General features: G+C 49.7%; 3 protein-coding genes across 3 annotated transcripts; 1 reads left to right on the top strand and 2 right to left on the bottom strand.

Moving 5' to 3' along the window:
* Positions 1 to 39219: 39219 nt before the first annotated feature.
* On the bottom strand, positions 39220 to 43756 carry Sost (sclerostin). Its single transcript, XM_048445671.3, has 2 exons — positions 43537 to 43756; positions 39220 to 41045 (listed from the first exon to the last, which is right to left on the bottom strand). The coding sequence occupies exons 1-2, from the start codon at positions 43754 to 43756 to the stop codon at positions 40624 to 40626; spliced, it is 642 nt and encodes a 213-aa protein (XP_048301628.3). The 3' UTR covers positions 39220 to 40623.
* A 4669-nt stretch (positions 43757 to 48425) lies between these two features.
* Positions 48426 to 61464, bottom strand: Dusp3 (dual specificity phosphatase 3). Its single transcript, XM_048445761.3, has 3 exons — positions 61278 to 61464; positions 58301 to 58527; positions 48426 to 51892 (listed from the first exon to the last, which is right to left on the bottom strand). Exons 1-3 carry the CDS (start codon positions 61400 to 61402, stop codon positions 51687 to 51689), a joined length of 558 nt encoding a protein of 185 aa, XP_048301718.2. The 5' UTR covers positions 61403 to 61464; the 3' UTR covers positions 48426 to 51686.
* A 1966-nt stretch (positions 61465 to 63430) lies between these two features.
* Positions 63431 to 70055, top strand: Cfap97d1 (CFAP97 domain containing 1). The gene is made up of 6 exons (XM_048445762.3): positions 63431 to 63675; positions 64386 to 64456; positions 64713 to 64831; positions 68575 to 68698; positions 69244 to 69300; positions 69912 to 70055. The coding sequence occupies exons 1-5, from the start codon at positions 63552 to 63554 to the stop codon at positions 69298 to 69300; spliced, it is 495 nt and encodes a 164-aa protein (XP_048301719.1). The 5' UTR covers positions 63431 to 63551; the 3' UTR covers positions 69912 to 70055.
* Positions 70056 to 70493: the final 438 nt, after the last annotated feature.

Raw genomic sequence — 70493 nt, 5'->3', positions numbered from 1 at the left:
TGACACCGGTGCCCTGGGAACAGATCCCTTTGTTCACACACTCTGTCTTTTTCCCTGGGCAACCAGCAATGGGCTCTTCTAGTAAAGCTCCAAGTCCTTCCCACGGGATCAGTCGCCACGCCCATCACCCCCTACCCACTGCTGGCTCCTGCTCTGGCCACATGCGGCTTCCTCAGGACTTTTGCACTTACTGTCTCCTCCCGAAATTCCTGGCCATGGATAATGGAGACAAGGAACGGCTCAACTCCTAGCTTCTGGGTCTGTGCTTCTGGGGAGGGGCTCAGCTTTAGCAGGCTGTTCTCTCTGCAGCCATACTCAATGCTTCCCTCCCCTTCTGCTTACCCTGCCTTCCTCCTCCTATCACTGGCCAACAGCGTGCATTTCTGGTTGGCTTAGTCAGCTGAGACTAAAGCAATGCTGGGTAACAACCATCTCTAATATTCACAGGCCACAAACAGCAAGCATTGGCTTTCCTCACTGGCAAGTTCACAGGTGGTCAGGGAAGGACAGCTCCAGATTGGGACTGGGCTTGGGTTCTATTCTTGTGTCTTTGCATTCTCTTTGGACCAGCTGGTCCCTAGCCACCGGCTTCTCAAGGAAACTGAATCTCGAAGCCAAAGTTTTGGGGGCCAGAATTAGGAGATCATCACATACCATTCTAAGTAGACCACAACGTCTCTCATGGCCATGGTCCATACTGAGAGCAAAGGCGGACTGTTGTGGAATATTCGCTGACACTGTGGAGATGTGTCGCTGTGTTTGGCTTACTAAAGAGCAGGATGACCACTAGCTGGGAAGGAAGAGGTTAGGCAGGACTTCTGGAGACAGAGAGCTCTGGGAAGAAGCAAGGAGACGTCACCAGCTGGACACAGAGGGGACAGACGTGCAGGAGGAGAGACAAAAGCCACAGTCACGTGGGAGCATGTAGATGAATAGAAATGGATTAATTTAAGTTATAAGAGCTAGCCGGGTGGTGGTGGCGCACGCCTTTAATCTCAGCACTCGGGAGGCAGAGGCAGGCAGATCTCTGTGAGTTTGAGGCCAGTCTGGTCTACAAGAGCTAGTTCCAGGACAGGAGCCAAAACAAAAGCTACGGAGAAACCCTGTCTCAAAAAAAGATAGTGGGACAAGCCTACGCTCTTGGCCAAGCTTTTGATTTGGAGCTGGTGAACAGAGAAAGGCTCGTTACAGTGGACTCCACACTGCAGCAAGGGGGGAGAGGAGAAGGTAGAGAATTTCCCTGAAAGAATGCAAGCAATGCCATCTCCCAGTAGAACACAAACGCCACAGGGCTGGGCCTGGTCTGTACCCCAACTTTAGTCCCCTTCCCTAAAAGAGAAGGTTTCTTGAAAGACCAAAAGGTGCAGTAATGACTTGCTGAATGCACACGTGATTATCCAGTTATACTATGGAGACAGGTTGCCCGGGTCCTTCCAGGTCTGGGCCTGAAAGGTTGGGGGCCTCCAATCTCCCTATCATAACTCTCCTGTACCCTGAACTCTGGCAAAATATGAGGGGCCCTCCCTTGCTCCCTATCACCCTGCCCACTTGTTCTCCTGGCCCCAGGGACCCCGGCAGAAGCAGCCACCATGGGTCTTGGGGCCTCAGGTTTGCCCTTGCTTTGCAAACCGAGTTTCGCTGTCTCTGCCTGAACATGGAATGGCAGCCAACTGCAGGGTCCTATTACAGGGGCCAGGGCAGACGGTTACCTGGAACCCTGGCGGTTGAGGGGCTGGCCAGGCTGCACTGGAAGAAGGAAGAGGTGGGCATGAAGCTTAGTCTTAGCCAGCTGGTGAGAGCAGCCAAGTGTTCCAATTGTCACAAGGCATTGACCTTAAATGCCCCAAGAAAACGGCCTTGAATGACTTAGTGGGCTGCAGAGGGTTGTAACCGGAACCCTTGCTGCTTCCAGGTGAATAAGTACTGAGCATGGTGACACAGCAGTACACACTACACATACCAAGGGAGAGGCTAAGGCCCTGGGGCAGAATGCTAGCGGGAATCTAGGAGACAGGACGGTCGATGTTTATATTCTTGCAACTTTCCTATGCAATTGCAACGTCTAAATAAGTTTAATAAGGGAAGTCCAAACTGCGGATCCAGAGACGGCTCAGTGGCTGAAGTGTGAGGACCGGAGTTTGAATCCTCAGAACCACGTAAAACCAGACTTAGTAGCATGTGTCTATTATCTCGGAGCTTTCATGGCAAGAAGGGAGGTGGAGACAAAAAGACTCCCTGGAAGCCAGCTTGGTGTATGGAGCAGTGAATACCAAGCAGACTCTGTCACAAACAGAGTGGGAAGGGAGGGGCAGTGCCTGAGGCTGTCCTTCTGATCTCTAAGTGCGTCTCTCCACATTATCATACACCCCCACACACACACGTACTCACACACACCACACACATACACATACCACACACACGTTCACATACATATGCGCATGTACACACGTACACACACATGCCCGTGCACACACACATACACACACACATACACACACATACATACGCCCACACGTACAGACACACACACATACACATGCCCGCACATACACACATACACACCTACACACACACATCATACGCACAGAGTTAAAAAAAAAAACCCAACCGGGGCTGGAGAGATGGCTCAGTGGTTAAGAGCATTGCCTGCTCTTCCAAAGGTCCTGAGTTCAATACCCGGCAACCACATGGTGGCTCACAACCATCTGTAATGACAGAATATTGTATACATAATAAATAAATAAATATTTAAAAAAAAAAACCCAACCAATTGGTGGGTGAAGCCCTTGGTATTCCCACCCAGAGAACAGAGCGCCCCTGCTTTGCCACACAGGGTTCCCTGCATCCTGTCCCCTTACCCAAGAACCAAGGCTTTGTTTGCCAAACATCTTGGGATGAGTTGTGGCCCCCTGATTTCACTGATTATGAATGTGCTTGTTCTCACCGCAAGGCAATTGGTGTCGACCATGGCCTGCGGTGACCGTACCACCAACCACGCTCACCACAGCCTTGGGCGGAGAGGGAGGTGGGGGCCAGACAGAAAGAAGGCTGTGGAGGTGGCAGAGGCAGGAAGGCAGCCCTGCCACCGTCCTGTCTGTCAACAAGAGAGGCAGCAGGCAAGCGGGGCATTGCTCAGGGCTGTCTCCTGACACTAGTGCCAGAGACTCCCGGCTGACCTGAGGCCTTCCGTTCTTGAAGCAAGATCTCTGGCCAGACCTGTTTTTTAAAGGGCTTTATTTAAATAAACGCGTTTCACTGCACGATACATCCATTATTGTTACACCTAACTTTACACAAGCGGAACAAAGGTCACTGATGAGTGCAGGACGCCCTGGGACAGTTATTTAAATGAGCAGCTCCTGGGCATGTTTAAATGAGCCTCTTGGTTAGAAAAAAATATCGCCAGTAGTGTGGCTCTGAGCTGTCTGATAAAAAGCTGCGGCTGCTGACGCAGGGAGCCGCCCTAGACCCATTCAGCAGCTGCACCGCCCTAACAGCAGTTAGGGAATGAAAATGTCCGAAATGACACCCAGCAAGCCCCTGAGAGCACGGCAGGGTTCCCTGGCTCCTGAAAGCCTGCCCAGTCGCTTTCAGTAGTATCCCCCAAACTCACTGCCTTCTGTATCCTCCACCCTGAACCCCTCCCCCACACCATACCCTGGGATTGGTTCAGAGTTGCCTGCCAAGCCCTGCTCCCCTGAGACTAGGTTCCCATCACTGGGGTGGCCTGGGCAGCTGCCAGCCAAGAGTGTTAATTACTATGGAGTTGCGGGGGACCCAGATAGTCCCCCCACACCCATCCCCATTTCTATGTGGGAACCGAATGGAGCCACCCCTGGGTAAAAGGGTGTCAGCAGGCACCTGTTCACCCCTTGCTGGGTTCCCAGGCCCCTAGAGCCCCTTGTAATAGTAGCCATTTGCCCTGTAACCAGTGGGTGACCAGGTTTTTAATCTTGGAGACCCCTCAGATACCAGCTGGGAAGTGGGATTTGTCAAATGGGGAGGGAGGGCCTGTCTGTGAATGTCAGAGCCGATTTCAGTACAAAGGGGGTATCCTGGAGCAGTGCCCCATCCCCCTAACCTCCCCTGACCTCAAAGCCACTCGGCAGCGTGCAGTGGAAGCCTCCAGCATGACCAGACACAGCTGGCCTGAATCTGGAGCAGGAGCGTTAGCTCAGGTACCTGGCAATTTGAAGCCTCTCTTAGTTTGCCACTCACCCCCTCCTCTCAAGCCTCTTTTCTCCTCGCTGCCTGTCAGCAGCTGTCTGGCAGAGACCACCACTTGGCGGCTGAAGAAGCAGGTCTTCTCCCTCACTCACGAGTAAAGAGATCAAAAGCTGCGGACTCCTGTTATGTGGCCTCCAGTCGAGCCGCTCTTCTCATGGCCTCTGTACTGGAGGTCATGCTGACTCAGCACTTGCTGTCTGCCCAGCGTGCGTTCTGGCCTTGAAATGCCTGAGCTGACACAGGCTGTGATAATGACCCCGTGACCTCAATCTTCCCGTTCCCAGTGAACACAGGAGAAGATGCAGCCTGGGAGGGAGATCTGGGGCGGGGACCTGAAGCCAGGCCTCTCGTAGATCTTTCTTCCTAGGCTGCTACCACCTCTGAGTGATTACAAGAACCCCTGCGGTCTAAAGCGAAGAAGCAGAGATTCCGTAGGCAGATTCTCATGTCTTCTCCTTGGCAGTCAGACCCTGACTGTGAGTGACTCCCCGATATTATTGCTGCACACCGCTGTGTATGCGCCCCCAAGAAATACTCCACTCTCGGAGTATTTCTATATACAGTCTTGCAGGGTGTCACCTCTTCTGAGAGCTCATCCTGGCGTACCTGGTGACCTCCCCCTGGGAGTAAGAATTCATTGCTCCCCACGAATGTGCGCGCCTCCGGAGGGGTTGCGCCCTCTGCTGGACTCTTCTCTCCTCAGCACTCAAAACAGTGCCTGGTGGAAGCCGCTGGGGAAGGAGATCCCTCAACCAAAAATGCCAAACCAACAACGCTCTGAAATCAAAAGCCCTTTTTGAATTGGATGTGACAGTTCATGCTTGTCACCCCAGCATTTGTGGGGCTGATCCACAAGGAATGCTATGAGTTTGAGCTACATACTGAGTTTCAGGCCAGCCTGGGCTACAGAGACCCTGTCTCAAAACAAAGCAAACAAACACCAAACCCAATGAGAACAAACAAACCAAAAAATTGTGTGTGCGCGGTGGGGCGGGGCGTGGGGGCGGGGCGTGGGGGCGGGGAGTGGGGGCAGGGATGTCACTCAGAAAGTTTTCAATTTCAAAGCACTTTAGAGTTTGGGTTTTTAGATTAGAGAAGGTGGTCAGCGAATAGCGTTATGCAAAAAAAAATAAAATAAAATCAGAGAAGCTGTAAAAATACTTCTGGGCTGCCAGCACTTTGGGTAAGGGGCACTCAACGCGTGTCTGTGTAGACTTGCTGAGTGGACAGTTGACTGACACCGTGATAACAGCATCCGCAAATCCCCCCAGAAAACAAAGACCAAGGATGTGGCTCCATTGCGATGTGCTTCACTAGCGTGTCCAGAGCCCTGGGTTCCATCTCTGGCACCACAGGTCCCTGTAATCCCAGCTCTTGTGCTGTGCAGGCAGGAGGATTAGCTCAAGACCATCCTTGACTACCTACGGAGTTGGAAGCCAGTTTGTGCTGTGTTAGACTCTGTCTTAAGATACACCCACTTTACTACAGACTAACAAATGAGACACAAAAGTTCACTAATTGCCCCACATCCTATAGTCTTGATTTATATTTCTGCCTCTACTGCAGAATGGATCTGGGGCTCTATGGGTCCAAAGGGCTCTGTGACTCAAGGGCAGGTAAACTGAGCTTGGCCAGGCGCTGATATCCACAGACCCCCGCCCCAGGACCAAGCTATTGCTTACTGTGACCAAGGGGAGCAATGCTGGGATCCCACAGAATCCCCCAGGCCAGAGACCCAGATCCTTCCCCCTTCAGGGGAGGTGACCTCCGTTTTCAGGCACTTGAAAATAAAAGTCAAATTAAAAACAAAACCAACGTGTTCTGCCTTAAAATACTGAGAGCCAGGGAAGCGATCGGCCTCAATGCCGCATTTTATTATGAGACAGAATTCAAATTGGGCTGGTTTGGGTTCTACACACCTCCACACATTGTTTGGGGAATTAAGGGATCAGTTGTATTGGTAATTATGGTTTAGCATTCAATTACCCCCCTCACCCCAGTTGAAAACCGTTAAATTGTCTGTGACAGGGCTTAAATTTAGCCCAGTCTCATGTCCTATGAAGACTTCACGAGTCAATACAAGCCATCCGGAAACCACAAGGTCCCTGTGCCAGCTGGTAATGACCGGTTGGGTTGAGGTTTTTTATCTGGGACAGTGGGACAAGGGACAAGCTGACCCGCAGGGCATTCGTGGTGGGGGGGGGGCATTGACCTACAGCACACAGTTCCTAGAACCTGCCTGGCCTGGCTAGTCCTCAACCCAGGTCTCAGCGGGCATCCAAAAAAAAAAATATGCCAAGATTCCAGCTGATGGGTGGCAACTGACCTGGAGCTCAACAAGGAAGCAACTCTGGGGTCATGAGTAACACATGAGGCTTGAGGACACTGCCATTGAACACATTTGTGTTTGAGTCCCTGCCTCGCACTTAATGCATGAACTAGGATGGACAACAATATTAATTAATTAATTAAATCCATCCATCCATCCATCCATCCATCCATATGTCTGGCAAGGCTGGAGATGAACCCAGGGCCTCGAGATCGATAGGCAAACATTCTAGCATTGAACCACATCCCCAGCTCTCGTTTTGTTTTCTATTTTGAATCAGGGTCTCACTGCACTGCTGAGTGAGACTGCACTTGTCATCCCCCTGCCTCAGGAGTCCCTGGCCCTGGGATTATAAGCGTGCAACACCAGACCTGGTTCACTTCGTTTCTTTCAGCCTCTGTCTCTCTCCTCATCTGTTAGACGGTGACACCACATGCCTCACGTATGTGCTATTCGCCGTGAAGACAACAGAACAAGATGACGGACGTCTGTGGTACCCACAGAGCGCATCAATCACGTGCGTTCATTCGAATGGCGCTGGTGAACCCATGCATCAGGCAGGTTCTGCATGGAGAGAGCGGTGGAAGGGCAGCATGGGTCCCCACTCTGGTCAGCTGAAGAGAAGTCATTTGTGCTGGGAAGGGACAGAGTCTTAGCACCCACAGGCCTGGGTGTACTCTGCTCATCCTGGTCTCCAGGAACCCACAGAACAAACACATTCCCAGGGATATTCCCAGCCTGGAGTCCCAGGCCTTAGGACCTGCTGTAGTCACAGGCATGCCTTGGAACTTCCATGAAACAGAAAAAAGAAAATTTCCTGTTCTTCAAGATGATACAGGTGTCAAAGGTGTAGATCAGTTGGCAGGGTTTGCCTACTATGTCTGAAGCTCTGGGCTTGATTCCCAGCATAAGGGTGGTGATGCTCCTGTAATCCTGGCACGTGGAGGACAGGTAGGAAGGCCGGGAACTCAAGGTCATCCTCACCTACATAAAAAACTGGGGACTAGCCTGGGCTACATGAGACTCTCAATAAATAAATAAAACATAAGGTCAACAAGTGCCAAGTTATTAGGGTGCCAGGGGATGAATACGGGATGCTTTATCCCCAGTCCGTGGTCTTTATTACCCCTGCATCTAGACCAGGAGACTAAGGACCAGCACTGGTAAGTACTTTCTGAGATTGAAGTCCGTATATCCTTCTGTCTCAGCCTCAGGTTTTCTAGGGTACGCCAAGCACCAGCATCTAGGGGTTACAAGCTCCCAGCTCCAGAGATCAGCAGACAATGCCGGTCTAACTGTATGTCCGTCTGGTCTAACTGTCCAGACTTCTGAGATAGGAGCAGGATCTTGTGACCCTGAAGAATTCAGAAGTCATCACGTGCTCTGAGGTTCGGGGACAGGTTTCTGCTTCTGCAGTTTCTCAGCTATAGTCATGGCCCCTCCCCCACTCTGCAGCATTCCACAGTCTCTGAAGCCGGATTCAAATTCCACTTTATCTAAGAAGCCTTCCTGAGCGCCCCACCAGCCCTCCATCCCCTACCCCCAGTGCCAGGGGTCAGGCTTCTCCTTCCTGTGAGCCACAGTCCCTGCTGTCCTGACCCTCGCTGTCCTCTGCTTTCATAACCACCAGCAGGGCACTGTGCTGGTCCAGGGGGCAATCACGGGTGTGTGTTAAATGAATCAAAACCACTTGTCCTCTCAACAAACTGCGTGCCCACTCCATGCCCCAAGATGACTCTTAGCGTCCCCTCAGTCCCCTTGGGCTAGTCTCCCTGTGGGGGATGAGACCTCTGGGTGCCAAGGCTGTCATAGCTAGGCACTGTCCTGTGAGTGAAGGGGGCAGAGAGTGGAGAAAGAAGCCTGCATGAAGTGCAGTCCAAGGGGGCGACAAAGGCCAGGAGAGGAGCAGGGGTGCCTCCTTCTTCTCTGGTTCAAAGTCCTGAATCTAACTTACTAGCTGTGAGGTCTTATGCAAGTTACTTAACACTGATCCTCAGTTTGCAAATTCACCAAATAGAGTTTGAAATAAGGCCTGACAGCATACACCTGCAATCCTAGAACTCAGGAGGTAGAGACAGAAGAAGTTAAATCCTCCACCCCGTGCGTGTGGGCATGTGTGTGTGTGTGTGTGGTGTGTAGAGTGTATATATTATTGGGGAATTGGGTGAATGGAAAAGGCCAGACACAGCCTCAGCCTTTATTAAGTTAAGGAGACGTTTTAACTGCTTGTGATGATTTGAATAGGTATGGCCCCCATAGACTCACGAGTTTGGATACTTGGTCCATAGGGAGTAGCACTATTAAGAGAGATGTGGCCTTGTTGGAGTAGGTGTGGTCTTGTTGGAGGAAGTATGTCCCTGTGAGGGTGGGCTTTGAGGTCTCATATGCTCAAGCTACATCCAGTGTGGTAGACAGTTCACTTCCTGTTGCCTGGGGATCAAGATGTAGAGCTCTCAGCTCCTTCTCTAGCACCATCTCTGCCTGCTTGCCACCATGCCCCACCATGATGATAATGGACTAATCCTCTAAAACTGTAAGCCACCCCAATAAAATGTTTTCCTTTATAAGAGTTGCTGTGGTCATGGTGTCTCTTCACAGCAGTAGAAAACCTAACTAAAACACTGCCTTTATTGCATTCCTCAATGCTCCACGTCACTAGCACAGACTGCAAGAGCCTCTTCCAGCCTACTTTTGCACTCTGTGACCCAGCTATGCCAAGCAGCCATGATGGCCTGCCTGCCTTACTCTGATTTCCATTGCTGTCACAGAATATGTGACATTAACTGTACCAATTACTTGTGTCTTGCTGGGATAAAACACCATGACCAAGGCAGCCTATAGAAGAAAGAGTCACTGGATGTTGTGGTTCATGTCCTTTATCCCAGTACTCCAAGGGCAGAGGAAAGTGAATCTCTGAGTTTGAGGCCAATCTGGTCTACAAGGCTAGTTCCAGGACAGCTAGGGCTATGCAGAGAAACCCTGTCTCAAAATAAAACAAAACAAAACAAGAACAAAAGAAGGGAGGAGGAAGAGGGAAAGAGGGAGAAAGAGGAAAGAAAGAAAGGGAGGGAGGAAGAAAGAAAGAATGGGAAAAAAGAAAGGAAGGAAGAAAAAAGAAAAGAAGAAAGAGAAAGAAAAAGAAGAATCTATATGACCTTTGGACAAGAGTCCATCATGGTGGGAGAAACACTGCAGGTGGGCATGGTGGACAGAACAGGAAACTGAGCGCTCACAGCCTCCATGGCAATCATGAAGCAGAGAGGGCTAACTAAAGTAGGGCAAGGCGATGTATTTTCAAAGCCTGTCCCAGTGATGACTTTGTCCAACAAAGTCACACCTCCTAGGCCCCCAAACAGCACTACCAACTGGGGACTAAGCGTCCAAAGCCTGATTTTATTGGGGCCACTTCTCATTCAAACCAGCACACCAGGGCATTTATAAAGAGTTTATTGAGTTGGTTTATTTGTGTTTAGATCGGGTCTGGTATAGCCCAGACTGGCCTTGAACTGGAGCTTACCATGTAGTGCGGGTGATTTAAAACTTCTGCCCCTATCGAGTGCTAGAATGATGGCATGGACCACCACACCTGATTAAGGAAGAGGTTGTTTTGGCTCATGGTTCTGGAGGTCCAAGAGCTCAGCAGAAAAGAAGGGAAACAGCAAACTGCCCTTGAGATAACTGAGCCACTCTCAGGGGAATTCCATGAACCCCTTCATGAGGGCATGGCCCCGTGATCCAGCACCACTTACAGGGTTACAGACCAGAGCCCCCATGTTGGGTTTCCAGTGGGTGCTGGGGATTGGAACTTGGGTCTTCCTGCTCGTGGCAGGTACTTTACCCACTGGCCCATCTTCCCAGCCCCCAAATCCTTGTGCTGTAAGCAAGTTTACAATTTTGTGTGGAGCGGCATTCATAGCTCCATGGTCATCGGGCCGCAAGTTGGATATGCCAATATCCAACTGGAGAACGGGGCCAACACAAGGCTTGAGCTAACAAGGCTGGGGTGAAGGGAGGAGCCCGTTTCCTATCAGGTGGGACTGGTGAGAAGGCGCATGGGCTAATGTAGGAATGATTTAACCCAAGAGTCAGCAGCTGGGTCTCTGGGGTACATCTGTCTTCATCTAGCTCGTACCCAGGTGTCCATGTTATCAATCTAGATTGTTCCTCCACGTGTGGACTCTGTCAGTAAGCTGCCTGACCTGGGGAAGAAGCTGTAAGGAAGCTATGCTGTAGAGAGCCTTCAGGCTTCAGCAGGATGACAGGGTTTCTTCCGCTTTAGGCCATGAGCTTCATCTAGGACATCAGTTCTTAAACTGGGTCGCAACCCCCACAGGGGCCGCATATCAGATATTTACATTATGATGCATAACAGTAGCAAAATTACAGCTAGGAAGTGGCAACGAAATAATTTTACAGTTGGGGTCAGCACACATGAGGAACCGTATTAAAGGATCGCAGCATCAGGAAGGTTGAGAACCGCTGTTTGGATAACATGATAACTACCCTTGGTCATCACTTGACTACATCTGGAATGAACTAAAACCCAAGAGGCTGGGTACACCCATGAAGGATTTTTTATTCTTGATTGAATCATTTGAGGTGGGAATATCTACCCTAGATCAGGATCTTCTGAAGTGGGAAGATCCACCTTTAACCTGGGACACAGCTTCCGATGGCAGCCTACACGAGGCACATGGAAGAAGGAAGCTTCTGTTCTTTGCCTGCTTACTCTGGCTCTCGGTGGAAGTCCATTCCTTCACTGGTATTGGAGCCTGCTTTGGGATTCCTGTATAACTGAAGACCAGCTGAGACGTTCAGCCTCATGGACTAACAATATTAGATTCTTGGGCTTTCCACTGGGAGGCAACCATTGTTGCCTGTAAGTCACCCTAATAAATCAGACGCGCACATGCGTGCACGCACACATGTGGCACGCCGCGTCCACCAGCAGAAGAGACGACCACAACAGGATTCTTCTTAGAACGTACTTTTATTGGGAGCACACAACTTGAGGTTGATGGCGAAGGACCTGGCGCACGGCTTATAAGCCGTGCAGAACAAAGCCTGAGACGTGTCTATGTCTGAATGGCTCTGCCCGCTCCTGATTTTACGAGTCAGCTCACGATTGGCGGCTGGATCGCGCCATTCGGGAAAGCGTGCCAAGCATCACGATTGGTGGCTGGATCGCGCCCTTCGGGAAAGCGCGCCAAGCGCCTTGGGGCGGGGCCGAAGCCGTAGCTGCTTGAGAGGCAGGAAATGACGGCAGGGTTGTGGCGCCTTGGCGCCCTACACACACACACACACACACACACACACACACACTATATTCTATCAGTTGTGATTCTCTAGAGCACCCTAACTAATACAGATGAAGTGATTGTGAGTGTCATATCCTCCAATAACATGGGGTGGTCCCCACAAAGTTCCAAAAAGTAGGCTGCTCTACCGGAGATGGGAGCCCCAAGGTGCAGTTTATCCCAGCTGTCTTCACACCCTGATCCCGTCTTGTCTTCTGCTGTTGGATGCTCAGATATCTCCCCACAAGCCCTGGCTTTCCCTATCCACCGCTCGGAGCCCCTCTGCAAGGGCCACCTCTGTCCTGCTTCTCCATAGTGCAGCCACGACAGGAGGACATGCAAATATGAATGGCATTCTATCAAGGGCTTTTGGGGCCCACAGGATGATAAAGATGAAGTTAGTAAAGTTGGAATCCATGCCCTTAAGTGGCTCATCAGTACAGGTTACTACAGAGGAAGAAAACAAATCTGCATTCCCTTCGATTGTCCCCTAAAAGGGTTCTTTCTTTTCACAGTGCTGACAGGAACATTAAAAAAAAAAAAAAAGGCCCACAGTGTCAACTGGGTAATACAGAAACAACCCTGGGGAAGGACAGAAGGACAGCAGCGAACTGGGTGGTGGCTGGGGGTATGGAGAGCAGGTAGTCATCCGATCTTAGGCTCCATATGCAGAAAGCACAGGCGGTTTTCTGGGTGTGGTGGCTCAGACTTTTAATCCTAGCACTTAGGAGGCAGAGGCAGGCAGAGCTCTGAGTTCGAGGACAACCTGGTTTACAAAGTGAGTTTCAGGACAGCCGGGGCTATGTCTCAAAAACAGACCGAAAAACCCTCAAACGATGGCTCCCCTAGAACCCAGAACTGTCCCTCAGGGCTGGTCTTGCACCATGGCAAACACAAAGATGGAAGGAAACACAGGTGCAAACTCTACCCTTTACCCTGACGCTGACTTAGCAAACACTGAGATTGGAAAGCCCAGAGGGACCAGTTCTCAGGCAGCCCAGGATTCTGAGGTGTAGACAGGAAGAGGGAAGGTAGGAAATGACGAATCTAAACAACTGACGGGAGCCAAAGAGACACCAGGAGAGCGAGTCCAAAACTCCTAGCAGCCCGTGCTTCTAGAAAGTTCCCATGTTTCCCCAGTGCTCCCACCTTCCAGTTTCAGCGAGGCCTCTACTGTGAGGCTACCTGGAGCTTTGGGAGGCACCTGATCTCCTTGTCCCTATGTGTGTGTGTGTGTGTGTGTGTGTGTGTGTGTGTGTGTGTAAGGAAACACTCTGTACATACTTGGTTTCTTCCTTCTTTAGAAACAGTAAATTATCAGACACAAATCCTTTGGAAAGCAATTTGGTCACAATACCAAGTGTCATAAAAATGTTTCCAACCTTTGGCCTCATCATCTTCCTCCTGGGAATTAATCCTGAGGAAATAATTCACCAGGAAGGCAGAACAATTTTGGTATCTACAGAGGCATTTATTGGGGTGTTATTTATGATGGGGAAAACCAGAGATGCGGTCCCCCAGCTAACAAAGGGGGTTGAGCCTATAAATTATGATATATTCATCTAACAAAAGACTAACCAAAGGTAGATTGAAAATTGTATAGCAATGACAAGGAGAGTTCAGAGGCTTAGGGAATGTAGCTGGGTGGGTAAAGAGCTTGCCTAGCATGCACAAGGCCGGAGTTCAAGTCCCAGCACCACATTGACATCTCACACTTCTTCTCCAGCATTAGGGAGGTGGAGGCAGGGAGAGCAGACAGACGGTCAAGGTCTTGCTTGGCTCTACAGAGTCTGAGGCCAGCATGATTAGAAAAACAAAATTCAGATTCAGTCACAGAAGAAGGGCAGAAAAGTTGCAAGAGCCAGGGGTCAGGGAGGACCAGAGCAAGGGTTCTGGACACACAGGACACTACATGCATGACCTCATCTTGGGCAGCTGCATGCTCGAGACAGCCACAAAATCAACCCAGCCAGCATTATAGAACAGAGTGGAAAGGGTTTCAAGAGTCCTCACCCCTACCTGAGGCATGATGGGCAGCTGTATTGGGTCCTTACCCCTACCTGAGGCACTATGGGCAGTCACAGTGAGACCTCACCCCTACCTGAGACGCTATGGGCAGCCACATTGGGTCCTCACCCCTACCTGAGGCACTATGGGCAGCTGCATTGGTTCCTCACCCCTACCTGAGGCACTATGGGCAGCTGCAGTGAGACCTCACCCCTACCTAAGGTGCTATGGGCAGCAACCTAGAGGAGGGAGAATCAGTTTTCTTTAAGGAAGTCATTCAAGATAGGTTGATCAATGCTTCAGTGAATGGACCCACACCCAGAAATACCTGGATAACACACATCGGAATAGATTGGTTATTAAAATTTTTTTAAAGGACCTGAATATGCAGGGTTAAGGAGATGGGAATGAATCTGGGAAGCACTGAGCAAGAGGAGTCCAAGTAAATGTGGTCAAAATACACTGTATCAAAGTCTCAAATAACTAATAAAAGTACTCATTCATTTACTTAAACTTTCAGGTTCAGAATTCTGTATGCCCTGTGATAGCGGCAATACTGACAAATGTATCCACGCATGTTTGGTGTGTGTGTGTGTGTGTTTGTGTGTGTGTGTGTGTGTGTGTAAAACCAATAACTTGTGTGGAAGGGATGCCAAGATGGATACACTGTCCTTCGAATGTTCTAAGGTCCTAACGGTGAGACTCCACTTTGTAAAGTTGTCAGCTGTCCCCAAGGGATGATGACTTTCTTTGTTGCCTCCTGAAACCAAGGCCTGCCAGACCCCGCCTGGCTTCGTCCCCACCCCGACCCCAGAGGAGCCTCTTGGGGACCCATGCCAGCGACTCCCACTCTCTCCGAGCCTTCGGTGGCAGACAGAGCCCAGGGCACGTTTTCATGCTCATAATTCAAATTGCCTGTTGAAGTCGGTCAAATGAAAAAATAGCCGCGCCGGGCGGTCGCGGCCGGGCGCCGGGAAGGGGAGGCCGAGCCCAGCGCTGGCCGCGGCCGGGGCCTGAGCTCATTTCCTGGGCCGCGCGCCGGGCTATTTCAGCCTGGCGCTGTGCAAACGCGACAATTGACTGCGGCCCACAGGGGCCCAAATTACAATCGGATCCCACACAAATAGCCTCCAGGCCTGTCCTGCGGGGGCCCGGGAGGGGCTGGATGGGACGTAGGGTGGCGGTGGGGATGGGGGAGCTGGGGGAGGACGCGGGGTCGCGCGGGTCCGCGGGGCTTGGTAGGGACCCAGACTCAGTCCAGTGCCCTGCAGCGTGACTCTTCAGGCACCACATGGGGACTGCGCGGATCCCTGGTACCGTGCAGGAAGCCTCACCTGTGGATTCTCCCTGATTAAACCCCGGGGCCGGTCGTGACTTTCTTTGCATTTTGGAAGAAACAGCCCTCCATCCTGTCTCCCCTTCTCTAGGGCTGAAAGTCATGTCTGTTTATTCTGAAATGTCTCCTTTCTCCCTTGGAGAGTTGTTAAAGTCCTTAGCTTGGTGGGCAAAGCCAGCGGCGGGGGTAGGGGGGCGGGCGGGAGAGGGGAGCAACCTAATTCACCCACCCCCTACCCAGCATATCCCGCCTTCCCAGAGCTTCATCCCTGCCTTCTCGGGATGTTCTTTCTTTTCTCCACCTAGTGAACTCTTCATCCTTTTGCAACTCCCTGTCACCTCCTCAGGAGGCCCTCCCTGATAGCCGCTGACAGCCTCCTTAACACCCTGGCACCGGCATTGATAAAGGGACCTCTCGAGTCTCCTCCTTTCCCGAGGGCATGTATGGACTTCATTGTGCTAAGGCTCACGGACGTCCGGACGTCCGCTTCTCTCTCTAGAGAAATTTGACTTCTCAGACCCACTGACCTTACTTAGGCTCGGGAGACAGTGTGACTTGCCCTAGCCAATGTAAGTCTCCATCCTACAGCCCTCCCTCCTAGAAGACTTCATTGCTGAGGGTGGTTCATCGTGGCTTATCTCTTTTCCCTTTGCTGTACGCCTGGAGGTTACCCAGCCACAAACATCGCCCCAGCCTAGCACAGGAGTAAAGAGTACAGAGCCAGGCAGGAGCCCACAGACACAAGGATGTGAACTTGACTTCAGGTCTTGGGCCTCTGAACCCTGGACTCACTCAACAGTGCAGCATAAACCAGCCCATCCTGACTTCCCCAGCCTCCCACCTCTCACCCCAGGCACTGTCTCCCCAAACCCAGGAATGTGCCTTGGTAGCTGAAGAGTATTCTATTAATTGGGCGAGTTTATTGAACCCTCACTGTGCCCCAGACCCTGTGCTGGGCCTTGATAAACGTGTTCATTTCATCTGGTGCTGGTGGGTGGGTGGGCGCTACCTTCCTACCAACTTCACAGAGTTCCAGAAGGGGGTTTGCAGAACCTTAGTTGCGAGAATGGAACCAGTTCCTACCAATGTGGCTCAACGGCCTCCCCAACAACCATGGGCATGGCATCAGAGAAAGAGAGGGGCCTGGCATGGGGCTGCCAGGCACAGCATGGGCTGATTGATCCATGAGACTGATAGCCAGGACTTCACCTTGTCCATGTACCTTGCTCAGAGCAAGCTTGCCTGGCCTCTCGGCACCTCCCTCCCCTCCTGTTCCACAAATGACAAATGACAAGCAATGGACATTTATTAATTAAACTGCCCACAGAGGCCAGTGGTGAAACCAGAGGCCACATGCAGCGGAGGCTTTCAAAGCATTCCTACTGTTTGTGCTTGGGGCCCAGCCCAGAGAGCCACCAGGGCAGCCTGGGCCTAGCACAAGGGCCTTCCCAGGACCTGTCTATGCTCTATTCTGATGAATGAAAATCACCTCCACAGCTGCGAGGTAATTAAACTCCCTGCATTTCTTTTGAAAAAAAAAAAAAAGTTCCTCTTGGGACCTTCCCACAATCTGCAGAAGGACTGGCTGGAATGGAGGGAGGGATTTTGAAGTTGCCCTTGACTGGGGATTGATTTGAGGGGGAGGAGGGGTGGGTGGGTAGGAAGTGCCTTGCAATTATATTTATCACAGGACCTCTCAGCTCGAAACAGGGACACCTGTTTCCTCAGGACTGATGGGAGCAGAGACAAAAGCAGATCTTCAAGGCCCATTTGTTATCTGCATGTTGCCTGTTCATTCATGGATACCGCTGCCTAAAATAGCCTGGCACACAGTGGGTGTTCAATGCACACAGTAGGCAGGTGTTCTATACACAGTGTTGGTGTTTGATACACACAGTATGTGGTATACACATAGGTGTTCCGTATATAGCATATATAGTATAGGTGTTCAATATGCATATTTATTTAATACACACAGTAGGAATTCAGTATAGATAGTAAACAGTCAATAAATGCTTACTAATAGCCAGAAAAGCACTAGCCGCCTGTTTGGTTTGTTTTTGTCTATTTGCTTGCTTTTTAAAGGCAAGGTCTTACTGGATAGCCCAGGCTGGCCTTGAACTCAACACAATCCTCCTCCCTCCATCTCCAAACTGCTGTAATTATGGGTGTGTACGTCGCCACACTTGGCCAGTCGGTTCTTAACAAAAGCAGTCATCAACTGCCGTTCATTCTCTCTCTCATGTAGCCCAGGCTAGCTTCAAACTCACTGCGTAGCCAAGGATGGCTTTGAACTTTCTCGCCTCCTGCCCTTGCCTCCTAAGTGCTGGGATAATAAGCACGTGCCACCAGATCAGGTTTATGCTGTGCTGGGTATTGAAGTCAGGGCCTCATAAATACTAGACAAGCACCCAACCAGCTCAGCCATACCCCACACTCAACAGGTGAAATTCTTAAGTCCGAGGGGCCATACTTTCTAACTGCTGTTGCCACAGGACTGTGAATCCGGTTGCTGATTAGGCCAGGACCTACTCCGCTGAAGATCCCAGTACAATCTGTTGGGCCCTAGGCTCTATGAGGTGGTTTATTTATTTATATACTTTTTTTTTTTAAAAAAAAAACAAGTTGTCTTCTGAAGGACTGAAAGCAAACAACACCCTGGGCCACACCCCACTGGGGTATGTCCTGCACGTGGATTGTAGCCAGGCAGGCGCATGCTGAAGTCAGCCAGAGTCTGAACGAAAAGAAGGAACACATGCTCTGCAATGGTGCAGGGAGTGTCTAGGAAACAAACTCTCTTCCTGGTGTCTCGACTGCTGAGACCCCGCTTTGCCCAGCTGCAGCTACCTGAAGTTAATCAATTGCAGCTGGACTCAGTAATTGCAAATGTGAATTTGAGCTTTTCTCATCTTCCTTTCCAGAGCAACTCTGTAGTGCCAGGGCCTCGTGGGCGTAGGGGAAACAGCAGAGAGATGAGGCGAATCCACGGTCATGGTTGTCTTCCTTAGCCTCTTGGGAGAAGTCCCGGCTCCGCTGCCGACCCACCCACATCTTGTTCACGTCGGACAAGCCTGTCACTTTCCCAGCCAGTCCTTCTCCCTCCACACACAGTGCCCCCTCAGCCACCGGGTCTCACCTGGCATCTTCCATTGGGAGCGTTGGAAGTCAGCTGACTTCTCATTGACCCCCTCATTACTTCAGGTTCCTGGTGGGTTCTTCGACCTTGGATGCCAGGATGGAGCAGGGCTATCGTCCCTTGGGGTTCTAGGTAGATTGCAGACCGTGTCTAGTTGGGAGGCTGCTGGTGTTGCCCCTCTGACTTTAGTCTCACCGTGAGCTATGGACACAAATGCGTGAGTGGGCATGGTGACACACACCTATCATCCTAGAACGTGGGAGGCTAAGGCAGAAGGATCACTGTGAGTTCCAGGGAAGCTTAGGCTATATAGCTGACTTTGTCTCAACAAAACCAAACCAAAATAAAACAAAACAAAACAGAATAGATCCTAATGGTTCATGTTTATAGTATCACCACTTAGAAAATCAAGTCAAAAGGATCACAAGTTCAAGGACAGCCTGGCCTACATAGTAAAAGCCTTTCCCAAAAAACAAAACAAGTCTGGACAGTGGCAGCACATGCCTTTAATCCCAGCATCCGGAACGCAGAGGCAGGAGGATCTCTGAGTTTGAGGTCATCCTGGTCTACAGAACGAGTTCCAGGACAGCCAGGGTTGTTACACAAAGAAACCCTGTTTCAAAAAATAAAAAAGCAAACACACAAAAACAGTCAACGAGCCAAACAGTAGAACAGTCGCATACGTAAAGGAAAATACAGACTTACCTAAGAGTCTATTTTATTTTACTGTTTTATTTTATTTAGACAAACTCTCACATAACTCAGTCTAACCTTAAACTTGCTACATAGCCAAGGATGACCTTGAACTCCTGGTCTCTCTGCCTCAAGTTCCCACATGGGACTACAGGGATATGCTGTTCATTGTCTGACTCCTTATCTAAGTCTTTCTATTTTTAAGTCCCTAGAATACATAAATCCCCTATTTTTGATCTCTAGCACCATCAAAGAAAACTTTAAAAACAGGGGCTGGGAAGATAGTCCAATAGGCAAAATGTTTGCCACACAATCATGAGGTCCTGAGTCCTCCCCATTGCCTCCATAGAGAGCTCAGTGTGGTGGCACATAGGTTTGATCACAGCCTGGGGATTTGGCAGGGGAGGTGAGTCCCTGGGGCTGCTGTCCAGCTAGTCTTACCTAACCTAAAATGGCCCAGGTTCCAAGAAAGATCCTGCCTCCAAACCAAGATGGACTGTCCTGAGGAAGGACATCTGAGGTAGAGATCTGGCTTACACACACACCTACCTGCACATACACACCAACAAACACATACATAAAAAATAAAATAATTGTGATAATAATTAGGGAAAGGAAAATGCTAAATGAAGCGGTTAGACAGACAATCAGACGAGTTGTCTTCAGGTTGAGAGTTCTGCTTCTCCATGGTGCTGGACACATGATCTCTCCATCCCAAACATCCATCCCCATCTGGAAGCTCTCTCAGGGTGCTGTGGTGTGGAAGTTGGGAGAGCATGTGAGCTGTGGCCAGGTGGGTGGTAACCAGTCAGCCTGCCTTACATTCCCTTCCTGAGTCTGCGGACCACACCAAGGCCTTCCTGCCCTTGGTGTTGCCTGTGAGGACCTTGTGGGTCCCGGAAGAGATTTCTCCCTGGAAGTACGTGTGCTCCAAATTGGTGGCTGACTGGATGCTTCCTGGTGTAAACTATATGTCGACTCTAACTTTAGCCCAGGGGAGCATTCTTACTCGTCTCATGAAAGCTATAATAGAGGAAGGGATACCTCACCTCGTACATTACGATTCCTAAATACACAATTTACAATTTCCTGGGATATTATTTAAGTTTATTTTTGTGATGGAATCTCGCCATGCCCATTGAGCGCTTATTTAAGTTCTGGGTGGCCACTGGAAAAGCCTGGAATGCCTCGAAGGGAAGGAAGGAAGCAAGCAAGATCTTCCCATTCATTAGACAGAAGCCTGAGGTTGTGCAGGTCCCGGGATACCCACTGTGAGTCCCCAGGCTGGGGGCCCGGCTCACACAGATGGACTTTTCACAGCCCACAGCTCTGCAGGTGGTCTGCTTCTGGCCGGATGGCTCATGCTGCAGCCAAGAGAAAACCCTGTTGTCTGTGGTCTGGCTGGGGCTCCAGAGTCATCTCTTCCTCTTGATGGCATTTCTCTGTTTCAGGAAAGGCCATTTGGACCCTACAGGAACTTGTTTTCAAAACCTTCTGTGTTTCCCAGCTGACTTCTTCCCGGCACCAGCATTTAACATTTCTTATTATTTCCTTTTAATATTTTATAGGCTTGTTTACAGTCTGTGTGTGTGTGTGTGTGTGTGTGAGAGAGAGAGAGAGAGAGAGAGAGAGACAGAGAGACAGAGAGACAGAGAGAGAGAGAGAGAGTTTTGCCTTCAAGTATGCATGTGTATTTCATGTGTACTTAGTACCTTCAGAGAACAGAAGAAGGCATCAACTCCCCTGGAACTGGAGTTACAGACAGTTGTGAGCCACCATGTAGGTGCTGCGAATCAAACCTGGGTCCTCTAGATGAGCAGTCAGGGCTATTAACGGCTAAGCCAACTCTTCAGTCCCAGATGAATGTGATTAAATTCAATTGGGTTAACAAAGGGAGGGGGTGGGAAGCAATTACATGATCTAGAGATAACTAGACCGCCAAAACAAATATAACCGCTGGTATATCCTGTGTCTGAAGGGACACAGCCTGGGAGCTTGTTAGAAATGCAAGATCGGGCTGGAGGCATCCAGAGGTAGAGGACATGCTTAGCATGCTTTCCAAGACTCTAGCCCAACACCAGGCACAACAAAAGAGGGAAGGGAGTGGAGGGGAAAGACAGGGAGCGAGTTCTACATTAGACATTCTGAGAACTCCATCTGGAATATGTCAGATACTGTGGGTTCTATTTCTTCTGTTCTTTTCCATGGTGCTGATGATACGAGGGCATAAAGATCAGATCAGGCTGGCCTCTAACTCACTATGTATGTAGCCAAGGATGATCTTGACCGCCCCCCCCCCCAGCCTCCTGCCTCTACTTCCCTACTGCTAGGATTACAGGCACATGTCACTCAGCTCTGCTCATTGATTATTTTCTTATTTAATATCATTCACATGATATAAATTCACCGTCTTTCAATGTGTTCCAATAAAACTCTGTATTGAAGATAGATGATAGATATATCATCTTTAGCCCAAGAACATTATACCCATCACTGGATTTTCTTAATTTTTTTACATTAACATACATTATGATGGGTCTCACACATAGGTGTATAATCCAGTGGCTTTCGTGTCTTCACAGGTGTGATGGTTTGAATGAGAGTGGCCCCTGTAGGTTCATATGTTTGACTCTTTGGTCCCCAGTTGGTGGAACTGTTTGGAAAGGGTTAGGAAGCCTTGTTGGGGGAGGTGTGGCTTTGTTGGAGGAGGTGTGGCCTTGTTGGAGGAGGCGTGGCCTTGTTGGAGGAGGTGTGCCATGGGGACAGGCTTTGAGGTTTCAGAAGATTTTGCCATTCCTAGTGTTCTCTCTCTGCCTCCTACTTGTAAGATGTGAGCTCTCAGCTGTTCCTGCCGCCACGCCTTTGCTCCTCCATCCTGGACTCCAACGCTCTGAAACTGTCAACCCAATTAAATGTCTTCATTTCTAGCTTGCCTTTATGGTGTTGTTTGGTCACAGCAATAGAAACCCTAACACAAGAGTGTGCAGCCATCACTAATATCTAAATCCAAGACCTTTTCATGACACCCAAAGAAACACCATCTGTTTCTCACAACTGTTCTCTAATCCCCTTGACTTACAGCACCTAGAAACAACCGGCCTAGCTCTGTCTCTGCAGGCACTAGACTCACGTGGGCCAACAGTTAGAGATAGGTTTCTTTCACCTAACGCATGTTATCAAGGCTCCCCTGTGTTGGGGGAACATTTCATCTTCTGGTTGCACAATTTTCCCTTGTATGGAGACTGCATGTCAAGAACATATATTCATCAATTGTTAATACTAGGCTGTTTTCAAGTGTTGGCTCTTATGAATAATGCTGCTAGCAATGTTGGGGTAGAAGGTTTTACATGGAATCATGTTTTCAAACCTCTCAGAAATATACCTGGAGTGGAGTTAAGAGATCTTACACTAACTCTATATTTAACCTTTGAGTTAAGATCTCTAGAGCTGTACATGTATATGTGTGCATGTATGTGTGTGTATATATATACTTATACATAAATATGTATGTACATATATATACACTTATACATATATAGGTATATATGTGTATATATGTGTGTGCCCGGGGACCAAGGAAATCAGAAGAGGGCTCAGATCCCCTGAAACTGATGTTACAGAGGATTGCGAGCGCCATGTGGTGTGAACTCCAGTCTCCTGCAAGAGTCACTGAGCCTCTTTCTCTTTCTCTCTCTCCCTTTCTCTTTCTCTCTGTGTGTGTGTCTCTCTGTCTCTCTATGTCTCTCTCTTTTTCTCTCTCACACACACACAGTCTTATGGGTGAGTCTACGCAGTGACCCTTTAGTACAGTTCCTCATGTTGTGGTGAACTCAACCACAAAATTATTGTGTTGCTACTTTGTAACTGTAATGTTGCCACTGTTATGAATCATAATGTAAATATCTGTGTTTCCCAAGAATCTTTCCAGTGATCCAATGAAAGGGTCCTTTGGCCCCCAAGGGGTTGTGACTCACAGGTTGAGAACCACTGGTCTGTACAGCCTGAGTAAGGAGCAGTGAGCTCCCAGTGTAAAGAGGCAGGTAGTGCTGAGCACGGTGCCTCGCAACAATAACCTGAGCCTGGGTGAGGCTGGAGCAGGAAGATTGCAGCAAATTCCAAGTCAGTCTGCTCTCCAGGAGTTGGGGTGATGACAAGAGCCAGCGAGCAAAGATTTCCAGTTTGCAGGCTGAGTGACAAATTGAGTCTCAGTTACTTGACTTTTTCTATTGCAAAACGGCTGGCAAAGCAACGTAAGGAAGTTTTTATAAGGGACCAGTCCGTTGTGGCAGGGGAGTCACGGTGGCAGGAGCATGAGGCGGTCACTCACCGGGTGTCCTTGGCCAACAAGTGGAAAACAGAGACAGCTGGTGCTCAGCTTTCTTTTCCTTTTTGATTCAGGCCAAGACTGCAGCCCCTGAGATGGTGCTGCCATGAAGCTTTTTCTTTTCTTTTCTTTTCTTTTTTTTTCAGGTTTATAGAGACGGTTTCTCTGTAGCTTTGGAGCCTGTTCTGGAACTAACTCTTGTAGACCAGGCTGGCCTCGAACTCACAGACATCTGCCTGCCTCTGCCATCTGAGTGCTGGGATTCCCGAGTGCTGGAATTAAAGGTGTGCACCACCACCACCCAGCTGTGTCTTAGTTAGGGTTTCTATTGCTATGAGGAGACACCGCGACCAGGAGAAACTCTTATAAAGGGAAACATTTAACTGGGGCTGGCTTACAGTTCTGAGGTTTACTCTGTTATTGATGTAGCAGGAAGCATGGTGGCATGCAGGCAGACATGGTGCTGGAGAGGTAGCTTATAGCTGGTTCTTTTACTCTTGGGGGCCCACCACTGAGCTCCCAAATAAATACATGGAGACTTATTCTTACTTGTGAATGCCCAGCCTTAGCTTGACTTGTTTCTAGCCAGCTTTTCTAACTTAAATTATTCCATTACTCTTTAACTACATTTTGCCCCTGAGCTTTCTTTATTCTATATATCTTCCTTTCCTTCTTACTCTGTGGCTAGCTGTGTGGCTGTGTGGCTAGCCTCTGGAGTCCTCCTCTCTTCTCCTTTACTGGTTCCTTGATCTTCCCTCTTCTCTGAAGCCTAGATTTCTCCTCCTATTTCTCTCTGCCTAGTAGCCCCGCCTATGCCTCTCCTGCCTAGCTATTGGCTGTTCAGCTCTTTATTAGGCTAATCAGGTGTTTTAGGCAGGCGAAGTAACACAGCTTCACAGAGTTAAACAAATGCAACATAAAAGAATGCAACAAATACTTGCAACATTAAACAAATATCCCACAGCATAAATGAATGTAACACATCATAAACTCCTATTCCACAGTAGTAGCTGAGAGTTCTACATCTGGATCTGCGGGAAGCAGGAGGAGAAGGGAGGCACACATCCTCCAACAAGACCACATCTACTCCAACAAAGCCACACCTCCAAACAGTGCCACTTCCTATGAGCCTATGGGGGTGGCATTTTCTTTCAAACCACAACAATCAACATTGACCATTACTTACTTATATACCAGCATAGTAAATTCACTTCCACAAAAAATGTTATTGAAAAAATTTTAACTGTAACTATAATAATTTTAGTTCATTTTTTGTAATACATGTTTACTATGAGGAGAGTTGTATATATTTTTTAATGGTATATCATCTGGTTGAAATTCTACGTTCGGACTTTTTACCATCAACACGACTGCTAATATCCACCCCTAAAAGTCACGGTCAGTTTTTGGCCTTCAAAGCAACAGGCAGTGGGCCAGCCTTGGGGAGTGGCCATACTTTGTAAGGCAGTGAAGTTTAAAGGCAGCCGGGCTAGTGCTACACAATTGCTTTTGCCTTATAGCTCTGATATGGCCACTGGCTATGGTTCTGGCCCCGCCCATCTCATATCCCCAGGAAGCTGAATGTGGAGGGAGTTGTCATTGACAGAGAGGGCTTCTGTTTGAGCCTTTGGCAAAGGGACCCAAGTGAATTTCTGCTTCGAGGCTCACACCCCATGTCTGGGTCTTGTGGCTCAGCAATCTCTACTAATGACCCTTAAATCCCTGGCTAAGCTAATGTATCTGGAGTGGGTCCCAGGGGTTAAAGAGCTGAGTGTTCTCACTGCTGGATGGAAGCCCTGGTTTCCCATAGCCTGCCAGCCTGGGAGGGCGCTCATCCGTCCCGCTACTGCTACCGTACATTAACACATACTAATGCCTTCCGGAGAGTGTGGTCCTTCTCTTGGACTGTCTGCCTTCTAGAAAGCAATCAAACAGTCTATCAGGAGCCACAGATACAGTTCCCTTCTGGGAGAATAAATAACCCTAAGTGCAGAGACATGTACGTGAGACCTGCATGGCTGCATCCTACCCATCAGCGTCCCCAGATGGACGCTCACTCAGGCGGACCCAGCAAGGGCCACATCCTCTCACTGGGATGCAGACGATATCATCCTCCCTTTGGCCCACAACATACATCAACCTGTTCCCTCGATCTCTCTCTTCTTCTTTGCCTGACTATTTGGTCAGGAGTCAGCAAATCTGAGTCTAAAACAGACACAGCCACACAGCCTGTGTCCTTCTAGGTGGAGGACATTTGAGACAAGCAGCTCTGTTTCAGGGTGAATTCTCATTGGATTACTCCGGTGACTTTGGGGATGAAAATATCCTACCAGGGATGAACCTAGAGAGGGGGAGGGGTTGGGGATGCAGCTTAGTTGGGAGAGTGCTTGCCTAGCACGCATGCAGCATGCATGTCTGATCTCGCAGGACATGGTGGCACACGCCTGAAGTTCCAGTATGGGAAGTGGAAACAGGAGGATACAAGCTCAAGGTTATCCTTAGCTACGTAGTAAGTTCAAAATAACCTTGGTCAGAGACCCTGTTCCAAGAAAAAAAGCTAAAGAAAGGAGCTGCCAACAAATAGAATTCTATTATATTTACAGTGGTGAAAATACCAGAAGCCACCAGATGTTCCAAACATTCTTTGGGACCAGTCATGGGTGCTCCCTGGGTAAAATCTGACTGGGGATGGGTCCTCAGCAGGGCCAATCAGCTCTGGGATGGGTGTACACTCCTTCTAAGGACTCCTGCTGCATGACCTGAGTGAGCATCCATCTGGGGACCCTGATGGGTAGGATGCAGCCATGCAGGGCTCACGTACATGTCTCTGCACTTGGGGTTATTTATTCTCCCAGAAGGGAGATATATCTGTGGCTCCTGATAGACTGTTTGGTTGCTTTCTAGAAGATAGGCAGCACTTTATGATCCCACAGCATGAGCAGTCCAAAGATGAATGGCTTTATTTTTAATTATGGGACAGGCAGTTATATGCACACGATTACCAGCGTCCTCAGAAGCCAGAGGCATTGGATCCCCTGGAGCTGCAGTTCCAGGCAACTGTGAGCTGCTCAACATGGATGTTGGAGACTGAACTCAGATACTCGGCAAAATAAATAAATAAAATAAACCCAGAAAACAAAACAAAAACAAACCAGTATGCTGTTTTTACTGCTGTGCTAGCTCTCCAGCCCCCTTTTTTTGTTTTTGATTGTGTGTGGAGGTAGGGCTGGTCTGGAGAGCTACTATCTCAGGTCTAATTCTCATGGGTTTTAAATTTAGATTTTTTTTGCCACTTTTTTTCAATGTAATTGCATACTTACTGCCCCAAATCAACCCTTAACAATGACAAGAGAACACATGTCCTTTAGCCTTGATCATGTCTTCTGCTTCTGAATAGCTGCCACTCATGAGGCCTTTGTGACTTGGCAAATTTCATAAGAATGCCAGACTGAGATGACCTGGACAGGCATGGTGTGGTGGGGGTGGGGAGTGGGGTGGAGTGGGGGCGGGAAGAATGCACAGAGACCTATCAGTCCTGGAGCTGAAGAATATCATATCATGTGACTGCTCAATCAGTAAAACAGCAAAGCCACCCAAAACTGGTGGCTACCAAGATACCAACTGGAAGGGGTAGAGTTAGGTTTTAAGCTTAAAGTTCTGTGCTTCAGAGATCTATAAAACAAAAATGCCTCTAACTTGTGAGCCCCACTTGCCCCAAATGACTTTCTAGAATGCTGGGGGCTGCTGTTCATGGACGATAACAAGTCACATGGGTCACACCTGCAAACAAGGTTGGTTGCTCCAACAGCACAGGATGTGTGTGATCACATGTAGGCAGGATGTACACAGGCAGGAATTACGTCAGGACCCATGCTTGCCCTGATTGGACAAAGGCAGGAAGTACGTCAGGACGCATGCTTGCCCTCATTGGACAAAGGCAGGAAGTATGTCAGGATGCATGCTTGCCCCTGATTGGACAAAAGCAGGAAGTACGGAGCTTTATGGGGTATGCCGTTATTAGCACTGGATTAACATAATTTGCAATCATTTTCTGGGAACCCCAGGTATGAACCTGGCCAATGTCCGTTGTCCTGGTCAATATTTAATAAAACTTGCTTCAAATTTGGCTCAAAAAACGTGGTGGTGATCTTATTCTCACCCAGCGGGATGAACAAGACTGCCACCAACAGGGCTGACAAAGACCACTATTTACTTTACCGTGCTGGCGTTTCCACGCCATTGGGGCTGCAGAATTGGCTGTGCTCATCCTCCACCCAATATCAAGACTTTTTTTTTTAATGTAAGGGCAGCAGAGAGAATGTAAGAATGGGCCAGGGAGCCAGGGTGAACTCAGAGAGCCAAGAGCTGGGTCTTGAGTTGGGCCAGAGTTAAAGAGCAGGAGCCCAGTCAATGTAAAAGATCATGTGGAACAGAGAGACCGGAAGAGGACAGCAGTCAATTCTTCATGGACCTGTTGAGGCCATTAAGTCGAATGACCCAACATTTCAACTACTGAGCAACCATTAAGAATGAGGACTATGGCTCCTCACCTCCTGCAGCAGGCAGGAGAGTTGGCCCTGCCCCACACCAACTGCAGCACTCAGGAGAGCAGGTCCTGCACCTGGCCTGGGTAACACCAGAGAGATGGCTCCGGGGGTGTGGGTGCAGGTGCACCTGGCCCAAGGGTGTGGGGTAGGAGAACTGGCCCCACCCCTTGCTGCCCTCGACACTGGGTGAGCTAACAGTGTTGGAGAACTTGTCCTGATGGTGAGACTGTGGGAGAGCTGGTGGGCTGACCAACTCAGCTATCCCCCCTCAGGTCCAGATCCTGGGCTATGAGTTGGCCCACCCTAACATCCACCCCATCTATGAACTGCTGGAGCACACGAAGGGGCTGGTCCTGCAGATCCAAAGCTTCAGGGCCTCCATGGCACAGAAAGCAACAGACTACCCAAGAGGAGTCCCTGTGAGGATCCAGAGTGGCAGAAGCCAGCGGCCTTGGACAAGACCGATAAATCATTGCAATGAACACTTGCAAGTGAAGATGTATGGACTAAAGGGTGTGACTCACTGTGACACATCACAGTTTCCACAGTGAGACTGTTTTTCAATTTTTGTTTTATTTTGTGGGATAGGTTGCAAGGGGAGAGGGCAGATACGATGGGACGGGGAGATGAATGCCACAAGGAATCAATAAAAGTTAAAATAAAATAATAAAAAATGAATTAGGGTTACAAAGATGCTGCAGTGTAAAAACTGGTTGCATCACTCTGTGGGTATGTGGAACAGATGTATACACATACACACACACACACACACACACACACACACACACACACACACACACACGCCTGCCCTCACCAAACAAGACTGGTAAGAATTATACCTAAATGGAAGTAGTGCTTGTTCTGTGGGTGGGTTTGCTGCTCTGTTTTTAAATAAAACAACAGCACTAACTATTACCCAAGCACAGACGGCTGTGGTGCTGACCAACACAGACATAATCCTTGTTACTACAATAGTTCCTGCCTAGAAGATAACTGAGCATCTCATCCACCAGCCTCCCACCCTGGAAAAAAGCCCAGGACTTGCCATATTCTCACCTGAGGACCCAGAAGAGCTGATTTGGCCCACAGGCTCCTCTCCCTCTTTTGGGATGCAGAGTCACATTGCTCGAGCTGGTCGCAGGCAGCGACTGGGGACAGATGTGGAAGCTGGCAAGGCTCAGCGCTGGGGGAGCAGGGTGGTGTGGCTCCTGTCTCAGTTCCAGTTCAACCATCATTGAAGAGCAGCCTTAAGGCTGCCTGTACCAGCCCACAAATCCTCACCTTCCTAGACAACGGTGCCCTCTTGTGCTTCCTATTACAGCTCCTTGGGTGCTCACATGGAGGCCCTCAGCTACACCCACGCTGTAAGCCCCTCCATGGATCTGAGCCCACCTTCCTCCACCTCCTGTACCGCCTTGGGGCTTCTAGCACTCCCTAGGATGCACGGTGCTTTACTTGGGCCCTCTCTGGCTGCTTCAGTCCAAACCCTTGGCAGAACTCCATACCCTAACTCCATCCTTGTGCCATACTTCAACCTGGGTCCGCTCTTTTACCTTTTAAGGACTGTGGGAACTTTTAAATTCCATCATCCCTACTTTGGAGTCTCCAACAAAAACAGAATGCCACTTATAGGGACATATAGATACAACTGCTTTGACAGTAACTATTGCCAGTGTGGGGTAAAAGGCGGTCAGCTCTTTCTCTCAGTGAGCCAGAGTTTTCCTTTGCACAAGTAGTTTTCCTCTTATGAGAATTATACAGACTTTGGAAAGTATAAAACTCACACCACCACCACCACCACCTAGATCTTCCCCCGTCGGGGCTGACTGATGGGGTAGGCTGTCTCAGAACCCAGCTGGTATTCTGGACTCTGCTCCAGAACTGCCAGTTAGAATCCTGGAAGGGAAGGCCTGGGAATGTGAATTCTTCCTAGCCCCCTGCTGACTCTGCAGCACCCCCAAACTGCTAATTTCATGCCTTCCTAGTATCCCTTGTCCAAGACATTAGATGGCAGGGTAAGGGAGAACTGGTAGACTCAAGAGGAAAACCCCAAGAGAAAGAAGTAGGGTTCCAAGAGACTGGTACAGAATCCAGACACAGGACCAGCAGTGGTCAGTGGGCTGGATGTGTGCAGGGCTGGGTTGCACAGAATCCAGACACAGGACCAGTGGGGGTCGGTGGGTTGAACGTGTGCAGGGCCGGGTTGCACAGAATCCAGACACAGAACCAGTGGTGGTCAGTGGGCTGGACGTGTGCATGGCCAGGTTGCGCAGAGGAGCCATGGAGAACTCAAGATTCTGGCTAGAGCTCCAAAGAAGTTGGAAGTACTCAGCTGGACAGATAGGCAGAAAAGCAGGGATGGATGGGTGGATAAACTAGTCCCACGGTATCTTTGTGTGTGCCTCTATCTCCCTAGACAGCAAGAAAAGGGCTGGCGAAAACTTTAGAGGGACTCTCCAAATGATGGAGCTTCAGTGAAAAGCCTTCGATGGGAAGGGTGCACAAAGTGTGAAGGGGATGGGGTAGAGCTGAGGTGGGGTGGGGAGCATCATGGACACTAAGGAGAGGGTGGGTGAATGTATTCATTTATTTTTTGGTGTGTATTTGGTGGAGGGTGTGCCAGTGTGTGTGCATGCTTGCCTGTGTGTGGATGCATGCATCTGGCATGTGCATGTGTGTATTCACATGTCTGGAGGCCAGAGGTCAACCTCTGATGCCCCTCAGGAGCCAATCATCTTGTTTCTTTTCTCTCTTTTTCTCTTTTTTTTGGGGGGGAGGAAGTTTTGAGACAGGGTTTCTCTATAGCTTTGGAGCCTATCCTGGAACTCATTTGGTAGACCAGATGGCCTCAGACTCACAGACTTGCCTGTCTCTGCTTCTTGAGTGCTGGGATTGAAGGCATGCACCACCCCACACCTGCCCCCACACTACCTGGCTCAATCATCTTCTTTCTTGAGATAGGGTCTCTTAGTGGGACCTTGGGCTTCCTGATTAGGCTGGGCTGTCTAGCCAGGAGCTCCAGGATCCTCTGGTCCCTGTCTCGCTGGTGTTGGAATTACATCCAGCTTTTACATGAGTGCTGGGAATGGAACCCAGATTCTCACGCTTTTTCGGCCAGCCTCTGACCAACTGAGCCATCTCTCTACACTCTGTGAGTTCATATTTAAATGACACCTTGGTGGTTGTGGTAACCGTGGTAGCAGAGTGTCCGATCACCCACCTGCCAAGACTATGGCGCTGCTTTCTAGGAACTAAAAGGGCAGGGTAGATGAGGGTGGGAACCACGTGGGTGACGACTGAAGGCCACAGACAAGTGGATGGAAGAGGTGGAAGCCAACTGGACCGGAAGTGGGAGCTTTTCATGACGGGAAGACTAAAGCCTCCCAAAGAGCCCTTGCTACCCCAGGTATGTAGTCACCCTGACACCATCATCAAAGACTGGCAGCCTCGTTCCTTCTCTGCGTCTCCTTTCCGAGGAAGAGCATCCGGGCTGGCAGGGAATGGTAGCCTAGATGATCACCCCTGGTTTCGTGCCTGCAAACTCTCCAGCCACATTCTTAGAAAAATGCTCCCTTTTAGATTTCACTTGTCTTACTTAGCCAGATTGGCAGGGTGGGGGTGGATAAGTCCCTATGAATACCGAACATGAGTGAGTGTGGAGACTCATTATCTTAAATTGGGACTGGTTTCTAAGAAGAAGAAAGGGGAAAAAAGTCATGGGGCCAACAGTCTCCCCACCCCCAACCCGTAGAGGACAAGAACCACCCCTTTCAACCCCCCGCCCCCGAGAGTGCTGGCTCCACTGGGCCCCTGCAAGAGGAAGGAAACAGACAGAGGAAGGAAAGCGAGAGATTAGAGAAGTTGACAGACGGAAATAGCCTTTCAGGAGCCACGCTGTCCCAGCCTCACTCCCCCGGGAGCCTTTTGTACCACGGAATCTAGTTGCCTGAATGAAAAATGATATCATTTATTTCTTTTGTCCAAGTTGGGCTGTTTTCTGCAGACACAGAAATAACCCAACACCGCAATACTCAACTGTTGACCAAGTGATGGAGTTATCTGTCATCTGGGCCCTTGATAATGTCCTGGGTAAACAACCCCAGGCTTGGTATGTCTGGGGCAGGGCCCTACCCCCCCTCCACACCCACAATGATGTTGCAGAAGGGCTTGAATGAGAGAAACTCTTCTTAGAAGCTGGCCAGTGCTGCTAGTCCGAAGAGGATGACTTTGCAGATCATGCCCACGCCAGTCACACGTGCAGACTGACTCTAGCCAAGCTCGGTGCAGAAATCCTGCGGCTGCAAACGTGCAGAGATGGGGCTCCCACCAGAGCTCACCTCCGTGTGTGTGTGTGTTGGCCAGAAGTCAATATCAGATGTCTTCCTCGGTCACTCAACATCTTGTTTTTTGGGCAGAATTTCTCATAGAACCTGGAGTTCACTGACTCCAGGGATCCACCTGTCTCCACCCCTGACCCCTAACACTAGAGTTATGGATCTGTTTCACCACGCCTTGTTCTTACATAGGTTCCAGAGGCCTAAACTCTAGGTTTAAAGTTGATCTTTTAGATAATAGGAAGTCATGGTGGACTTCGAACAGGGAAGGAAGATGGTTTTTGTATTAGAGCTGTCTTGGTCTATTTTCTGTTGTTATAATAAAATACCCAAGGCTAGTTAATTTATAAAGAAGTGAGGCTTTGTTCACAACTCTGGAAGTCTAAGAATATGGTGCTAGTGTTTGTGTGGTATTTGCTGAGGGCCTTTGTGCTGGGTTACGACATGGTGAAGGTCATTACCTCACAAGCATGCACGATAACAAAGCTGCTTTTTCAATAACCCATTAATCCATTCATAAAGACTCTGTTTCCAAGATACAATTGTCTCTCAAAAGTCCCAACTTTCCAGATGTCACAATGGAGATTGGATCTCAGTGTAAGTTCTAGCAGGGACCTTAAAATCATAGAAAACATTCCTGGGGTCCTGAAGAAACCCTCGCTTATATAATAAAATAAATTAAAAATGTAACAAAAACTATCTGTTTATTGGGGGAGGTGCTCACATGCCACAAAGCAAGCGTGGAAGTTGAAGGACAACTTGTGACAATCTCTTCTCTGTCTACACCGTGTGGGTGCCAGGATCAAACTGAGGTGGTCAGGCTTGGTGGCACCTGTCTTCACCCACTGAGCCATCTCACTAGCTCACCATCTTCCATTCTAATCAGGAGACAAATGTGGATGTCTTTCTTATAGATTGTGCAGGTGAGAGCATTAGAGAGAATCAAGGTATCCGCTAGTGGGAAGTGGAAATGGATAGTGGTCTCTGTATGAAATGGAACACTGCCCAGCAGTTTTAAATGACCCAGCACGAGGCCCAAGAGGGTGTTGGATCCCCTGGAAGCAGAGCTACAGTTGTGAGCTCTCACGTGAGTGCGAAGCGAAGCAAGGTCCGTTGCAAGGGCAGCAAGGACTCTTAACCACGGTGCTGTCTCTCCAGCCCAGTTGCTTTGTTTTGTTTTTAACAGAACATTTTTACTCATTCTTTCAATTTCATTCTCTTAATTTCATACAAGTATATGATGTATTTTGATCATATTCCCCTCCTCTAGAGAAAAACAGTGCCAGCAGAAAAGGGGACTATGGGGGAGACCCAGTCAGCCCCTGTACCTCCCCCTGGCTCATCTAGATGCAGGAGGGCCATGCACACAGGATTACAGGTATGCACCACCATACCAGGCTCTAGACTCCTGAAACCATGGCTGTCCTTCTGGCCACTAAACCCATCTTCTTTCTTTCCTTTATTCTTTTATTTATTTATTTATTTATTTGTTGAGGGAGGGCTTCACTATATAGTTCTTGATATCCTGAAACTCTCTGTGTAGATCAGGGAGGCTCTGAACCCACAGATATCCACCTGTCTGCCTCCTGAATGCCACCACACCCAGCTTATATCTATTTTTATGAACAGGTTGGAGCCACAGAGGGAAAGAATGGCCAACATGGTGCACTTGCCCTACGGAGCTTTGCTTCCATCCCAGCCCAGAGTTCGGAGCCATGTGGCAGAGGAAAGCAGAAGGCTGTCCTGCAGCCACAGGTGACTTTCTGAAGAGATGGCACCAGAGAAGGAATTCAGGGGAAAGCATGTTCCTGTGGCAATAGTCTGCTGGATGCTAACAGACTTAGTTAAAGAAGCCAGACAGAAGATTTAAGAAAAACGTGTAGCAGTCTAACCAACAGTGTGCTGTTTACACTTCTCTGGGTCATTTGGTCTTCAGCTTATAGGGCAAAGGGAACATGTAACAACAGAGTCACACACACACACACACCTCTGATTACTGTACCAGCTTTCAGATTTTTGGGGGGGTGGGATTATGTAGGAGCGTTGGTATGGATGTGTGGGTATGGACACCCAAAGGAATCCACGGTGTCCTTTCTCCAGACTGGACATGGAGTCCTTTCTCCAGACTGGACATGCCTTTGGTACTTGTCATTCACAGGTCCCCTTGGCACCCAGGCCCTCCTGTGGCTCATTCTGTGTACATTTAGACCTTACATCCAACTTCCTCAGGGAGACCTCAGCCTTGGAGGCTTCCAGAACTATCTGCTCACCAGCTAATTTTATTTTTCTCTATAGAACTTTTCATTTCCAGACATTATGCGATGTATGTGTTATCCATCGGGGTGAGTGTGCTTTCCATTGACAATAACACAATGCAGATTGGCTGTGTTTTAACAATAGTGACAAAGGTTTTTTTTGTCTCTGGGTTCTGGAGGTGCAAAGTGGCAAGGGAGCTGGTGGTAGCCTTCTTGCTAGCAGCTGCCTAAGAACAGATCACATGACACAAGGCAATAAAGGGTATATGTGTCTCTTCCAGGCCCTCTCTTGCCTCACGTAGCCATCAGGATTCAGTCATGGAGCTGTATGAAAGACCATCTCTGATCCCAGCCGCTCCCACAAAGGCCCTGCTCTAAATGCTACTGCTGGAAGATGTGTTCGTTCATCTTCTCAGTACTTCACAGTGAGAGTCCAGTCTCACGCCTGAACCCTTCGAAACAACTATTTCTTGTTGACTTGACACAGTTTAGAATCACCTGGGGAGGGAGTCTCCATGGCAGATTATTTAGATCAGGTTGGTTTGTGGGTGTGTCTGTGGGAGAATGCCTTGAATACAAAGACTCAACCTAGAAGCGGACAGTACCAATCCCACGGGTTGGGTCCTGCACTGTATAAAAGAGAAAGTAAGCTAAGTATAAGGCATGCATCTGTCTCTCTCTCTTCCTGACTGTGGATGTAATCAACTACTTTGAGTTCTTGTTGCCTTTACGACCCTGCAGTGATGAATTCTAAGCTGGATCTGTAATCCTTATACATCCTCTCTCTCTCTCTCAAAGTAGCTTTGCCTGGGAGTTTTATCACTGCAGCTGGACAAACCTAGGACAGGAGGCATCTAGACCATACCCAACCCATGCCCTGTTCATGCCCCTCCCCCCGCGCCTGCACTAGGCCAGGAGTTGCCTGAAATGCCGTGATTAACAGAGTCTTGGCATTGGCGATGTCTGCCATGCAGTTGGCACTCAGTGGTTGTAGAACACAAATGTTTCTGTCCTTTGGTCTCTGCCTCTCCCTACCCTTTTTCTGACTCCTCCCCTGCCCATTCTCTCTCGCCTTTGTCTCCCATCTGTAGGAGAGACTGGTCCTACAGCTTCCTTAGGCAGGAGAGGTTGGCGGTCAGGGTCCTGCGCCTTCCTTCTTCTTTTCAGGGCATCTATTGCCAACTTCCCCTTCTTGGACAAGAAACTCAGGCTCCCCAGATGTAGGGAAATGAGTAATCATATGAGAAAGTGTAAAGTCTCAGCCTCCAAAGCAGCCCCATTGCCAGTCACACAGAAGACGTGACATCATTCAAGGTTCCCTCCAGTTCTCACAGCCCAGCTTCTTGCCTTTCCCCAGGGAGCCAGGGTCCTAATTGTGGAGATTTGTTCATTGTTTCCATTTCTCCAGCCATGACAGCATCTCCACTCCCGCCTGCTCCTCTTCTTGACTTCTGTTTCCTTGTGGTAAGGAGCCTAATGCCTGCCTTACAGTTACCCTTACAGGTAACTGTTGTGTGCAAATATGCAGCGTCCCGGCCACCCTGCCTGTTTCCTTCCCTTGGCTGTCCTGGAACTCACTTATGTAAACCAGGCTGGCTTTGAACTCACAGAGGTCCGCCTGCCTCTGCCTCCCAAGTGCTGGGATTAAAGGCGTGAACCACCATATTGGGCAAGAAAGGATGTTTTTCTGTGAAATCTAAGTGAAGGGCTTTGGACTGGTCTGACTGCCAGGGGGAAGGGACTCCTGGCTTATGCTGAAGGGTGGACATGTTCAAAGGCAGGGAGGGAGCTCCCTGAATCCCAGAAAGAGGAACAAGCATTTGGAAATGGACACCTGAATCTCAGCCACTTCGAAGCAGGGAACACACATCTACTGCCTCAAACTGGAACTTTTTAAAGAGTTAAACCGGAGCTGTTAATAATTACAGTGGGCCACCAGGTGTCACTGAGGCCACCCTGACCTACCCTCACATGCCACTAGGCACTTCATGGCTGTCCTGACTAAAAGGATCTCCTCTCTGCCCCCTGTCTCTAGTCAGCCAGAGAGACCACGCAGGGGCTAAGAGCCCAGTCTTGCTGCTCTCCCAGTTCTGTCCCCAGCATCCACAGGAAGGTTTGCCACCAACCCTAACTCCAGTTCCAAGGAGTCTGGCGCCTCTCTTCAGCTCCTCGGGCTCCAGGCATGTGTAAATGGTGCACAGACCCACATTCAAGCAAAAAACACTCCTGCATACAACTAAATTTAAAACAAAGCAAAAACTCTTCCGATGTCCATGAAGACATCCCAAGACCTGAGAGACCTCATTTTCCCTCAGATAAGAAATCCCGGGTGTATTCCAAGAATGGGGCAGGCCTATCATTATCAGTGATCAGAAGACACGACCAGGGCGTGTCGGTTGATGTCAGGGAACCTATGGGAGAGGGCCTACATGGCTTCCAGTAACAGCTTTCATTGTCTGCAGCTCTGGGCCTGGTGCACACACAGGTGGGGTTCCGTGGGCTCTCTGTCCCCTCTGCAACCAACTTCTACCTGCTTCCTTTGAGTTTCTGTGGCCTTGACTTCTCTGTGAGGAGGCATGGTTTGTTCTTAGGATGTAAACAGAGCCTCTTGGGGTAAGAAATGAGTGGTGTGTGTGAGTGGTGGGGGCACCTTCTGTCCCTCTGTCTGTTTGGCTCTCAGACTATTAATACAAGCCACGTGTCTGGCTGCACCCCAAGCACACGTGTTCCCCTCCCAGTTCAGCCCGTTGTTTGTTCTTTCTGATCGGCGCCAGCCTCATAGACCCCATGGAGGTAGAATATAGCTTTCCATAAATAAACCCTAACCTGACCTACAATTTAGCCCTTGGGTTTTTTTGGGTTTTTTTTCTCTTCGTGGTAATGGGATCATAGCCCAAGATGGTCTCTCCTACATCTCCCGGTCCCAGAAAGCAAGCCCTAGGTGTGTTTGGGTTTGGGCATCACTTGAACTCTCTGGTCTCCCACATCCCTGGCATGTGGTGGCAATACAAGGGCATACTGAAGGATGGTGGGTGAGCTCCCCTGCAGCCACAGGCGGCTGGGCACAGCCACATCACTCAGTGACTTTGTGTGAGTGGTGTCTTTGCTCAGAGGATCTACGACCCCTTCTCCTTCAGACAGACCAGCAGCTCTCTTCTGTGTCCCTTCTGCTGTCCCCTGGAGTCACCTGAAAGCTAATTGTTCCTGCCTGGCTCTGAATCACAGTAGTCCAGGCTGATTCTTCATCCATGTTCCCTTTTGGCTCTGAGTAGCTGAGTGGGTGCCAGCACCAGGGACTGAGCTCAGGTTGGTTGTGGGGAAAACATTCTAATCCTGGACACCCCAGTCGGATTCAAGCACAAACCTGCTTCTGGAGTCCCTGTCCTCCCACTCTGTACCACACCACCTTAGGGGGCTGGGCAAGCTCTCCATTGCCTCCTTGCTCTGGAACGTTCTTCAGGATGTATTCTCTGAAAGGTCCTCCTGGGGATCTGGAACCACAGGGAGTCTGGCGACATTCAGTGATATCTGTCAAAGACTTGATGGTGATAATTCATTCAGGGGGATTTATTGGGGATTAAAACAAAAAGCCAGGAGGGGCCAAAGATAAATCTCAGTGGTAGAGAGTTTGCTTGGCATGTACAAAGTCCCAGGTTCAATTCCCAGCATGAACACACACACCAAGTACAGTAGCTTACTTTAGGGACAGTGTTCCTCTCGCACAAAGATGCATTTGACTTGATTTAAAGTGTTGTAGTTTCAAATCCATTTAAAAAAAAAAAAAGGCAGGTCGGGGGTAGGAGGAGAGATTGAGACAGGGCCTCATTGAGCCCTGGTTGGCCTTGAACTCCCAATTCTCTTGTTTTCACCCCTCTCTTATCCCCCAAGTGCAGGCTTATTTTATGTACTGTCCCATTGGCTCCATTTCTTCTTATTGCAACCAAAAAGTAGCTGCTGAGTCCCAGCATGCAACACTCTCAAGCATCTTCAGGAGACCTGATGTTGAGAGAAGAGCCAGGCATCACCTCTGCCTTTGAAAATCTTTCACTTTTACTGGGGAGATGTAAAATTTACATTTGGAAAAAGCTTGACCCAGTTCCCCATGTGCCGGTCCTCAGTTGTAACTGGCTTTGTGTCTACCCCAGTAGCAAGCAGGGCTTGTCCAGACTAGACAACATCCCATGAAATGAACACACAAGGGAGGACCTAGAATTAGGATCCAACTAACGAGAGAGAAGACACATCAGACTCTGGAATATTTCTATAAGGTTCAGAGAGCGGGTGAAAAGTTTCAAGTATCACAAAGAAAAGGGAGGAACTCGGGTGGTGGTAACCAGTGGAGTCAGCAAACTAATAGGCAGGGACCAGCAGGGACATTTGGAGTCAGCAGGAGGACTTGCTGGAGATGAGGATCACGGTGAAGAAAGCCTTGGTAGGACAGTGGTCTAGGGCAAGGGGACTCAGTGAAGCCAGCAGTCCAGACAGTATGGAGGGCAGTCTGCTAAGAGGAGGCTGGGCTGAGGGTGTCACAATGGCTGAGCAGGGGAATGAGGGCTAAGTTTGGAAAGGAAGGAATGAACAGGACTGTTTCCAAAGCCAGCACATAATTGCCACAGGGCTACCAGAGTCTTCAAAGGTGTCTTCAAGGCTTGAGTCCTGTGACCAAGGGAAGGGTGTGAGATGACAGACGACATTGTGTGTGGTTGACAGAAAAACAAGACCACATCCTCTCGGTCATGATTCATTATCTTTATTAACAATGCCTCTGGTCGCCAGAAGAACACACTTGTGCTCCACAAAGCGGTATTAGCACTGTCATCCTCTACAAGAAAAATGTTGGCATAAATAACTTAAATGAAAAATAAATATGTCACTGAACTCTTCAGAAACCACGGCTTCCCTTCTTGTGGATGAGAACCACACGGAAAGTTTGCCAAACCCACCAGACCAGCCCCAGGGGCCTCCCTGCTCCCTATGCTCTTCCCTTACAAGCATTCTTCCCCCCTCTCCCCTTTTAACAGTTAAAATCTACACAGAAAGTAAGAGGTGTCTGGAAATGATTTACAAAAGGATTTGTGGGTGGCGGCTGTGGCACCTCCCAGTTTCTCCGCATATGTACAGCACTGGCCCCTCCCCCCGTTATTATTCTTTTTAATGGAAAATACGCCATCGCGAAGGAGAGCATAAGACGCTGTTTTTCTAGACAGAAACGTGTCCGTGGGTGGCAGGCGGGAGGAGGTGCCCTGGAGGAGACATCTTTTGTTGGAAGTGGCTGGCAAGCCCAATTCCCCCAATGACCTTAAACTGTGGTGTAGAAAATCCGTTTAAAATATGGCAAGGCAGTGTGTGGGGGGTGGGGGTGGGGGGTAGGAAACCGATCTTTGGGGAGCAGGGGTGCGATTTCTGTCCCTTCTACCATCTCTAGAACCCTGTCCTTCTCTACCTCAGCTGAAGGCAAATTTGAGATGAAGGAATAGGGGTAGCCAAACATCTGGGAGGCCAGGTGGGAATTAACAGCCTCTTCCAAGAGGTTGCCAACCAGAGGTCTCTTTCCCCCCTCTTTCTCCCTCATTCCCTCTCTGTCCCCTCCACTTGCCCATATGGGGGTACCCCAATCCTTGGAATCTCAGAAGAGTCCTTGGAGGGTCTAATTTCCACCCCGACCCGTATTTTACAAAGGAGGCAACTGAGGTACCTAAAGGGAACCACGTAACCCAACCTCACACTCAGTGGCCAAGCCAGGGTCAGAAACCCTTTCTAGTCCTGTGTTCTGGCACACCCGGGCTTTACAGCGGAGTGAGGGTGAGTGATCTTTCCGCAACCAGTCCCAGGTGCTTTCACACTCCGCTCCCTTTATGGTGAAAATGCTACCTTGTCCTGTAGGGGACCGGCGAGGGTAGAACCCCCCCAACCCCCTCCCCCGGGGGGGGGCAGACTGGGCAGAGTGACTCAGTGTCAATGACTCAGCTCCCTCTCTTGGCCTGCGGGAACCCCCGCAGCGGGCAGGAGGGCGAGGGGACTCTACGGGTTGGGGACTCCGCAGGGCCTGGAAGGTTTAGCGCCCCTAGCCTGGGCTGCAGGCTTTTACAATAAAAAATGAGTCGGATCGCGCGGGGGCTGCTTGGGCGCGGGTGCGCTCTAGTAGGCGTTCTCCAGCTCCGCCTGGTTGGCTTTGGCGCCCCGGGAGCGGGGCCGTGGCTTGCGACCCTTCTGCGGCCGCGCGGTCTCCGGCCCGAAGTCCTTGAGCTCCGACTGGTTGTGGAAGCGGGTGAGGCGCTTACACTTGCAGGAGGCCACCAGACGCACCTTGCGCGCGCGCGGCGCCGCGCTACCGGGACACAGCATCTGCACCCGCTGCGCGCGGTAGCGGTCCGGGATGCAGCGGAAGTCGGGTCCGTTTGGGCGCCACCACTTCACGCGGCCGATGGCGTTGGGCAGCAGGCGCGCGGGGCCACATTGGCCCGAGCACACCAGCTCGGTGACAGGCTTGGCGCTGCGACACGGCCCGTCGGTCACGAAGCGGGTGTAGCGCAGTTCGCGGCAACTGTATTCGGACACGTCTGCGGAGAGAGGGGAGCGTGAGGGCGGCAGCCTAGCCCAGGCTGGGCTGCTCGCATCCTTGCTTTTTCCAAATCTGCCCCTCTCCAGGCGCTTTTCCATCAAAGCATGGATAGTAGAATGGAAGCACCAAGTACTTTTGGAGCTTGCTGCGGAAGACCCCTCCCGGGCTCCTCTCTGTCCTTGGAACCCAGTGATCAAACACTAGAGCTATGTCATTTACTTTCTGTGTAATCTGTGGGCAAGTAACTTAACGTCTCTTGTCCCCACATCTGTAAAATAGGGTGCCCCGGGATCCAGTGACCTCAACCACTACATGCGCGTGATACCGGGCACTGTGTGGCAAAGAGTCAGAGCGGGCAGTTTGTTCCTGTTTGGGGACAGGGTCTTATGTAGCCCTGGCTGGCCTCAAAAGGGCTGTGTAGTTGAGGATGATCTTGAATTTTGGAGCTCCCACCTCCACCTCTCCGGTGGCGGTATACAGGCGTGGGTCACTCACTCTGTCTGGCATAAGAGATACGAAGGATCCCAGGGCTTGGTGCGTATTAACCACGCACTCTTCTAATTTAACTCTTATCCCTAGACCTGCCTAGCAGCCACTTGCTACACCTGGCTGGCTCCAGTCCCTTCTAAAACTCCTTTACCAGCCACTGGGGCAGGGGCGGGGTCCCGGGAGATGGAGAAAGGAGTGGAGGTTAATTGAAGGTAGTAAATCACGACAGCTGCTGTGGAGGAGCGGGTAGAAAGGCAGGTGGTGGGGATAAGAATTCATTAGACTTGAAAGCCACCAAAGGCAGCGTTTCTAACCCCCTCATTATCACAGGTCCAGGCTGAGAAAAGAACTCGCCCCAAAGGCAGGGCTGGGTTGCCTGAGGCCCCTGACTTGGACGCCAGCACCTTCTGGCTCCTGCAAGGGTGAAAGTGATTTGTTAGAGGATTCCAGGTTGGCTATGGGTGGGGATTGAGGGGCCGTCACTCTTTGCTAGCTACTTCCTTAGCAGAGGGCGGCAGAGTTCTGACCCCCAACCCTACAGTTTCTGCACACCAGGCTATCTCGGTCTGTGTGCTTTGAACCGGTAGCTCATGGTGATACAAGCCTGCTCTCTAATGAAGGAAGTCGGATCTGGTGCCTGGCTTCATCTCATACATACACCCAGGCTATGTCTCCCACCATGGACTTAGGTAGGTGGGAGCTAATTCATATGAGCCCTCCCCGCCCTGCAGTTTCACAGGGTCAGGGCAAATATGACACAAGAATTTTTTTTTCTTAAGTTCCAGGACCAAAACCAGAGAGGGGCAGAGGCCAGGATCGGCCTCCACCCTAGAGAGCAGACACAACAGGGGAGGTGTGCACCTTGCCACCCTCCTGTGGCTGGCTTTTTGGCTTCTGGGCTGGTTTGACTTCCTCACCCCTGCAGAGGTGGGATGTGGAGGTGGTCTGTTTGCCCAGGGAAGGATAAATTTGGGGGCTTTCCAAGAATAGTGCCTTTAGGTCAGGCACTTCCTCTGCAAAACCTGACTGCATGGCATGCTCCTTTGGGGTGGCCCTTTCCCCCACATCCCTTACTGGCTTAGGAGACAGCAGAGGCAGAGGCAGAGTGTGGTGGCAGCTTGGGAAATGAACTTCTGCCCCACTCAGATGGTGACCTGCAGGCAGCAAGGTCCTCACTCTGGAGGGTGTCCCTCCAGCTGCCCTCTCACCCCAGTCATTCCTGCCAGCCGCGCACTTGGTCCCCCAGGCATTTCTCCATGCACTGCCTTCACAGGCTCTGTCCTCGGGAATGAGGCAAATCTGGGGCCAGGGTGCAAGCAGAGGGCAGATGGTGCCCCTTGTGCCCATATGAGGATGCTACACTCAACTGCCACTCGTGGGCTAAAATCATACCGAAAACCCCGTTCTCTGATGCTAGCCCACTGGGTCTAAGGAGGGGAACTGAAGGGGTTCTTTCTGGCTCCAGGTTCCCACCCGAACCCAATCTCAAGTTGCACTGCAACTGGATCAAACCAGCTTCCAGTCTCAGCTCTTCTCACTCCCAGGTGACTTTACCTCAGGAGCCTCAGTTTCTCCACCTTCAAGCTAAGGCTTTACCTTCGGGGTGACCATGTGGGATACAGAACAGCCACAGCATTCGGCATCCATCAGGTGCTCCCAGCCTTGCCTTGTCACCTCCCCACTGGTCCAGCTAGAGCTGACCCTCATGTCCTCATCCTTGAGGAGATTCTTTGACCATCATACAAGCCCGTGCCCATGTTTGTGCCAGTTTCGATGGATCTGTCTCCCCTCCCCTTGCCTTGAACCCTTAGCCAGCCCCCCAAGCCTGTCCTCAGATATTACACTGTGCTAGCAATCTTCCAGGCAAGCCCCTCTCTCCCCTGGTGTGTTAGAGGCCAACTATCCACCCAATATCTTCAAGGCCCCCAAAGAGCAGATCCTAAAACTACCCCAGTTCCCTCCCAGGATCCCCTTGCTACCTTGTCTTCCTCACCCCATACCTTTGGTGTCATAGGGATGGTGGGGAGGTCTCCCTCCGTTCTCTGCCCGGTTCATGGTCTGGTTGTTCTCCAGCTCCTGGGGAGGCTCGGGGTAGTCTCTGAGGCCAGGGATGATTTCTGTGGCATCGTTCTTGAAGGCCGGCCACCCCTGGCCCTCCACAGCACGGAAGGCAGCGTGCACAAGCAGGCAGACAAGACAGAGGGCCAGCGAGAGCTGCATGGTGCCAGGTGGAGGCGGGCACCCAGTAGCACAGGCTCCAGCCCTCAGCCTAGCTACAGTCGCCTTTTTAAAGCCCCCTCCGCCTCGTGCCAGCCAATAAGGATGGGCTGGAACAGGGCTGGTCCCATGTTTCCTCACCCCCCTCCCCAGGGGGAAAGGGGTGTGCTCAGAGTGAGCCCTCCCTAAGACTTCTCAAGCTCAGCAAACTTCCAAATTGCTGCTGGCACTCTCAGGTGACCCGAGGCAGGGACAGAGCCAGCGCTCCCAGCACCTCCCACATTCAGACGGCTGTGGTTTTCAGATATCAAAATGAGCTTGGCTTTTAATTGTCTGGCTCCCTGGGCCCCTCAGGCATTCTCAAAACAAACTGTGGGCCAGCTTAACAAAGGAAACGTGGGGCTCTGAGTTCTATAGAAGGCAGGCAGAGCCCAGCTGACCAAATTCCTCTGCCGCCCCCCACCCCAGCAGCTAATGTTCGTAATTAAAGGTGTTTGCTTGCCCCCCACTCTCCACTCAGAAGCAAAGGATGCCTTTTTTTATTTGGGGGGATTCTGGAGACTCCAACCTAGGGTCTCACGCTTGCTGTGCAAGCACACTACAGGGATGCTTTAAAGGCAAACCCACCGATCTCAACTCCAGCTCAGCACCGATGATTCTGAGCAGAAAAGTCTCTTGACTTTCTCTTCAAAACCAGGGGGGGTGTAGAGAGTCCACAGCCACCAGCGAGAAGGCGGTATTCTTGGAGATGCGCACAATGAGGAAATCTCTTCTACCTTTTGGGACCTGGGGTCCATTACAGAAGATTCTTAGCCAGGGAACTCAATGTGGCTTCTAGGCTGTCAAAGGCAGTTTCTTCCCCGCTCAGGCCTGGGACAGGCAAGACAGAATCCCATTTCTTGGCAAAAGCCGAGGCTAGTGTGTTTATTGCTGACATTCCCCCATCATTTCTCAGCTTATGATATTTCCCATGTGCGTGTGTGTGTGGTACATGTGTGCGAGTATACATGTATGAGCCTGCAAAGACCAGAGGAGGTGTGTCCTCCTCTGTCTCTCTCCAAGACAGGATCTCTTACCGAGACATTTAGGTTAGGCTGGCTAGCAGGCTGGTGAGCTCCCACGATCCACCTGCCTCTGCCCCACCACCCCCACAATCCTGGGATTACAAGTACAGATGGCCATGCTTCCACATGGGTGGCAGGGATTCGAACTCAGGTCTTCATGCTTGCACACCATGCACTCTTACTCACCAAGGCATCTCTCCGGCCTCTCATTACGTTTTCATAAACAACTCTGAGTCTCAGATGAAAGATCCAAGGGACACATATAACAGGTGTCTCGGGGTCATCTAGGTCACTGATTCTCAACTTTCCTAGTGCTGTGACCTTTTAACACAGTTCCTCAAGTTGTGGTGACCCCACCCCCCCGCCATAACATTATTTTCATTGCTGCTTCATAACTGTAATTTTGCTACTGTTCTGAATCATAATGGAACTATCGGACATTTCCCATGGTTTTAGGGTTGATGACCCCCGTGAAAGGGTCATTCAACAACCCCCATGCGGTCCTGACCCACAGGTTGAGAACCACCAGTCTAGGCACAAAGAAATCCAAAGGAGGTGCTGGCTCAGCCTGCAGTAGCAAAAGGGCCATGCCAGAGGGGAGGACGGGTATGAGCAGGAGGGTTCACACCTGAGGTGCAAAAAAACCGGCCGGCGGAAGCCTTCACTGAGATAGATCGTCGGAGGATGGCCCAGCCCTGGAGGAAGACTGGGAAGGTGGCTATGGTCCACCTCGCCTTGGTATGCTAACTGCAACGGATCCCCACCTGCACAGCTTCTGCAGGGCTCTGCCACCTGCCTCGACTTGTAAGTGGCCTGTCCATCTGTGGCCAGCCGCCTGCGTCCTCCTTTTCATCTTCCGGCACCCACACATCAATGCAGCTGCTCTGACAGTTTTACAAGGCAGACAGAAGGCCCCTCAGGAAGGGCCCTCTCGGATACCTGCTTCCTAAGTCAGTTTCCTTCAGGGCAGACAAAAACAGCTGTGGCCATTGTTGGGGGTGATCTATCTCTCCCACCAGAGCTGTGGTGTTGTTAGAAGCTGCCCCTCCTTTTGTCTGTGACCTCCAGTCCCCTTTCCCCTGCTCTGGAATGTGGACTGTTAACCCTGTCTGGGCCAGAGAGCCAACCTGTTGTTCCAGATAGGGAGGGGGCAGTTCCTGGGCGTGTGTGTGTGTGTTTCTTCATGAACAAGCAGAATGGTTCTCACAGCACCACCTGCTGGTGGGAGATGACCATGGCTACCTTAATAGAGATGCACCCTGTCCTTGGAACACTTCCGCCACCTGCTGGACATAAAAGTAGAACCCAAATGGCCAGAATGACCAAGCTCGGGATTAAAGTGGTGTTTACAGGAGAAGGGTGTATACAGAGACACTGAGTTCCTTAACGGCCCATTCCTCTGGACCATCCTCTGCCAACAGGTAGCCCTGCCATGCTCAGGAAGACTCTGGGAACCAGCTGTGATGCCTACCTTCTGTTTTTTTCACTTGAGGTTAAGTCAGTAATGAGAGTACTCAACACAAAAAAAGTGTATCAAGGTTAAGTAATAGCCTTGGAGTCAAACCTCAGGTCTCCACAGATCCCTGTTGACTGCAGTTAAGGATCTTTCTTCTTCTTTTTGTTTGTTTTTCAAGACAGGGTTTCTCTGTGTAGACTGGATGTCTTGGATCTCGTTATGTAGACCAGGCTGGCCTCAAACTCACAGAGATCCGCCTGCCTCTGCCTCCGCAGTAGGATTAAAGGGTATTTCTGACCTCTTGTTCTCAGCAAGACTGCTATAAACGTTCTTGTATGCTGTAATGGGTTTGCTGTCTAGTCTGTTTGGGGTTTTGTTTGTTGGTTTGTTTTTGTTTTTTTCTTTGTTTTGTTTTTGAGATGGCCTTGCTGTAGATAGCCCAGGCTACTTTCAAGTTCACGGTGGCCGGTGCCGTTTCAGCTTTCCAAGGGCTGTAGGTAAAGGTGCGCACCACCACACATGGATAGTTTTGAATTACTCTTGGGAATTTTAAGATCATTGTAAGTTGACAAGTACTTGAACTAATTCAGAGGGATTTTATGTCTTCTCTACCCAGTTTCCCTCCGTGGCAACAGCTCACCAAAGGTGTCAGTACAGTGCCACAACCAGGTCTTCCAGGCTCCCTGATTTACCATTGCTCACTCACACGTGTACCCACTTGTGGCACATGCTCATGTATTAGCTTCTTAAACGAGTTTGTATTAGTTTATGTATGAGTGATCTACCTGCATGTCTGCCTGCAGGCCAAAAGAGGGCATCAGATATCATTAGAGATTGTTGTAAGCCACCATGTGGTTGCTGAGAATTGAACTCAGGACCTCTGGAAGAGCAACCAGTGCTCTTAACCACTGAACCAGATCTCCAGCCCCTCCTTCCATGTACTTACTTCTATGCAATTTTATCACAATATTTGCCTATTTACCACAATTCAGATGAACAACATCTCTGTGGACCCAAAGACCTGCTATGATGTCCTTTATTATTAATTTATTTATTCACTTTTTGAAATAGTGTCTAGCCTTAATCTCCAGACCCACCTCCCAGGCGTTGAGGTTACAGGCACATGCCACCTCAGCCAGCTCTGTCTCTTCTACAAAGATGTCCACTTGCCTCCTTCACGCTCCCTCTTCCAGACCCAACTCATGGCAACCACCGACCTAACCGCGTTTTCCAGTTTTTCAGTTAAATAATGCTATGCAGATGCAACCAATGCAGGGCACTGCCTTTTCTCACTCAACATAATTCCCTGGAGTTACCCTGTATATGGGTACAGTGACAGGCACGTATCTTTCATTAGTGTCCTACAGAGAATTTTCATTGCCCAAGTTCCCTGTGTTCCCCCTACTCAGCCCTTTCCTCCCATCCCAACTCCTAGCACACACTGAATTCTGTCTCTGTAGAGTATAGAACACCCTCATCTGGACTTACACAATATGCCAGCTTTCCAGATTGGTACCTCCAACGGTTAAATTGTAGGTGTTTAAAAGATTTTATTTTTAATTGTGTGTACATCTGTTTGTGTGTATGTGCTTGGTGTCTGTGAAGGCCAGAGGTGCCGGATATTCTGGACCTGTAAGTGGTTAGTGAGTCACCCAACATGGGTGCGGGGAACCAAACTCAGGTCCTATACAAGAGAAATATGAACTCTTAACTGGAGCCATCTCTCCAAGTCCCCTACGTGGGTCTTTTTTTTATTTTCTTTTTGGTTTTTTTAAGACAGGGTTTCTCTGTAGCTTTGGAGCCTATCCTGGCACTAGCTCTTGTAGACCATGCTGGCCTCGAACTCACAGAGATCCGCCTGCCTCTGCCTCCCGAGTGCTGGGATTAAAGGCGTGCGCCACCACCGCCCGGCATAAGTGGTTATTTTTTAAATTTAGAAAAAGGCTGTGCCGGTATGGTGGCACGTGTCTTAATCCTAGCACCTGGAGGCAGGGGACAGGGAATTAGGAGTTCAGGGCCAGCCTTGGCTACAGATGGAGTTTGAGGCCAGGTTGGGTTACCTTAAAAACAACAACAACACCCACCACAGAAGTCAGAAAAAAGCAAACATAAATAACCCAAGCCTTTAAAAGGAAACACACACAAAACAGACTTCTTTGTAAGGTAAGACATTTATTTTGGTTACAATTTTATAGAGTGTTAACACCGGTGATACAGTAGACATTAAACTTTCCCTTTTATCCCCCATGGCAGGAACTGAACCCAGGGCTTTGCCCATGCTAGGCAGGTGAGAGTGCTCCGCCTCCCTCCACCATCCCCTTTCCCCTGAACCTTTTACAAGTTACCCCAACAGGGGGAGGAGGCAAGAGCCACACAAGCTAAACATTCACCAAATGTCTCTGTACCCTGAGACGCCCTCTGTTTACTATCAGGATAGAATCTTGATCTGGGAAGACCATATGATGCCACTTTTAAGAAAAGGAAAATGTTCTGTGAGGAAAACTCTTATCTTAACATTTAAGATCAGTGCTTATTTTGATTAAAACATTGAGCATCTTAATACTACAAGCATCTGCAGTGAGCTTGCGGCTGGAAGGGCACCAACCTTCTCGACAGCGCCACCTGCTGGCTACATTTTATTACTCACGCTCATTTCTCCGAGGGTTGTGCTAAAGGCCAACTCTGGATTCTTAAAACAACCTCCCGCATTGGAGCCCCAGAGAACCTTAGTGTGGGCCAGAAGAGTTCCCTCATTAGCTATGGGTCGGTCTGTGTCCTCGAGGTAACAGAAATAATAGGTGGGGGAAACAGCCTGCCTCTGGAAAGGCAGCCAGCATACTTGAAGATTGAGAAGGGAACCATTTTATATTTTAATTTAATCTGGATTTTTATGAGTCAAAGAAAGTGATCAGGTACAGGGAAGAGGAAGGGGCATCCTGAATTCTTTATTCCAGGGATAGAACACCATCCAGGAACGGCCCCCACTCGCGGTCGTGCAAGTGGCGGCTCTTTGGCAATACACGGCAATACTACCTGAAGTAGGAGCTAATCTTCTGAACACGGGGTAAAGCCAACCAAGAAACCCTGAATTTTCAGCAAATAGCCCCAAAGGCAAGACGGGAATCTCCCAAAGGCCCCTTTTCTTTATTTTCCCACAAAAGCCTCCCGAAGGCGTTAGTGAGTAAACAGCCTTGGCTGTTCTGTGAGGTCATCACCCAGATGAGGCAGGAGGGGAGCCCAGCCTCTTCCCGGAGCAGAGTTCATCCTCACAGGTCTCCATGTGTCACCTGGATGAAGAGAAACTCTGTCCTACCTGATAGGGAACTCATTTTTTTTTTTCTTCTTTCTCTGGGGATGGCTCAAAGACGTCCAGGGCACTTGGACATTGCTGGGAGCTGGTCTCATTAAAGCCAGGAACAGCCCAGCTTTCTTAGGCAGCAGGCCTGAAACTACTTCCTCTTAGCTTTGAAGAGTTGGGCGACCCTTAACTAGCCTAATTTTTTTAGTTTTTAAAAATAGGATCTTGCTACAGTAGCCTGGAGTCTCAACGTGGAGACCACACTGACTTTGAACTTGCAGTGATCCTCCAGCCTCTGCCTCCCGTGAACTGGGACTGTAGACACGTGCTACCATGCCCTGTTATCCCAGGTAGTTTTCTGTTTGTTTTCTCTCATGACAACACACAGATAAATTCTGTCAGCTTCACAGGGTTATTAGAAAATGCAAATCAGATGAAGCAAGAAAGCCATTGGAAACTGTGGAGGGTGGTACACAGTTCGGCTACTGCCGTTTCATTCTGGAGAAAAGAGGACCCGTCCCATGTGTCCAGGGCTGCTGTGGTCACATAGGATAGGGGACAATGACCATCCAGGCTGCACAGCGCTGCCCCTGCGGTGATGGGAGGGAGGCCCCAAGATGCACCTTCTTCTCCAGGCTCCTCAGCAGCTCTGAAAAAGGCATATCCCTGACCTTCCCTGTCAACGCTGCTGAGTTCTCGATTTAAAGCTGAATTTAAAACATTCAACAGAAGTCCCTGATATGTCTTTCCCTCCAAGTAAGATTTCTTTGCAAACTCCAGCAAGACATCCTCCAGGCAGACATAAAGGCTGCTGGGATCCGGGTGCCCCATGACAACAACGCTCTATATACACTGGGCACCCAAACAGCTTCCTAAAAACAGGCTTTTATGAGATGCCTGTATGCTAGGTGCTGAGGTGGTGGCTGACTGCCGCCCCTCTGCTCTGGGTGACCCTGGATACACACAGCATAACAAGAACACAAAGTCCCAGAAGTCTGTGCTCACTCTCTGGCAAACGTGTGCACACATGAGGTCTAGCGCATTTCCAAACCATCCCTGGAAAGAAGTCCTTTAAAGGGTCATTTCTTTGTTTGCTCTCTCTCCAGTAAAGGACACCGAGGCTCATTTGTGCCCAGAGGGCCACTCCATCAGAACGACCCGTAAATGGGCAAGGGTGAGCACAGGGACCCTCCATTTCCCTCCTGTCCCCTCCCCACTTCACAGCCGTGCACACACCCACGAACACGAGCTGTAATTGGCCAACTTCCTCCTTCTATTCTTAGAATAGCAACCAGGATGAAAAGCAGTTAGTATGACGGCTTAGGCTCACCCACACTATAATTCAGGATAAAACCCTTGCAATTCTCCAAACGGTGGGTTTTTTTTTTTTTAATAGACTGGGCCTCAACACCCTGCATTCTAAAGAAGAGAAACAGAACCCTCCCCAAGGAAAAGGGACAGTGCCATCCACAGAGAAGACACCAAAGCAGCAGATAAGGAACGGAAGATCCTCAAAGAGGCACACTTTAAACATTCCGAAGAATTGGGAGAGCCCTCGAGGGAAAACGGATTTGCCTACCCAAGGGCCCCTGTAGAGTATCTTTAATTCTAAGGAAATAATTAAAACACAGCCTTTTTGTGGAAATCCAGCCACTAGGAACCTACCTCTACCCTGCTTCATCTTATGCCTCTGCCTAAGAGGGTGTGTCGGGCTGTGAGGACCAGTGACAGACGTGGGGAGAGCAGAACCTGTGTTTGCATAGATCACTTACCAGGGTCACCATGCTAGACCACTCGGGAACCCAGGTGCGGGAGGGGGTCCCGTGAAGTGCCTCCTGCCCTGGGTCACTGAGACGTATCTATGCCACAGGCTTCCTCCCTGAGCCACCACCTCAGGGAAAGGACATAAATGGCAGGGAAGGACAGCCAAGGAGTAAGAAAGGCCTCCTCAGCAAGCTTCTTCATATGCTCCCTAGGGGTGGAGCAGCCCTGGGCCACAATGGGACAGACAGATGGGCGAGTGCCGAGTGACACTGGGAGCAGGAAACTGTGTTTCCTAAGCATGGCTGCCAGGGCCTCCCAGTCGGACCTCCGCAGAAGGCGGCTGTGGGCACCCTAAAGTTTCACCTTGCCCTCCTTGGTTAGTCTGTCATTGAGCTGGCAGAGTTGGGCCAGGAAACCATCATTGGGACCAATCTCACGATTCTGCCTCACGATGCTCAGAGCAGACCTGACATCCATCTTCTGCCGCAACATGAGGTAGGCGATGACGAGTGTTGGGGAGCGGCTGTACCCCTCACGGCAGTGGACAAGCACCCGGCCTGCAAGAAACAGGAGAGATGTGCCAACTGGGGAAGCCAAAGCTCACTGTAATGCCGAAATTCTTCCAGACAACAGGTAGGAAGAGAGCGTGTCTCCACGTCACTGTGGCTCATCCTGCATGGTTAAAATATTAAGAATGAAAGACCCAAAGTTGATCAGGGACAGAAGTGAGCAGCCAGGGCTCTTCTCTATCACCAGGGGAGGCAGGCTCTGAAGAGCCCGCACCCCAGCGCACACACCATGGAATGCTGGTAACACGTGCTCAAGGTGACCGCCTGTGCTCCCTGCTGCCCGGCAGTACTTACTGCAGGGTGTTCTTCTATGTCTTAGGAGCCTATTCGTAGCGGTCTCCAGGTGGAAATTCCCAAGACTATCAACAGCAGACTGGGTAGATAAATTAAATTAAATTAAAAGAATTAATGATCTAGGTCGAGGGCTCAGTGAGTGGAGGGGCTGGACGTCAAGCTAACGACTTGAGTTCAAACCCTGGGATCCATATGGTAGAAAGAACTTTCTACAAGTTGTTTTCTGACTTCCACACACATGCCCAGTACAGTCATCCCTTCACCCCCGTATGTATGTATGTATATGTATGTATACACACACATATGTGATAGATAACAAATAATTAAGGATCTTCAGGTGTGGTGGTACCTATCTGTAACCCCAATACTTCAAGACGTTGAGGCAAGAGAGTCACTGGAAGTTCAAAGCCAGTTTAGGCTACAGAATGAGACCCTGGCTCAAAAAGAAAACGAATGGGAGATGGCTCAGTAGGTAAAGGCATTTGCCGCCAAGCCTGGTGACCTGAGTTCAATCCCTGGGACACACATGACTGGGGAAAAGAAAGCAACCCTGGTACACTGAACTCTGATGTCTACCCATACACTGCGGCATGCATGCATGCATGCATGCACACACACACACACTCACTCACTAAATAAATGTAAAAAAATAGAGTAATATGCAATTTAGCAGAAAGAACATGTATGAAGCACAAAAGTATATATTTTTTTAGTATATACTTTTATATATAATCATAAATTATATATTTAATCATAGTATAGTATGATTCCACAGATACAACACTCCATACAACAGCAAGGAGTCCAACGAACCCATGCTCTCAGAAGACCAAACAGCAGTGACCGGGAGTATGGGTGGGCACCGAGATGGGAAGGAGCATGGAGCGGGTTTTCTGCGGGGGTGCTTGTTTTGTTTCTTCATCTGGGGGTTGGGACATGGGTGTCTGTCATTGCTGAACTGCACACTTGGTGACATCAGACTTCTCTATGCGAATTTTGTCTTTCAGTCAAGAGCAAAGCATGAAACCAGCTATGGTACTACCTGCCTGCAATCCTAGCCCTCAGGAGGATGAGGCAGGAGGATAGCAAGTTTGAGGCCAGCTCGGGCTATAGAGCATTACTCTGTCTTAGAACGAAGCAATGTACACAAGCAGATAAACAAGACATGCTACGTGTGTCCATACAATGTAACACTTGTCAAGAAATTAAGAAGGGCACTGGGCGAAATGGATCAGCAGTTAAAAGCACTTGTTCCAGATCCAAGTTTGGTTCCCAACAGCCTTCGTAGGCAGCTCATAGCCACTTCTAACTCCAGTTCCAAGGGAGTCCATGACTTCTTCTGGCCCCCACTGGTACCTGCGCATGTGGCAAACACACACACACACACAAATAAATAAAAATAGACTTTAAAAAAGAAGGCACTATAGGTATACGGAAGAGCATAGACGAAACTCAAACATTCAGAGTGAGCGAGACCAGACCACAGAAGAGCGCAGGCTGTGTGGCTCTGTTGACATAAAAGTCTGCGAAATGCGCACTGGTCTCCGAAATGCGCAGACCACCGAGAGGGGCCTGAGAATGGAAGGTGGAAGGACAGGAGACGTTGCCCAGGGACATGAAAAACGTGGGGGTGCCGGACACATTCCCTGCCTCGGTGGTAGTGACGGCTTTACGGCTTCGCTTATGTCAAAATCTTAATGACTGTCATGTTAAACATGTGTGTACCCTTTCCTGAATGCCAACTCTATCTCGGCAAAGTACATTTTAAAAACGAATGGATTTCAGGGCTGGAGAGATGGCTCAGCAGTTATGGCACTTCCTGCTCCCACACGGGTCCTGGGTGTGGCTCACAACCACCTCTAACTCCAGTTCCAGGGGATCAGATGCCCTCTCCTGACCTCCGAGAGCCCCTACACACAGGTGGTGCAGGTAAACTCATGCAGGCACACACAGACACAGAAAAATAAGCACTTTTTTTTTTTAAAAAAAAAGAATGGATTTCCAGTTCAAATACATACAACACACACATGCCCTCTGTGGCTCCCCCAAACTGTCCTCTCCTCTTCCCTGCATTTCACCTTGTCCTCAGCCTAGCGCACACCCTTTCCAGACCACAAGCCACGCCCATGGCCGCACTCACGTCTTCTCTTTCTGTCTGTTTCATTCCTTCATCGCCAGCAAAATGTAAACTCAGAATTCCTCAGAGAACAGAAAGCAATGATGGGGCAAAAAGGGAGGGAGGGAGGAAGAAGGGAGGGAAGGAGGGAGGGAGGGAGGGAGGGAGGGTGGGAGAGAAGGAAGAAGGGAGGGGTCAAAGTCCCATCATGTTGCAGAGAGCCTGCCCCCCAGGATGGGCAAAAGCCAGCTTCTTTCTTTAGTCACCGGCTCCCCACAAAGTACTTAACTTGCATTCTTACCACCACTCGCTCCTGCCTCCCATCCACCTCTCTCCCTACAAATGGAGCTCGCCCTCATCCCTCACCGCTCACTGCCAATCCACACTCCACCCGGAAGCTGGAAAATCTTCCAGGAACACCGCTCTGACCTGTCGTCATTTCGTCATTTCGTCATTTCGCAGGGTGGAATCGAGTCCCTAAAGAGTGACTTATGAGGCCTACTGCAACCCCCACCCATGGGGGCAAGCTCCAAGACTGTCAGGGTACAGAGCAAGACTCTGTCTCAAAAACAAAACAAAACAGAGCTGGAGACAAAGCCTCAGGCTAGTGCCTGGCACACAAGAGCACTCAACAAACATCACCAGTACTGGGAGATCCCCAGGGGCCCCAGGCACCTGTCACCCTGCTAGTCACATACAGATCTGTTCTCCTCATGAAGGGTGCATTCTTCCAAAGCAAGGGTTGTGGGGCTAGGTTTTGGATGCTCTGCCATTCCCAGCATCCCTGGGCATCCTCTGTTGCTGAGTGAGTGAATGGCCACCACCTACACCTCCTCACCGGCATTATTTGGAAGGAAACTGCGGACCCAGAATTAACAGCATCTCTTCTGCACCCATCATCCTTACCTCCAAATGCTCCTCTATTTCCCTAGATCTTCCTATGCTAGGAGTCCCCCCACTTTCCTGCCTTTCTCTCTCCCACTTCTCATTAATACCTAAAGTCCTCAGTGGTTTGTTCTGGTTCCACCTGACAGTGGGACCCTTTGCAGGGCAACCACTGTCTACTTCCTGCTGGGAGCATGCTCAGATATATCCAGGGCACAGAATCTAACTTGTTCCATGTTCCAGGCCCAGCCCACACACTACCACCTCCATACAGCCTCTTTAGATCCTCTCAGAAGCAAGAGACTGTTCCCTCTTCTACACAAACCCAGGCTTCTTCCCCACTCCCTGGCACACATGGGTGTGTGTCTGTGCATGTATGTGCACGTGTGCTTCTTCATGCTTCCCTGTGAGCTCTAGTGTGCACACTGCTCTATGTGTGTGATATGCCTGAGTGTGTATGCGTGTTCGTATATGTGTGAGTATGCATATGTGTTCAAGTGCACATACATGTGTCTGCAGGTGGAGGCTCAAGGTTGGCATTGTGTCTTCTTCAATGATTTATTCTCTCTCTTATAAATTGAGTCAGGATCTCTGACAGAGCCCAGAGCTTCGTGCTTTGCTAGTCTGGCTAACCAGTGTGCTCTGAGGATCTGCCTCCTGAGTGCTGGGATTACGAAGTCAACCGCACCACCCAGACTTAATGTGTGTTCTGGAAATCCAAACGCTGGTCTTCATGGTTGGGCAGTAAGTGTTTTTCCTGCTGAAATACCTTCCCAGTCTCAAACTCCTGGCTTTCTCAGTAATGGGTTCCTGTTCCTCAGAGTCCTGCAATGGTTGGAGATTACTATCCATTCCGTTTTAGTAGTCTATCTGCAGGGCTCCAAAGCCCTGGGCTGGTTCTGCTTGGTCAGAAGTTACTTACAGTGTACACTTACAGTGTAGACTATACCCATTGCTACACTGAGTGCTGGAGCCAGACCAGGGACATCACCGGTCCCCTGGTTTCACCCACCAGCCTGGGATGGTTTCATAAAAGAGAGGATGCCCAGTGGTAAGGTATGGGGTAGAGTTTGCCATAGGATGGAAAGAAATAGGCAGAAAAGTTTCAGGTCTGCCTATACCAAAGAAAGAGGTCAGAACAAGAGGCCAGTGGACGTTCCCTGTTGTCTAGAAAGAGAAAATAAAAGCAGAATATTCCAGAGTCCCTTGAATGTACGACCAACTGCTACCATGTGAGAATGGCAATGACTACCCCCTAACTGACCAGGCCACGTTCTCCATCTATCCAGAGTGAGAAGCATAGAACAGCTGGAGGGGAAGGGTGCTGGGGTTGGTGTGACAGGGACCATCAGGGACCATAAGGTCCTGGCCTTAATGTCTGAAGTTTTCCTAGTCAACAGAACTTCTGCAAGTCCAGAATATGAACTGAGCATCCAGCGGGTAGGGAGCTCTCTTTGAGAATCACTTGGACAGGGAAACTGCTGGACCAGGAAGCATCTATGTAACACAAATAAGACCAGTCACATCTGTAGTGGGTCACCTCTTCCCTACAGACGGGGGGAGACGTGATGGGAAGGGCCCAGAGAGCTCATCTGCCCTGCTGACCTCTGCCCTACTGACCTCTGCCCTGAGTCCTCCTAGGACTTCTCATCATTCCGATGTCTTGTCTGATGACCAGGCAGCCCCTCCTTCAGCCCTGCTTTCTGTCTGCAGCTGCAGAGACTGAGTGACAGGAAGCCTTAACCTGGGATCTCCAGGCTGTGAGCCCTCAGCCCGTCATGGCCACTCATGAGTGTCTAGTCACTAAAAGGATAGGGAAGTCCAAATGGAATTCTGGGGAATGGTTAGCTGATCTTAAAAGGAAAGACACAGGCTGGGGATATAGCATAGTCTTTGTGCTGCTCAAACCGGAGCGCCTAAGTTCAGATCCCTAAGCACCCACATAAAAGCCCAGCACAGCACCATGTAGTCCGGGCCTAGGGAGGTAAAGAAAAGCACATTCCTGGAGCTCACTGGCCAGCAGCCTAGATAAATCTAGTGAGCTTCAGGATCAGGGAGAGACCCTGTCTCTAAGGTGGAAAACCGACTGAAAACAGTGTTCGGCATCAACCTCTGGCGTCCACCTGCAAACATGTGCACCTGTATACACACACAGACATACACATGCACAAACACTTGCACGCACACATGTGCGCACATGTATACACAGCACCCACACACACGCACACACACATGTGCAAGCACTTGCACACACGTGCACATGTGTGCACCCACGTACATGCAAGCACACACACATGCACATACGCAAATGGGCACACTAAATTAAAAGGAAAGAGGCAGTGATTCCTAATTGCTGCTCTGTGTATGTCTGAAGTATTATCCTTTGTCTATGGAATACATAAACGCTATGCACTGCTCCCTATAAACTCACACATGGAACATGTAAATCCCTAGTTGGTGGCACTATCTGGAGCATTTCTGGAATTTTTCTCAGGTGGAGCCTCTTTGGAGGAAGCAGATCCCTGAGGGCTTGCGTTTGAAGGGTATAGCTGACCTACAACCGCTTTCCTGCTCTGCCTCTGCCTGTGTCCTATCTGCTGTGAGCTGAAAGGCCTCCTCTTTTACACACTTCCACTGTCCTGACGTTTTGTCCATGCACATAGGGCCAGCTCCTCACAGACCGGAATCCCCTGACAGCGTAGAGCTGTTCTCTCTGTTATTCTGGTCATGGTCATATAAGTGTGAGTAGCATGGCCGAATCTGTTGAGCTACCGAACCGACCAACCCCATGGTTTGACTTTCCATGCTGGACATTAGTAAGCCCTGGTCATTATCACAGGTGTTTGCGTCGGGAGTAAGGGCTAGGTGGTCAGAAACCACCCTCTGCCCAAATCAAACTAAAGGCAGGACCCGTGCGCTGCCACTGAGTGCCAGAGTTGATCTGCTTGTGTCCAGAGGGGCCAGCAGAGCTGCCAGGTAGAGAGAACCTTAAAGTCATCACCGCAGGGGGGCAGGAAACAACAGACTGTCCAAAAGGAGACCTGCTGAGGTCCGCTTTCCAGGCCAGCCCACGTCAAAGCCACCTCCCATGGGTCCCTTACCATTCTTGTAAGCCAAGGCCTGGTCGATGAAGTCTGCGGCCCTTTCAAAGTAGGCGCTGAGGTTGAACTCCTGCGTGTCATTGGCCTTGATGCCCAAGTAGGTGATGCCGGAATCACTGTAAAAGTTGGCATTGGTGTTGACGTGCATGAAGGACCTGCCCTCGGCGGCATTCAGGACGTGGGTGATGCCCAATTTTTGCAGCTGGGAGATGTCCTGAGCTACAGACCTGGATGGGAGGCAGTGGCAGAAAATGAAGAGGCAGCCCCAGAAGAACCTGAGCCTCTTAGGCAAAGCAAGGAGACGGTATCCGCTGTCCCCTGTGGCTCCTCCTGCCCCATCTCATGACCTCTCCCCTCACCCCAGCCATATCCAGTTACCAGCAGCTTCCCCAAATAGACTTGTGGTTCCGTGCCCGTGCTGTTTCCTCTGCTACCTCCATGTAGGCATCACTTCTGTGGGATGTCCCCAGCTCCTTCCAGTGTGTGCCATCACAGTGCCTATACTGTGATGGTGGCACAGAGAAGCTACAGAGTCAGGCACGGTAGCACACGCCTGTGATCCTGCACTCAGGAAGCCGCGGGAGATGGATCATGAGATTGATGCTAGCCCAGGTTCAAGCAACAAAACAAAAGAAATATAGACCCTGGAGTCAGAGTGCCTGGGTCTACATCCAGCCCTGCCATTTACCAGCCAGGCAACCTTAAGGAAGCCACTTAACCTTTCTGTGCTTCAGTTTTCCTTTCTGTAAAATGGGGTTATTGGTGCCAACTTGGGGTAACCCTGGGTGTTAAAGGAGGCTGTTCTGTTGACAGCTTGGCTTGGGGGTGGGGGTTATATCCCATGGCAGGGTCATGCTTATCTGTTCAGAGCTTCAGTCTGTGAGTTCCTTGAGTGGTCTGTCCCCTGAGTACCTGCTACAGTGCCTGATGCATGGCACTGTATGCCAATGTGTGGTGACTGAAGAATGGAACTGGCACAGGCCAGGCACCCTGAAGGATCCATCCTGCCATTCTCTCCTAGCGACATCTGGGACTCTCTGGACCGTCTTAGCACTTAAGGAGCAAGTGCTCCCCCCGCTTCAGGATGAACATTAGAAGGTATCCTGACGGAATGGTCAACCAGGTCCTTCACTTCCTCTCACAATGTCCCAGTTTAAACAGGAGTTCACACTTTTACAAAGCAGTGTCTCTCGCATGCTCCTGGCTGCCTGTTATGGCGACCGGAAAGACAGAACAGCACTGTCCCCAGTGAACAGAGCTGAAAAACTGCAGGACAGGACTGGCGGCGGATGCTCACATGGGCTGCTGAGTCAGAGCTGAGAGGCATGTCTCCAGACATCCAGCCATGCTCGGCCTCCTACCTCCCTCTGCCCCTCACGCCCCCACCACCTATAAAACCGAGATCAGAATGCAGCTCAACACTGACTCCCTCACTGCCCTGACAGGCTGTGGCTGAAGCTCTTTAATCCTGGAGCTTGGGGAGGGGAGCGCGGAGAGGAGGAGAGGAAGCCCAGTGCACAGCACTCGGAACTCAGTTGATCCTCGTGGCTGAGTGGGAGCACCCCCCACATCAAGGTCATATTTGCATAGAGGGCAAAGAATGTATGTTCCAAGGCAGCCAGCACATCTGCCACTATGACTACTGCCAGCCTAGAGAAGTCACTACAGACAATTGCAACAGACTGTCCCCCGGGAAGCAGGCTCCTGAGACTGTCAAGATCCCTGGCAACTTGGGTAGCTGGTGTAAGGGGGTGTGGGAGGGGTTCCCTAGGACTTTGCAGTGACTGAGCCTGAAGACTGACCCTGTGAGTCCGTTTAGCCGCTCCCCTTCAGAACACTGAGCGAGACTGCACAACTGTGCTGAGTCGATAAGCTATTCTCACCACCACCATTACTAGTGAATGACCATCACGTGGTGTGTGGCACACAGTAGGTGCGCCATAAGTAAATGAGTGATACAAAGCATGAAACCTGTCCCCAAGAGTCTGGGACCTGCCATGTAAACCCCCCTCTGGTTCCACTGTACGTTAAACAGCAGGTCCTAGGGTCAGGACAAGAAACACACATGGAAAACACTGAAAAGTCCTCCCAACTCTTCAACCGCCTCTGTCCACCCCTCCTACTGTGTGAAAATGAGAGGAAAGCTTGCTTAGCAGTTTTGAAGTGAAGTCCTTGAAATGGACCCACAGAGAGCTGCTTTGATAAACGGGTCTTCACTCGTGAAAATTCAATGTGGACCTCCCCCCAACATGAGTCACGCCAGCCTTTCTTTCCGTGTTAACAATGATTCTCTCCCACTGCTGAGAAATCCTCACTAATAATAGTATGGCTAAAATATAAATTTTCTTAAAGGACGCATAAGAGATCAATAATATGCACATTTCCTGGCGGGTACGATTAGAAGGAATTTTCAGATGGCTTAGGTCTTCTATGGAGTTTAACATATTCCATCTAAGTCAAACCCTATCTGGAGAAGCCAGAAAAGCCGTGGCTCAGCTACTTCCTCTTTTAGGGTATTTTAGGGTATTTTGATTTCCTGAAGCGGACAGGAAAAGTTCCACACCCGGATTGTAACGTCATCCCGTTGCCATGGCAACGAAGGCAGACATTCCACGGTGACCTCACTGCAGAACTAGGCAGCTGTCACATGACGCGCGGCCAAGAGACAGCCCTGCCACCTGTTAAGAGAACGTGGTAGCCTCGACCCCGTCTAAGCCAAAGTCAGGGCGGGCGGTGGCCGAGGGCAGGGCCCGGGCACATTCGGGTCTCAGGGCATGCGGAGTCCAGCTCCTCGGCTTCTCGCACGGGGAGTGGATGTCTGCTCCAGCCCGGTCCCCAGCCTCCGCTCTAGCCCGCAGGTCGGCGACCGCGCCCAGGTTTCCCCCGCCCCCATCCACGCCCTTGGACCCCACTCCAGCCCCCGAGTGGGCGGGGCGCCCGGGGAGCGGCTGCGGAGTCAGCCCTCCCGGAGACTCACGCGTTGCCCACGTAGACCCTCGGGATGACCTCGTTGCAGGGCTGGCTCGGAAGGCTGTAGCAGCCGCTGCCGTCTGAGAGCAGGTCGTTGAGATCTTGCACCGAGAGTTCGAACGAGCCGGACATGGCGGCTGCGGGGCCCTGCACGCCGGGGCAGGAGCGAGCCAGGGGGAGAAGCCGGGTCAGTGGGGCGGGGCTGCCTAAAAAACCGCCCCGTCCCGCCCCGGAGGCGGGCCCGCCGGGTGCAGGAAGCTGCGGGCGCCGCGCGGCTTGGCGCTGCGCAGAGGACACGCGCGACCGGCCCACGCGCCGTAGGACCCTGGGGCGCGTCCCTGACCGAAATGTCGTCACTCCCGTGTCGCCGGTCCTCTATCTCCCTGGCTAACGCAGGGGAGCGCAGGCCCTTCCCTTACTGAACCCGACGCGGGGCGCCTTGGGTACACCTGGTGTAGCTCTTTCGGGATAACGGGGTCCCCTGGGGTTTGCTGTGAACCCTTCTGGCTGCAGACCAGCAGTGTTGGCATCCATTCCCTCACCTCAAACAGACACGTGAGAAACACCTTCGCAACACATTCCTGCGGAACCTCCCCCCTCACCCCCAAGGTCACAGGGAGGAGCCCAACGCTGGGGACACTTCTTCCGTGTTCGTTAGAAAGCAGCATTGAACTGGGGCTATAGGTCGCCACCAGGTTTGGCCTCTGATCCTGGGGGATTGCTTAATCTTTAGCTGGCTAGTGAAAAGGAGGGGGGAGGGGCGGGGGTTACAGCGTCATAATAGTTTGAGCTGCTATGATTTTAGAGAACCGAAGTCTTTACAAATCTGTAACTTTAGAGTATAAACACAATGCAAATGGAAAATTCTTACACCTGACCAGTGATGGATGCCAGTCAAAACACAGGTGCACTAAAAATTACTGTACAAAATTGTATTCAGGATAGGTTTATGTGTGAAGCATTAATGAATTTCCTGTTTAGACTTGGATTCATTCCCTAAATACCTCATTATATTTATTAAAATAATCTAAAATCCTAAACGCTTCTGTCCTGAGCACGGAAGTAAAGAATATGCAATACCTAACTTGTAAGGATTGCTAGAAAGATTCCAGAAGCATTCAAGGGGCCCAGGAGGTTCCTGGATTGTTAAAAGGAACCGAGCACACATAAAGCCCTACTTTAGTTCCCTGCACTGAATAAACAGGCAAAGCGGCACCAGAACCGCTTAAAATCTCTGAATGTTGTGAGCGCTCACTGGGTCTGCGCCCTGATCTAGTGCACTCTGGGTTGGTGTGGAGATAAATCGTTCTCCACTCCCTCCATGACAGATCTTCCTGGAGCAGCTGCTATCTCACCGTGAGCCACGTGGTGTCAGTAGCTGATCCTCTCTTGGGTTTCCACGGAGGGCAAAGGGCTCAGAAGCTTACTTCAAAGCGTTTCTCAGTTGCCATGGTAAATGGCAGAGTCCCTAACTCCAAAGCGGTAAATACAGTGTCTGGAATCCAGGAATCCACACTCTTGAGTCCGACTCTGCCACTTACTAAGGTTTGTCTTATGTTTTTTGGTTTTTATTTCACACTTAAGTTTTTGAGACAGGGTCTCACGTAGCCCAGGCTGGCTTTGAATTTTCTATATAACCAAGGATAACTCTGAATTTGATCCTCCTGCCCTCACTTCTCGGAGTGCTAGGATTACAAATGTTTGCCACAGCACCCGGTTACACGGACTCAGATCGTCAATGTTTCATTCCCGAGGAGAGCTTCTATTCTCACAGCTTCAGGGAAACATAGCTCAAAGAGCACCATGAGGGCTGGAATTCCTGCCTTCCTGGGTGCCTGCCTGTGCTAGCCAGGGACCTCCACACCCACCACAGGTTTCCTTCCCCCTCTAGCCTTGCAACATCAACTTTTCAGGCAGGTGGGGAGCTACCAAGCCTGCTTTCCTTAATCTTGACGTGACCTGACTGAGCCCAAAACCGAAAGCCCAGCACAAAACTTAGGGGAGAGAGAGGTGCTACTTACCCTAATCCAATCATAACACAGGGCATGTAAGTACCGGATCATTCCACACCCCATCAACATATAGAAATTTTATATCAACTTAAAGTTAAGAAAAAAATAGGTGCTCAGAGACAGCCAAGCATGTTCTTCTCCTGCTCCTCCATTGAGTCTTGTCCCTGATGTCATAACTGGATAACTATGACACCCCGTCATAGGAACAGCTAAGTGCCTCACAGAGCAGTCAGAGCGTCTCATTTCTAAAGTGAGACTAGGAGGAAAAGATGAACAATTCCCTGGATTACCTGGCCTACCCTGTTATCGTCTCTAATCACAGGCAAAGTACAACCTTCAGGAAGAAACTGGACTTTGGCCACTACCTATTGCACAAGAATAGAGTACAAATAGGTATGTGGGCAGCTGGGGCTGGGCACCGCTGTTGGAGGTTCTAGAAGGATCCACCATAGAGGTAGTGACAGGAGACTTCACCAGTCCTGGTCTTACCTGCCTGAGTTTGGCCAAGAGGATATCGTGATCAGGGACAGACTTTATCTTCTACCTGAGCGTCCCCGTGTTGGAAAGAATCCTTTTTTAAACACTTTAGAGCCAAAGATAGAGAATGTGAGTGCAGTACCCAATAGACCGTCTAGTAATGTTGGGAAGGTCTGGAAAAGACGCCATTTTATTGGACTGAAAGGAATTTTATCTCTAGGAATTTTGAGACAGACTCCCTGTAGCCAAGGTTGGCCAGGAGCTCACTGGCTGAGGGTCAAGGATGACCTTGAGCTCCTGGTGGTCGTGCCCCCACCTCTGGAATGCTGGGGTTACAGACCTGCATGTCACCACTTTGGATTAGACAGGGGTATCAACCCCAGGGTCTCCGGTGAGCTGAGCCCCTGGCACTCTTGTTGACTGAACGGCTTCCCTGCCGTCTTTACGGATTTAACAGCCCTCACTGCTCAGCCGTCTCAGTTCAAATTCTCCAGAGATGTCAGATGGGAAAATCAAGTCTCACTGAAGTTGCTATCAGGATTCAAAAGCAGAATGTTCAGTGGTTGGGGTCGCGTGGCCTGGTGGTTTTCTAAAGCCTCACTCTAATGATGTTCTTTGTCCTCCAGTGAAGCCGACTGTTGATACCAAACCTCCAATGGCGCACACACATCACATTCTAAAACTGAGCAAACTCCAGGTATTTTACTGCATTTTTAAAAAAATCTTTGTTCTAAAGAGACCCAATTCCCCAGTACCTTCTAAATATCCACCAAACTAAAGTCATTAACATTCCTCCCCTGATATTCACCAGCAGTTTCCCTAAGCTCCACCAGGGCTCTACCAGGGCTCTCGGTGTACCCCCTTTTTCTCAAAGTCCCAGCGGAAGGTGCTGCAAGCCACACTGTGTGGAGGCAGCACAGTGGTGATGTCACCATGGGGGGGTTTCTTGCCAGGGAGAACAAAAGAGAATCGACAAAATCGAATACGAAAATAAACAACTGTGTCAGAAAATTGCCAACGCCCATCGCGGCCCTGCCAAGTTGGACTGCTGGAATGAGTATCTTTCGAAAAGGTAGTGTTCGTTCTCTCTCTCTCTCTCTCTCTCTCTCTCTCTCTCTCTCTCTCCATTTCATTTCAGGAAAGCCAACCTTCCCTTTGGGCTTGAGAGAGACAGGATTACTCAAAGGACATTATGGAGAGAAGCAAGAGACAAAACTATCAAGATTGACAGCTTCCCAAGCAGGGGGTTAAATCCCACCTTTGCTGTCATTTAAGAGAGTTCCCCTAGCTCTCTTCAGAGCTTGTCCCAAGCACACACTTGTGTACCTTTGCAGAATGCCCACGTGTCGTGGTGGTTCTGGTGCAAGACAGTGAGCAACAGTACTTTTTTTTATTGATATTTATTGAGCTCTACATTTTTCTCTGCTTTCCTCCCTGCCTCTCCCCTCCCCCTTCAACACCCCCCCCCCAAGGTCCCCATGCTCCCAATTTACTCAGGAGATCTTGTCTTTTTCAACTTTCTACTTCCCATGTAGATTAGATCTATGTAAGTCTCTTAGTGTCCTCATTGTTGTCTAAGTTCTCTGGGATTGTGGTTTGTAGGCTGGCTTTCTTTGCTTTATGTTTTAAAACCACCTATGAGTAAGTACATGTGATAATTGTCTTTCTGTGTCTGGGTTACCTCACTTAAAATAATGTTTTCTAGCTCCATTCCTTTTCCTGCAATATTCAAGATGTCGTTTTTCTTTTTTTTTCTGCTGTGTAGTATTTCATTGTGCAAATGTACCACATTTTCCTTATCCATTCTTTGGTCGAGGGGCATTTAGGTTGTTTCCAGGTTCTGGCTATGACAAACAAAGCTGCTATGAACATAGTTGAGCACATGTCCTTGTGGCACGATTGAGCATCCTTTGGATATATACCCAAAAGTGGTATTACTGGGTCTTGAGGAAGGTTGTTTCCTGATTTTCTGAGAAATCGCCACATTGACATCCAAAGGGGTTGTACCAGCTTGCATTCCCACCAGCAATGCAGAAGTGTTCCCTTTCCCCCACAACCTCTCCAGCATAAGTTGTTAACAGTGTTTTTGATCTTGGCCATTCTTACAGGTGTAAAATGGAATCTCAGAGTTGTTTTGATTTGTATTTCTCTGATAACTAAGGATATTGAACATTTTTTTAAAGTGTTTTTCAGCCATTTTAGATTCCTCTGTTGAGAGTTCTCTGTTTAGGTCTGTACTCCATTTTTTTTATTGGATTATGTGTTCTTTTGGTGTCCAATTTCTTGAATTCTTTGTATATTTTGGAGATCAGACCTCTGTCTGATGTGGGGTTAGTGAAGATCTTTCCCCATTGTGTAGGTTGTTGTTTTGTCTTGTTGACCATGTCCTTTGCTTTACAGAAGCTTTTCAGTTTCAGGAGGTCCCATTTATTGTTTCTCTCAGTGTCTGTGCTGCTGGGGTTATATTTAGGAAGTGGTTCCCTGTGCCAATGTGTTCAAGTGTACTTCCCACTTTCTCTTCTATAAGGTTCATGTGGCTGACTTTATGTTGAGGTCTTTGATCCATTTGGACTTGAGTTTTGTGCATGGTGATAGATAAGGGTCTATTTTCGTTCTTCTACATGTTGATATCCAGTTATGCCAGCACCACTTGTTAAATATGCTTTCTTTTTTTCCATTTAATATTTTTTTGCTTCCTTGTCAAAGATTAGGTGTTCGAAGATGTGTGGATTGATATCCGGGTCTTCTATTTGGTTCCATTGGTCTTTCTATCTGTTTTTATGCCAGTACCAGGCTGTTTTCAGTACTATAGCTCTGTAGTAGAGTTTGAAGTCAGGGATTGTGATGCCTCCAGAAGTTCTTTTATTGTACAGAATTGTTTTGGCTATCCTGGGTTTTTTGCTTTTCCATATGAAGTTGAGTACTGTTCTTTTGAGGTCTTTGAAGAATTTTGCTGAGATTTTGCTGGGCATTGTGTTGAAGAGCAACAATTTCTTTCTTAGTTCTGGAGGCTGGGGAATCCAGATATACAGGGAGGCACCAGTGGATTCTGGGTTGGCCTTGGTGTGGGGGCTGCTTGTGTTCCAAAGAGACAGCCATTTTCACACTGGAACCTCATGGCAGGGGGACAGGAGTTCTCTCCCCCAACTTCCTTTATGAGGGTGCTAATCCCATCCCCCAAACCTCACCTTGAGAGTTAGTGGTCAGGCATATGGGTTTGGCGGATCCACAAACATTCAGATTTAGCATCATAACCCGGACAATGCTATGACCCTCCAGCAATCAGTTCCACGAAAATCCTTCACCAAATACTGCATGCTAGGTATCTCCGGCCATAGACGAAATGAGGAACATTATTTCTCAACCCCAAACACTTGCAATCTAAGATGTAACATTTGTAAAACCCCTACTAAAGCAGTGTGAGAAGGACGAGGAAAGTGCACTCCAGGGAATGGTCGCATATATGTATAGAGGGAGGAGGGGAAGAGAGAATTCCTCTGTCTACCAAGAGATCACAAACAAAGCTGAAAGTCAAGGAAAGGGAGATGAACCAAACCTTGACTCCAGGCACGTATGCCTTATCCACAGGAAGCCTTCCTCCCTTAGATAAACCACATTTCCAATCCTGGTTTCACAGTACAAACCTTGGGAGATGTTTACAGCATACTGAGGTCATGAGCATTTTGTCAGAAACATAGATGAACACATGTGTGTCTTTCCACATGTCCAGACTTAGCAAATAATGGTAAACTCACAAGTCCTGAGCTATTGTTGCCAGCGGTTTGTCACATACTGCCACGCTGTTTTTGAATCACAGGGGTTCTTTAGTCCTATCTTAATTACTATATTAGCTCTCAGATTACACATTACACGCCCATATAGCAAATGTCTTTTTACGCACGTATATGTGTAGGATGCATAATGATGACCAAAATTTAAAGAGAGTCATTCACATATTTTAAAGAGGCCCGAGAGGCCAAAGCTGGGAAACTGATAAAGACTCTGTCGCTGTGTTGACATAACCAAGATGGAGGTCTTGGAGAGTCTGCTGGGACTGTGGGCAGAAGAATCGGGTAGCAGGGTCAGGTTGAGCGATAGAGTTGAGTCCAGCTTCTGAGGCAAAAATGTCAGACCCGACCTAGGTAAACAAATGGGTGGACAGGAAAAGCAGAGGTCAGTTCAAGTATCGACAGAGGGGACTGAGCTGTCCTGAAGCCCCTAGGATAGTCAGTTCGCAGCTTGTCCCTTGACCCACATACTGTGACCATCAGCATCTAAGACAAGCCGCCGTCTTCTTTCTGGGGTCTAGGTGAGAGAGCTACACCCTTTCCTCAGACTGGCTCTTGAGCCCTGGGTTTCTCTTAAGGTTTTAATGCCCCCATGTGTGCCTACCATTCCAGTTCACCTCTATAGATGGATAGGATGGGAGCCTCTCCACCCCAGAATAAGTAGATTAGTAGTGACTTGTGGGTGGCACTGGGCAAATGGTGCTGTTCAAATGTCCTCCCAGGTGCAGCCTCCTCTTCTAGCCTCAAAATAGCGTCCAAAGCTGCCAGGGAAGTGGACTCTCTCAGGGCAAGGCCCAGAGTGAAAACAAGTGTCTTATGCAACATGGAGTCATTGAGAGTTGGAGCTTAGTCTAGCTCCAACACTGAGATCTGAGCTCTATCCCACATCAACATTACTCTCCCAGCAGGCAGTGGGGCTGAGGCTACCGACAGACACCTGCAAATGCTTCGTGTATTTACCAGAGCGCACTGTCCCAGACTTGAGAAATGCTTTCTTCTTCAGCCACCCTGGTTTTGTGTTTTTCAGCTTAAACAGAGAAGCAAGGAACCGAGAACTAGTGAAAATCACCATGGAAAACCAGGGCATCCTAAAGAGGCTGGGCGACCGCAAACCCCACTATGACCGCAGGGCATCGGAGGTGGACTGGCAGGCACGTGGCCACTCTTGTCATAGTTCCAGGTGTACCTGAAGTTAGGCTATGCTCAGCGTAGAGACTAACCCCTAAGCAGCTCGGTCGCGTGAAAGGCATCAGTCACTCAAAGGAAAATCCACACGGCAAGCATAGCTCACAAACGATGGGATGCCCAAAGGCACCTTGGTGATAAAGCTACTGAGTCAATTTCAGAAAATACTGGGCAGTGCCCCGTACCCCAAATTCATAAGAAAGGCTGAATGTATAAATATGAGGGAGGGCAATGTGATCCTATATGTGATCAATCGGTCCCATTTAGAAATGCGTCTTCAAAGGTAAAGCAGGGAGACTTGGTCCAGAGGCTGAGGCAGGGGGATGACTCAGTTGAGAACAGACAGCCTGAACTACAAATGAGCAGTGAAGTAAAGCTCAGGGGGGCCATGGGCAGTGTTTTAAAAACCCCCTCTCCCTACCTTTTCTAAGCCACTCTTAGGATTTAGAATTTCAACTCTCACACCCGCATGCCCACGTTGACAAGCCTTTCTGACTTTTTTTCCTTCAAGAATTCAAGGCGCTATATCAGAAACACAACAAGATATCTTCTCCCCCACGAAGAATAGGTATGTCATTTTTATAATAGCGCTTCATTACCGAAGCCCCGGCAGCTCCACGAATAGCCGTCGAGGGCTCAGCTCGGGAGGAGATGAAGAGCCATTCAAGGAGCTCAGAGCTCTGACTTTTCTGGGAATGGTGCTTTTGTATCACCAGCTTTGAGGCTTTATGGGAGTCTAAAGGGAGTGATGTGTGCCACTAAGACATTGCCAGGCGAGGGCAAGATGGCTGAGCAGGTAAAGGCATGAGCCTGAAGGCCTGAGTGTCATCTCCAGAGCCCACGTAAAGGTGGAAGGCGAGAACCCACTCCACAAAAGCTGTCCTCTGACCCCCCGTATGTGTGCTGTGGCACATGAGCCCCACCCCCGTGGTGATAATTTTTAAAATATTTTAAATGTAAACAAATTAACAAGAAGCCTAGGCTTGAAAGCAAGGTCTAAGGTCCACGACTAGTAAAAGACACAGCTATTTGAGCATCTTATTAGATACGGTTAGTAACACGCTCTGGGCCTTCAAGGAAGGAAGAGACGTGGGTACCCAGGCTCTCCAAAGAACAGTGCTACTGTTAATATCCACCCCCTTTTCCTCCTCTGCTTCCTTCCCCCCACCCTTGCTCTAGACACAAGGTTACTCACCATGGAAAAGACACAGAGAAGACCCAGGATTTCTTGGCTGCTTAGAATCTCAAGACACTCCAGAGTGACCGCATGTTCCATCTTAGGATGTTCCAATAAAGCTTGGCACATGAAACAGGGCATGCAAACGGAAGGACGTGATGAACCTTTTATTCGTATTCTGCACACACACACCTGAGTGTTCATATGCGGATATTTGTGTGAGTGTGTGTGTGTGTGTGTGTGAGAGAGAGAGAGAGAGAGAGAGAGAGGGAGGGAGGGAGGGAGGGAGGGAGGGAGGGAGGGAGGAGAGACCGGTGTGTGAAGAACTAGTCTGACCGACATTCGGTTTCTCCCTTGATCACTTGTTTTTGAGACAGCATCTCTCACTGACCCCAGAGCTCATTGATTAAGCTAGGAGAGTCGGCCCCTGAGCTCCAGAGATCTATCTGCCTGTCTCTGTGCCCCCCCCACACCTGGCTTTTATGTGGATGCTAAAGACTCAAACATGGGTCCTCAGCTTATGCTATAAACACTTTATTAACTGAGTCATCTCCTCAGGTCCTAATTTGTATTTTTGTTTGTTT

This window comes from Myodes glareolus, chromosome 9, assembly GCF_982192425.1.
Source record: "Myodes glareolus chromosome 9, mMyoGla1.1, whole genome shotgun sequence".
NCBI lineage: Eukaryota > Metazoa > Chordata > Mammalia > Rodentia > Cricetidae > Myodes > Myodes glareolus.
The sequence above is the reverse complement of the archived record's forward strand: the minus strand, read 5'-3'. Positions and strand labels throughout refer to the sequence as shown.

Bases quoted from the DNA above. Each gene is read 5' to 3' on its own strand.
- Sost (XM_048445671.3), bottom strand. From the start codon at position 43,756: ATGCAGCTCTCGCTGGCCCTCTGTCTTGTCTGCCTGCTTGTGCACGCT. The intron at 41,046-43,536 runs GTATGGGGTGAG...CTCTCTCCGCAG, and splicing joins CCATCCCTATGACACCAAAG to ACGTGTCCGAATACAGTTGC.
- Dusp3 (XM_048445761.3), bottom strand. From the start codon at position 61,402: ATGTCCGGCTCGTTCGAACTCTCGGTGCAAGATCTCAACGACCTGCTC. The intron at 58,528-61,277 runs GTGAGTCTCCGG...CCTCCCATCCAG, and splicing joins AGGGTCTACGTGGGCAACGC to GTCTGTAGCTCAGGACATCT. The intron at 51,893-58,300 runs GTAAGGGACCCA...TGTTTCTTGCAG, and splicing joins GGCCTTGGCTTACAAGAATG to GCCGGGTGCTTGTCCACTGC.
- Cfap97d1 (XM_048445762.3), top strand. From the start codon at position 63,552: ATGAACAATTCCCTGGATTACCTGGCCTACCCTGTTATCGTCTCTAAT. The intron at 64,832-68,574 runs GTAGTGTTCGTT...TGTGTTTTTCAG, and splicing joins AATGAGTATCTTTCGAAAAG to CTTAAACAGAGAAGCAAGGA. The intron at 68,699-69,243 runs GCACGTGGCCAC...TTTTCCTTCAAG, and splicing joins CATCGGAGGTGGACTGGCAG to AATTCAAGGCGCTATATCAG.